Below are 72,089 nucleotides of genomic sequence, written 5' to 3' on the forward strand. Positions count from 1 at the left end.
CTCTAAGTCACAACCGGATTCGTATTTTTATTGAATGGTCGAGCTGTCAGTTGGTGAAGATCCAAGCAGAGCGTCATGGCGGGATCTACGTGTGAAGCGGAGTACATAACTGCTTCGGAAGCAGCAAATGAAGGAGTCTGGATGAAGGAGTTCATATGTGATCTACGTGTCATACCTAGTGCATCGGGTCCAATGAAAATCTTTTGTGACAATACTGGTGCAATTGCCTTGGCAAAGGAATCCAGATTTCACAAGAGAACCAAGCACATCAAGAGACGCTTCAATTCCATCCGCGATCAAGTCAAGGAGGGAGACATAGAGATTTGCAAGATACATACGGATCTAAATGTTGCAGACTCGTTGACTAAGCCTCTCTCACGAGCAAAACATGATCAACAACAAGACTCCATGGGAGACTGAAGGAAATATGCCCTAGAGGCAATAATGAAGTTGTTATTTATATTTCCTTATATCATGATAGATGTTCATTATTCATGCTAGAATTGTATTAACGGGAAACTTAGTACATGTGTGCATACATAGACAAACAGAGTGTCACTAGTATGCCTCTACTTGACTAGCACGTTAATCAAAGATGGTTAAGTTTCCTAGCCATGGAAAAAGAGTTGTCTTTTGATGAACGAGATCACATCATTAGAGAATGATGTGCTTGACTTGACCCATCCGTTAGCTTAGCACTTTGATCGTTTAGTTTATTGCTATTGCTTTCTCCATAACTTATACATGTTCCTATGACTATGAGATTATGCAACTCCCAAATATCGGAGGAACACTTAGTGTGCTATCAAACGTCACAACGTAACTGGGTGACTCTAAAGATGCTCTACAAGTGTCTTCGATGGTGTTTGTTGAGTTGGCATAAATCGAGATTAGGATTTGTCACTCTGTGTATCGGAGAGGTATCTCTGGGCCCTCTCGGTAATGCACATCACTATAAGCCTTGCAAGCAATGTGACTAATGAGTTAGTTACGGGATGTTGCATTACAGAACGAGTAAAGAGACTTGCCGGTAATGAGATTGAACTAGGTATTGAGATACCGACGATCGTATCTCGGGCAAGTAGCATACCGATGACAAAGGGAACAACGTATGTTGTTATGCGGTTTGACCGATAAAGATCTTCGTAGAATATGTAGGAACCAATATGAGCATCCAGGTTCCTCTATTGGTTATTGACCGGAGATTAGTCTCCGTCATTCCTACATAGTTCTCGAACCCGTAGGGTCCGCATGCTTAACGTTCGATGACGATCAGTATTATGAGTTTATGTGTTTTGATGTACCGAAGGTTGTTCGGAGTCCCGGAGAGATCGCGGACATGAGGAGGAGTCTCGGAATGGTCGAGATATAAAGATCGATATATCGGAATCCTACGTTTAGACATCAGAATGGTTCCGGGTGAGTTTGGGCATATATCGGAGTACCGGAACCCCCCGGGAAGTATATTGGCCTTATTGATCCATAGTGGGAGAGAGGAGAAGGGAGCCTAGGAGGGGGCACACCCCCAAGCCCAATCCGAATTTGGTGGGGGGACGGCCCCCCTTTCCTTCCCCTCTCTCCCCCTTCCTTCCTCTTCTAATCCAACTAGGGAAGGGGGAGGGGAATCCTACTCCCGCTGGGAGTAGGACTCCCCTTGGGCGCGCCATAGAGGGGCCGGCCCTCCCCCTCCTCTACTCCTTTATATACGGGGGAGGGGGCACCCCATAGACACACGAGTTGATTGTTTAGCCGTGTGCGGTGCCCCCCTCCACCATAATCCACGTCGGTCATATCGTTGCAGTGCTTAGGCGAAGCCCTGCGCTCGTCGTGCTGACGAAACTCTCCCTCGACACTCAGCTGGATCTAGAGTTCATGGGACGTCACCGAGCTGAACGTGTGTAGATCACGGAGGTGCCGTACCTTCGGTGCTAGGATCGGTCGGATTGTGAAGACGTTCGACTACATCCACCGCGTTGTCATAACTCTTCCGCTTATGGTCTACAAGGGTACGTGGACAACATTCTCCCCTCTCGTTGCTATGCATCACCTAGATGGATCTTGTGTGTGCGTAGGAACTTTTTTGAAATTACTGCATTCCCCAACAGGACCCCCTACCTTAAGATATGCCGGATTTAGTATTAACATTGGTGGCCCATGCAGTTCCCTGCTAGTAGTCGTTGCGGTGTGACGGGAATTCAAATTAGTTCTAGCATGATCCACACGACAAAAGGAAAACTCATTCTCGGCATCGGCATCTTCGTCGCCAACTCGGATGGTTACCTCGGTTAGGTCGAGGACTATGCTCTGCATCATATCGTCAAGATTGGTCGGGTGCCGTCATCAACTTCAACTCCAATCTCTATCAAGATCATGGCAGAATCACCCATGGAGCTCGGGGGCTCAACGTTAGCATCACCCTCGGGCGACCGTGTTGTTTTTTCTGGATAGCGAGTTCGTGTTTGCCATCCCCACCTCCTCGAGCGTCATTTTGATGATTACTTTAGTGGAACTGTGAGTTATTGAGTTTACAACAACCCTGTAAAATTTGTTGTTTTGTGATGCAGGAATATCCTATATACCGGAGCCCTCTCGAGTCTGGACGGGAATCATGATGAGTTTGGAGCAAGAAGTCCAGCGGCTAGCTTGGACATTGTTCAGAATATCCAACCGTTCATCGGCTGCGGAATTCATGTATCGACAACCCCTCAAACTTTTAGCTTGATCTGACCATTCAAACTCCAAAAATTTCTGTGGAGCGGATCAATTTTTGGATCTATTTTCTACGCGAAAATGAATCCGACCCGAGTTCATCTTTTTCATGAATGGGACATCGAATGTCCCATTTGAAGGAAATTTTCTTTCTAGGGTATTGTGTTTTCATCTCAAACACATGCCAACAATTTTGAGCCTTTTTCCAAAGTGCTCTTCACTATCGCGCCGGTGTCAAACAACCTGACCACATTGCTCCAGGGGTGCCGACCTATGCTAGACGGGTGACACTTCGTTGTGCCAATGTTAACCACATCGGATCATCACCTTGGTGAGATGACCAAGAGTTCGACATTGTGATGGCTAAATAATCGTCAAGACAACATCGTCACCCCATGGTTTGCATGGGTCGGGCGCGCCGGCATCACCACGTAGTCACTTCATCAAACCAACATTGACCGTGCCACAAGTTCCGACCTATGTCTGTTGTAAATATGCCCTATAGGCAATAATATTTGCATTATTACATTTCCATATACATAATTAAGAGTTTATATTCTATGCTATAACTACTATGATCCCAGATTATGCGATTCAGTGGAAAACTCATATGCACGTGTGGAATGATAAACAGTAAATAAAAGGTTCCTAGTCTCTCCTCTAATACTAGATCAAGTGTTGTTGGTGATCATGTTTTTGGGATCTTAGGATATTATTAAGTGTAATGATGATCCTAAAACAACATTGATATTATGACGTTAGAAGAACGATCATATTGAATCGACGCAATCTTGTTTGTTATGAATTGAGTTAATATCATCTGTATTCAATTCTAATAATAGGGAGTATTAATGTGTGATATTGATCCTTAGACCATGAGAGTATCATGATCACTTCTTACCGTACTATGGGCTTTGGGGTTGCTCAAACTTCACCTGTAACACAGTGATTAGAATGATAACCTACATGTTCATCGAAAAGTTTGAAAAGTGACCGGTTGAGAGAGGGATTTGCTCCTCTGACGATGGCAAGATATTCTTAGGGATCTCTTGGTGTGATGGCATCAATCATCGTCTAGCCATACATAGGTGACTTCATCATAGGGATGCCAGAACACAATAATGAGACAGAAGGGCAAAACCGGTAACGAGGATTTTGGTATAATGACCATGGTGATGACTCAGGAGGATACCCATGCATCTCGTGTTTTGTAACGTACCGTGAAGACAAGGGAACATCACATGATAACCAAAGCTTCAATCGAATATCATTCGTGTCCTCATAGGGACCAATATGGATGTCCACTGTCCTTTTGTTGGTCGTTGAACGAACGGTTTCATCCGTGTCTGTAAGTTACCGGACCTACGGGGTCACAAGCTTAAGGAAACCATGATCTGCTAAGTGTTAGTAGGACAGGATTCATGAGAATATATTTGTGGAATTATTTCATGAATATTCAGAATAGTTCCGAGAGGATCCGGAAGCGTTTCGTGGTCACCGGATGGGTTTCAGCGAGTATCCGGTAATACTAGGTATTACCAATAAATTATACATAGGTGGAAAAAGGTTTTGGAGATGTTAATATATATATATATAAAGGTCTAGAAGTATTTATAAAATTAATATTTAATTTAAATATCAACGGGCCTAAAAAGTCCAAGAGGTGGAAGGCAACTTGGGCTAAAAAGGCACAAGTGGGAAAGTGCCTCCTTCCGGGAGGAGTCAGACTCCCCCTCCTAGGCTGACACACCAAGGGGTATCTTTTCCCCCTTGGTGGCAGCCATCCCTCTCCCCTCTATCCTATATATACTTGAGGGTTTGTGTTCTTTTGTTCATACAAGTTTTGGAGCCTCCTCTAGTTCTTGTTTTAGTTGGTCCTAGTGGACTAGTTAGAGCTTGGATAATCCTCTTGTCCTCACAATTAGAAATCTTGTGTGGATATAATATCCTCCCTCTAATTCTCCAACGATGATTAGCTCTGGATGGCGAAGTTCAGCCGGATCATGAAGGCTGCATGCTTGCAACCAAGTAGAGAGGCCACGCTTTTGGTCTTCGGTTCGAGGGACTGTTCGTGGGCGATACGAGGGAACGTTCATCGACAGTTCGAGGGACTCCAAGTTTGATCTACACCGACATGTTCTTCTTCCGCGGCAACTCAGTGACGGTAACAATTGTGATCCCAACCTGTTATACATATTCATATTGATCCTGGGTGATCGTAGGCGCGATTTATTTGTTTTCTACTATGTTTCCAATCAGTGGATACATGAGTAGTTATATGAGTAGGTGTAGGTTTCTATCTAGATTGCATGTGATTGTGATGGTTGATGTTCTGGCTATGCTTCCCTCGAGTGTTGCTTCACTTCGATTCATCGATGACATGGTGTTGCTTTTTACAAGGTTCTGACAATCGATGGTCTTTGACTGTCGATGATCTGCTAACAGTTCCATGGGCTTCACCATAGTTGAGAATAGTGAAACATCGCATAGACAAAGGGTGTCGAAGATGGATGATCTTCTAGGGGGTCACACATATTTGATGAAGTTTAGTGCAGGGCATGAGATTTTTAATTAAGTCTCTTGTTTCACACACCCCGAAACTTAATCTAGCATCAAGAATCATCGCCTAAATTCTGGATGTAGGTAGCTAGTATTACTTGTTAAAACTGGTTAACCATGTAACTTAAATTTTGCTAAAACCGATTAGAGGACGTCTTACTTGGTTTGGAAGGGTATGCATATGATGTGGTATAGCCTTCGTCATGATAGTGAATTTATGTATGAGATGGTTATATGTTGTAATGTTAAGTGGCCTGCGCGTCACGACATGATGGCTAGATCCACGAGATTGCCACATCAATGTAAATATCATAGAGATAGTCTATAGGTTATAGGTGGCGACGGAGAAGCATAACAACGAGCGAGAAGAGTGTGTGCACATACCCTCGTAGACCGAAAGCGGAAGCGTTAAGTAACACGGTTGATGTAGTCGAACGTCTTCGCGATCCAACCGATCAAGCACCAAACGCACGACACCTCCGCGATCTGCACACGTACAACTCGATGACGTCCCTCGTACTCTTGATCCAGCTGAGGCCGAGGGAGAGTTTCTTCAGCACGACGGTGTGATGACGGTGATGATGAAGTTACCGGCGCAGGGATTCGCCTAAGCACTGCAACGATATGACCGAGGTGTGTTTCTGTGGAGGGGGGCACCGCACACGACTAAGAGAAACTCTGGTGTGCCTTTGGGGTGCCTCCTCCCACGTATATAAAGGGGGAGGGAGGAGGAGGCCAGCCAAGGGGGGGCAATCCTACTCCAAGTAGGATTCAGCCCCCTTTCCTATTCCAACTAGGAGAAAGGGGGAAGGAGAGGGAGGAGAGAAGGAAAGGGGGGCCGGTCCCGCTAGTCCAATTCGGTTATGGCTAGGGGAGGCGTGCGCCACCTCTTGGCCTTCCTCCTCTCTTCCACTACTAGGCCCATGAGGCCCAATAACCCCCCAGGGGTTCCGGTAACCCCCCGGTACTCTGGTAAATACTCGATACACCTCGGAACCATTGCGGTGTTCGAATATAGTCATCGAATATATCAATATTTATGTCTCGACCATTTCAAGACTCCTCGTCATGTCCATGATCCCATCCAGGACTCTGAACTATCTTCGGTACATCAAAACAGATAAACTCATAATACCGATCGTCATAGCACGTTAAGCGTGCGGACCCTACGGGTTCGAGAACTATGTAGACATGACCGAGACTTATACCTGGCCAATAACCAATAGCGGAACTTGTATGCTCATATTGGCTCCTACATATTCTACGAAGATCTTTATCGGTTAAACCGCATAACAATATACGTTCTTCCCTTTGTCATCGGTATGTTACTTGCCCGAGATTAGATCATCGGTATCATCATACCTAGTTCAATATCGTTAGCGGCAAGTCTCTTTACTCGTTCCGTAATGCATCATCCCGCAACTAACTCATTAGTCACATTGCTTGGAAGGCTTATAATGATGTGCATTACTGAGAGGGCCCAGAGATACCTCTCCGACAATCAGAGTGAAAAATCCTAATCTCGATATATCCCAACTCAACAAACACCATCGGAGACACCTGTAGAGCATCTTTATAATCACCCAGTTATGTTGTGACGTTTGATAGCACACTAAGTGTTCCTTCGGTATTGAGGAGTTGCATAATCTCATAGTCATAGGAACATGTATAAGTTATGGAGAAAGCATTAGCAATAAACTAAACGATCATAGTGCTAAGCTAACGGATGGGTCATGTCAATCACATCATTCTCTAATGTTTAAATTTGATAATGTTTAAATTGAATCTTGCATTTATTGTTGTAGTTCAATGGCTCACAATAGTTTATATTTAGCACCTCTATTTGAGAAAGAGAAGCTAGCTACAAATGGTGGAAAATATGAGGTTTGGATCCACACTCTGAGATATGTTCTCAGGAGTGCTAAGAAAGAATATGTTTTGGACCAACCACTTGGTGACTACCCGACGCTTGGAGCGTCTCAAGATGTCATCAATGTGTTTTTATCTTGCAAGAATGATTTCTTTAGCGACCCGATCCCAATGGACCATAGTCTCTGTGCTTAAGTGTCATCCCTGGATCGGTATTGCTGACACACACAATACTCGAGAATTTATTGCAGAGTTCAATCACACACTTATTGCAACGAGTGTCTCAAAAAGAGTACTTATTACAAATATGGCCGAAGGCCATCTAAATAAGATAACCACGAAGCTTCGAAGGCAAATGAGTCCATCCAACTCCACGGCAAAACTGAGTGCATGACAATGACCTAGCGCACCTTACTCTTTGTCTAAAAATTCTGCAACATGATACGTTGCAGCCGTGTAGGTTAGCACATGGAATATACTGGCAAGATAACACCATAGAGCTATGAACAAATTATAGATATCACTATATGCATATTTGGCCGGTGGAGGCTCTAATAAAGCTAATTTTTCCCTACAACAAAGGAATATATTTTTATTTAACTACAAATTTTATGACATTATTGAGAAGGTTCCTCCAACTCAATCCCAAAATAATGATTATAACCCAACAATTTCATTAAGCAAAGTGATGAGATCAACATAATAATTCAAGTACCAGATACTCAAGATGTCCATAACCGGGGACATGGCTAACCATGAATAGTTTATACACTCTGCAGAGGTTTGCACACTTTTCCCCACAAGACTCGATCTCCTCCATTGGATTTCTCGCACTACATGATTTTTGAGAAACGGATGACTAAGACACCATCTTTCCGAAGCATTAACTCTTTACTCTGGGTAGTCAGTACCACCTACATCCCCTACATCTGCTAGCCTACCACTGAAAGAGGTCACACAACATACTCAACTATGCCAGAGCCCATAATGGCTTGTGGCTACACACAGAAGTTTCTAGCATGAATAATCTTATGATCACTTTGAGCCTGGGTGGCAAACAATACGATGATCACATGGGTACTCCGGGATATCCTAGGACAACACTGGATTCCTCCAGGTGCCCGCAACCAATCCACCCAGATGTGTATTAAAGTATCCACCTTGAAGTTACCCTTAGTGATAAATAACTCTCACACCTTTCATGAATCTCACAAACCAATCCACGTCTACGAGCATAACAAAATAGTATGAGCATAACATAGTAACACCCGGGGTTTGAATATAAGACAATAGGTTCCTACCTCATCAACTACTTCCCAATACCCACATGTTATCAAGGTCCTACCCATTAAATGTTTGAGGGTTGAAACTAATGCATAAAAACTTGGTAATAAAGGGGTATGATCAAAGTGTTACTTGCCTTGCCGATGATCGGAAAACCCTAGAGATTTGTAGTAGCAAGCCTCGCACTCCGGAAACTCTATCGTGAACATACAATAGCATACATAAGCACTCAAGCATAATATGCAAAAGTAAAACCAAAATAAAAGATCTAAACATAAAGTTCAAGTGAAGAGCTTCGATTTACAAAAAGAATCAATCAAATCGGAGTTACGAAACTCAAACAATGATCAAAAGAAGTTCGTATTAAAATCTGCTTGAAACCAAATTTAAAATTTCCAAAATCATGTTCAAGTTGTTTATCTGGACAGAGGGGAACAAGACGAAGATTTTGGCGTTGGTTTCACTGGATTTGGATAAACGAGCAAAAAGTAGTGAGGGTTTGAAGATCAGGGACTAATCAGTAGGAAAACTATTCACGTATAGGTCCCTCGCCGAAAATTAAAGTAAAAAGGAAAATCTAATGAACGAACGTTGGCTAACAGAAACTAACGAACGAATTCGTTCGCTAATAAAACGAATCGGGTGAACGCTCGCTATTTAACAAAACCTAACTAATAAACCGATCTAAAAGAATAAAACCGAACTTGTTTTTTTAGAACCGGTCGGGTGTTTTGCGGTTTTACCGGTTCGGGGGAGATGAACCGGCGGCAGCGGCGGCGCGGTATTCTGGTGAGGTGGCGACGATTGGTGGCGGCGGCGCGGTCGGCTTGGGGAGCGAGGGGGCCGCGACGATGGATATTTAAAGAGGGGAGACATCAGCTTGGGGGAGGGGGCGAGGCGGAGGCGGCGGCAGACTCCGCGTCGGGCACGGTGGCGGCGGCCGTGGTCGGGCGGGTCTCCCGCTCGGAGGCGGACAAGCGAGGTGGCCTGGGCCAGCTGGGCTTCGGCCTAGTCGGCTTGAAGAGTTTTTTTAAATAATTTCACCGAAAAGGAAAAATCCAAAATAAATAAAAAATAAAATCCTAAAACCCCCAAAATAATTTTCACGGTACTCTCCTAATATTTAGGACCACGTGAACATTTTCCTGGGCTAAAATGCAATCTTTTTCTAATTTAATTGAATAAAATCTCAAATAAAAAATTCAATAAATAAATATTTTTATTGAATATTAAATTTCCATTATTTCTCTGTTTTGAAGAAGTCATATTATCTTCTCTCATTATTTTATTTATTTGAAATAATTGGAAAAAAGTAATTTCAAATAAAAATCACTTTGATCCAATTTACCAATTTTGAAAAAAATTCAAGATGGAATTTTATGAAAACCTCCAACTCTCTCACATGGTCCTTGAGTTGCTTAAGGTCTTTAGGATCAAAACGTCCAAATAAAACCAATTCAAAATGCAAGAATCATGGATGCATATGATGACCTAATGATTAACATCCAAATTGAAAATTGGGATGTTACAAACCTACCCCCTTAAGATGAATCTCGCCCTCGAGATTCGGGTTGGCTAGCAAATGGGCGTGGGTGGTCTTTCCGTAGGTCTTCTTCTCGCTCCCAGGTGGCTTCTTCCTCGATATGGTGACTCCATTGAACTTTCCAAAACTTGATGACCTTGCTGCATGTAACTCGGCTGGCAAACTCGAGAATCTTGACGGGTTTCTCCTTGTAGGTTAGGTCACTCTCCAACTGAATTGCTTCTAGGGGCATTGTATCTCTTAGAGGAATATCGACCATCTCTGCATGGCACTTCTTCAACTGGGAAACGTGAAACACATCATGAACTCCTGACAATCCTTCGGGTAACTCCAACATGTAGGCCACTTCTCCCATACGTTCCAAAACTCGGTATGGTCCTACAAATCGTGGTGCTAACTTTCCTTTGACTCCAAATCGTTTAACTCCTCGAAGTGGTGACACACAGAGATATGCTCTGTCTCTGACTTCATAGTTTACCTCCTTGCATTTAGAGTCGGCATAACTCTTATGCCCAAACTGAGTTACCTTCAGTCTATCACGAATCAACTCAACCTTCTCTTCAGACTCTTTGATTAAATCTGGTCCGAACAATTGACGGTCTGCAACTTCATCCCACATCAATGGTGTCCTCCATCTCCTTCCATACAAAGCTTTGAAAGGGGCCATCTTCAAACTAGCCTGGTAACTGTTGTTATATGAGAACTCTACATAAGGCAAATTATCATCCCAACTAGATCCATAATCTAGCGCACAAGCTCTCAACATGTCCTCCAGAATCTGACTGACTCTCTCAGTCTTCCCATCTGTCTGCAGAAGAAAGGTTGTACTGAACTCTAGCCTGGTACCCAAAGTTTGGTGTAATTGATTCCAAAACTTCGAGGTAAACTGTGTTCCTCTATCTGATGCGATGGTCCTCGGAACTCCGGTAGACATACGATCCTGGTCATATATATCTTGTCCAACTTCGCGCTCGTATAAGTGGTTTTCACGGGCACAAAGTGAGCCACTTTGGTCAAGCGATCCACTACTACCTAGATGGAATCATAACTTGATCGTGTCCTGGGTAATCAGGTGATGAAATCCATGCCAAGGTTATCCCACTTCCATTCGAGTATCGGCATAGGCTGAAGTAATCCTGCTGGCGTCTGGTGTTCTGCCTTAACTCTCTGACATACGTCACATACTTCTAAATGCTCGGCAATATCCTTCTTCATACATGTCCACCAGAAACGTTCCTTCAAATCCAAATACATCTTGGTGTTTCCAAGGTGAATCGAGTATGGTGAGTCACGAGCCACCTGAAGTATTAACTTCCTGATCTCTGAATCATTGGGCACATAAATACGATCCTCAAACCATAAATTTTCGTGCTCATCCTCACAAAAACCTTTGGATTTTCCTTTACTCATCTTTTCGTTTATCTCCTCAATCTCCTTATCAGTCTTCTGGGCTTCTCGGATCTTTCCCAACAACGTGCACTAAACTTCCAATGCTGCAACAGAACCTCCTGGAATTATCTCCAAATGAAGTTCTTTGAGATCATCGGCTATCTCTTGCGATAATCCTCCGGTTATGAGAGTATTGACATAACTCTTGTGGCTCAAAGCGTCTGCTACAACATTGGCCTTTCCTGGATGATACCGCAACTTCATATCATAATCCTTTATGAGCTCCAATCATCTCCTCTGCCTGAGGTTTAGCTCCTTCTGTGTGAAGATGTAGTTCAAACTCTTATGATCTGTGTATACATCACAACGGTTCCCAATAAGAAAATGTCTCTAGGTCTTGAGAGCATGCACTACGGCTGCTAACTCCAAATCATGCATGACATAATTCAACTCATGAGGTCGAAGCTGCCGTGAGGCATATGAAACAACTCTTCCATCCTGCATAAGTACACCTCCAAGTCCCAAGCGAGAAGCGTCGCAATACACTTGGAAATCCTTGCGTATATCCGGAAGAATCAGCACTGGGGCTGTGACCAAACGTTTCTTCAACTCCTGAAAGCTGGCCTCACAATCCTCAGTCCATTTGAATTTGGTGTCCTTCTTCAACAACTCCATCATGGGTTTCGCAATCTTGGAAAAATTCTCAATGAACCTCCTATAATATCCTGCGAGTCCCAGAAAACTAGGGATCTCTCCAACTGAGGTGGGTGCCAACCACTCAGTGACAGACTGAACCTTGGTAGGGTCTACGGCTATACCTTCTCCTGATATAACATGTCCAAGAAATCCAACTTCCTTCAACCAAAACTCACATTTGCTGAACTTGACATATAACTGATGTTCCCTGAGCTTCTCGAGAACTAATCGCAAATGTTTCTTGTGCTCCTCTTCATTCTTCGAGTATACCAGTATATCATCAATGAACACCACAACAAACTTATCCAAGAACTCCATGAACACCTTATTCATCATACTCATAAAGTAGGCAGGGGCGTTAGTCAATCCAAAAGACATGACAATGTACTCATATAGCCTGTACCTCATGGTAAAAGCTGTCTTAGGTATATCCTGTTCTCGGATCTTTAGCCAGTGGTATCCTGATCGAAGATCGATCTTGGAGAATACTTTAGCTCCCTGCAGCTGGTCAAACAAATCATTGATCATCGGTAGTGGGTATTTGTTCTTGATTGTCACCTCATTCAGTGCACGATAATCCACAACCATCCTTAAAGATCCATCCTTCTTCTCAACTAAGAACACTAGGGCTCCCCATGGTGACGAACTAGGTCGAATATATCCTTTCTCCAATAACTCCTTAATCTGCTTCTTAATTTCCTCCAGATCATTTGCGGGCATCCGATATGGTCTCTTTGATATTGGTCCGGTGCCTGGTAACAGCTCTATCAAAATTCTATATCCCGATCTGGTGGCATGCCTGGTAGTTCCCCCGGGAATACGTCGGGATAATCCTTTAGAACTGGCACTTCCTCCTGAACAACTCCCGAAAGTGAATTCACTTGCGTCCTCCTTGGCGCATACCTAGACACATACTTGATCCTTTTTCCCTCGAGGGTGGTGACGGTGGGTTGTTGTTGTTGTTGTTGTTGTTGTTGCCTTGGTTCTGGACTAGCAACTGCATCAAGGAATTCTGCTGTTGGATCAACTGAGTGAGCTCCGGTGGGAAAGTGAATGCGGGGTCACGTCTTGGAGGCATCTGATAGGTTAGAGGGGTGAGAACAGAATAGAGTGAGGTCTAAAGAGAGTTTTCACTACCCATATGCACATGAGACAAACACATTCATTCCACACCACTCAATATCAAACAAGATGCATACAATCGATCTAGCTACTTGATGCGGAGCATCCCACGATCATCCTCATGGAGGTACCTACACCTCCAACGACACCACTTGGACCAATGACAAGAGCTAGAGCCAAGGCTATCGAAGATAAGGTGAACTCTCTCCTCTCCGAACTTCCACTTTCTATGCATTAGACATGGCTACTACCTAAGTCCGAGTTGTTGTGCATGATTAGGTACCAAGAGGACCCTACCGAAGAAGCACATGAAGATGTACAAGTCCCCAAGTTCACGGATGAAGAGAACCAATGGAAAGAGTCAAGAACACCTCCTAGGCCCCGGACATCCGGCCACGACCACGGATGTCCGGCCCCTAGAGCGTCGTCCATCATCAAGCTGCATAGCTGCCAAGCATCTACATGCCCCAGACATCCGGCCTGACGCCCGGACGTCCGGCCTCCCCTGTCTGCACACAGTGAAGGGCCGAGGCCCGCGTACCCCTTCACCCCCTAGACTATATATACTCCTCCTCGTCCTTCTTTCTTGGGTTAGCATTGGTTTAGCTCATATTTAGAGATAGAGCATTGCTCATCCACATGGGATCTACTCCACGAGAGTAACCGCGGCCCCTCTTCGGAGAAGATCCCTTTGGGTTCAAGACCCCGCTACGGGAAGATCTCCTTGTGGATTCAAGACCTCGTCACGGAGAATACCGGCTACCTTTGTATCGTCCTTAGTTGTCCGTGGATCGTGTGATTTCCTATGTACTCGAGGATCTAGCATATGTGTGACTCTTTCTTGTTGGTTTAGTGTTTCTCTTGTGTTTCCCCCGTGCTTTCCCTTGTTTCCCTCCTCGTGTTCTTCGCGGGATCCGCTCCTTTCGTGAAATATCGGCCGATTAGGGTTCTAGCCTACATCATCTTGGTATCAGAGCCACGTTGATCACGATTTCGGAGCCTCCCCATTGTGTTGCTAGCCTTGTTTTTGTTGATTTTGTCCCTAATTCGAAAATTCCCCACAAAAATAGCCCCAATTTTTTTTGTGATTTGTTGGTGTGATAAAGTTTTGTTGGATTTGATCAGCGGATTTCGTGTGTTGCAGGTAGATCTAGCTTCCCTTCCAATTTTCCCCAATTTCCATCCACAAATTCCTCCAAATTTTGCCCAGATTTGACCTCTCCACGCGGTGTTCATCATGTTTGTCCCCGTATCTAGAGCCCGGAGATCCGGCCCGATAGCCCGGACATCCGGCACCCCGGATATCCGGCCATCAAGCCCGGACATCTGGCCCCTGGCAGCATCACCTCCTCTCCACCACCCATTTTCCGTCCATATTTCGCCAAATTTTGTTCCGGTGCGCACATACACTTCCGCAAACCGCCACCACTTCTGCATAGCTCCACCATATACCACATACACCACGACCGCTTACCAACACCAACTCTGACAATTTTGGTCCAATTTTGCTTTGAGAATTTGAGTTGCGGTCCCGTATCCTACTTATGTTTCGGCTATTTAGGTATGGTTCAACATCAACATCACCGCCGCTCATCTTCGGCACGGACGCGTCATCAACAACGACCACCTCGACTACATCTTGGTATTCGTGACACTCATTGGATCATTGTTATCCGTTCTTGCCTACGGACGAGGAACCAACGGAATGGTAACGTTGTCTTGGTATTGGACATATCACTCTTACCATTACATTGATAGCCATCATAGCCTTACTCCTTTGCGTCGCTTACCCATCGAGACTAGCCGTTGAGTATTGCCGGCAACGAGACTTGTGCACATTAGTGATCATAGTTCCCATAGCATACACACATAATTGTTGCATATATTGGTATCATCTATTGTGTCACAAGGTTGTCATCGCATACTCAATTGCTATCTTGGTTCGTGCTACCTCTTGAGAACTGCGTTGGTTTTCCCTTGAAGAGTAAAGTGTGATGCAGCAAAGTAGCGTAAGTATTTCCCCCAGTTTTTGAGAACCAAGGTATCAATCCAGTAGGAGGCCACACTCAAGTCCCTTGCACCTACACAAACAAGTAAGAACCTTGCAACCAACGCGATAAAGGGGTTGTCAATCCCTTCACGGCCACTTGCAAAAGTGAGATCTGATAGAGAAGATAAGATAATATTTTTGGTATTTTTATGATAAAGACTAAAAGTAAAGAAAGCAAAATAAACCGCGCAATAAATAGCTTGTTGACGGGAGATTAATATGATGGAAAATAGACCCGGGGCCATAGGTTTCACTAGTGGCTTCTCTCAAGATAGCATAAGTATTACGGTGGGTAAACAAATTACTGTCGAGCAATTGATAGAATTGAGCATAGTTATGAGAATATCTAGGTATGATCATGTATATAGGCATCACGTCCGTGACAAGTAGACCGACTCTTGCCTGCATCTACTACTATTACTCCACACATCGACCGCTATCCAGCATGCATCTAGAGTATTAAGTTCATAAGAACAGAGTAACGCTTTAAGCAAGATGACATGATGTAGAGGGATAAACTCATGCAATATGATATAAACCTCATCTTTTTATCCTCGATGGCAACAATACAATACGTGTCATTTTCCCTACTATTACTGGGATCGAGCACCGCAAGATTGAACCCAAAGCTAAGCACTTCTCCCATTGCAAGAAAGATCAATCTAGTAGGCCAAACCAAACTGATAATTCGAAGAGACTTGCAAAGATAACCAATCATACATAAAAGAATTCAGAGAAGATTCAAATATTGTTCATAGATAATCTTGATCATGAACCCACAATTCATCGGATCTCGACAAACACACCACAAAAGAAGATTACATCGAATAGATCTCCAAGCGAATCGGTGAGAACTTTGTATTGAGATCCAAAGAGAGAGAAGAAGCCATCTAGCTAATAACTATGGACCCGAAGGTCTGAGGTAAACTACTCACACATCATCGGAGAGGCTATGGTGTTGATGTAGAAGCCCTCTGTGCTCAATGCCCCCTCTGGCGGAGCGCCGGAAAAGGCCCCAAGATGGGATCTCACGGGTATGGAAGGTTGCGGCAGTGGAATTGGGTTTTCGTGGTGCTTCCCGATGGTTTGGGGGAACGTAGGTATATATAGGAGGAAGAAGTAGGTCGGTGGAGCCACGAGGGGCCCCTGAGGGTGGAGGGCGCGGCCAGGGGGTAGGCGCGCCCCTACCTCGTGGCCTCCTCGCTGATTGCTTGACGTCCACTCCAAGTCCTCTAGATCACATTTGTTCCAAAAATCACGCTCCCGAAGGTTTCATTCCGTTTGAACTCCGTTTGATTTTCTTTTTCTGTGAAACACTGAAATAGGCCAAAAAACAGCAATTTGGGCTGGGCCTCCTGTTAATAGGTTAGTCCCAAAAATAATATAAAAGTGTATAAATAAGCCCATTAAACATCCAAAACAGAATGTATAATAGCATGGAACAATCAAAAATTATAGATACGTTGGAGACGTATCAAGCATCCCTAAGCTTAATTTTTGCTCATCCTCGAGTAGGTAAATGATAAAAACAGAATTTTTGATGTGGAATGCTTCTTAGCATAATTTTCAATGTAATTCTTTTTATTGTGGCATGAATATTTAGATCCGAAAGATTCAAGATAAAAGTTTAATGTTGACATTAAAACAATAATACTTCAAACATGCTAACCAAGCAATTATGTCTTATCAAAATAACATAGCCAAAGAAAGCTTATCCCTACAAAATCATATAGTTAGGCTATGTTTCAATTTCGTCACACAAAATGTTCTCATCATGCATAACCCAGATGACAAGCCGATCAATTGGTTCATAATTTTTAACGCGCTTCAGCCTTTTCAACCCTTATGCAATACATGAGCGCAAGCCATGGATGTAGCACTATGGGTGAAATAAAGTATAATGATGGGGGTTATGAGAAGACAAAAAGGTAGAAAGTCTCACATTGACGCGGCTAATCAATAGGCTATGGAGTTGCCCATCAATTGATGTTAATGAGAGGAGTAGGGATTGCCATGCAATGGATGCACTAGAGCTATAAATGTATGAAAGCTCAACAAAAGAAACTAAGTGGGTGTGCATCCAACTTGCTTGCTCATGAAGACCTAGGGCATTTTGAGGAAGGCCATCATTGGAATATACAAGCCAAGTACTATAATGAAAAATTCCCACTAGTATATGAAAGTGACAACATAGGAGGCTCTCTATCATGAAGATCACGGTGCTACTTTGAAGCACAAGTGTGGAAAAAGGATAGTAACATTGTCCCTTCTCTATTTTTCTCTCTATTTTTTTCTCTTTTTTTGGGCCTTCTCTTTTTTCCTTTGGCCTCTTTTTTTATTTAGTCCGGAATCTCATCCTGACTTGTGGGGGAATCATAGTCTCCATCATGCTTTCCTCACATCGGACAATGCTCTAATAATGATGATCATCACAGTTTTATTACTTACAACTGAAGAATTACAACTCAATACTTAGAACAAAATATGACTCTATGTGAATGCCTCCGGTGGGGTACCGGGATATGCAATGAATCAAGAGTGACATGTATGAAAAATTATGAATGGTGGCTTTGCCACAAATACGATGTCAACTACATGATTATGCAAAGCAATATGACAATGATGGAGCGTGTCATAATAAACGGAAAAAGAGGTCAAACAACAAAGAGCCAAACAATCTTTTAAGCAAAAGGGAAAGATAAGCAAAGAGCTTTTAAGCAAGAACCATAGCATCATACAACATTAAAATTGTCATATTAGATCATCTTGGATCATATCATCGAAACACCTTGCATAGAGCATACTTGGGATAGAAGTCGTTGCATTTTTGCTTAGTAGGTTGTGCACAAGTCTTTGTATCCGCCTATTGTGCAATCGTGCTAGCATCTCTCTAGTGTTGTGCAACAAGAGCATTTTGTGGATTCCACATTTTGGCTCATCCTTGGTTGCACGACTCCACTTATCTTTTGTGTGTGTGTTTCCGTGTACCTTATATTGCTTGGTCTACTTGTTGCATTGCATTCTTGCGAATCTTTTCCAACATTATTGAAGCTCACTTACAATTGCATCAAATTTTGTGCCACCATCCTAACCAAGCTCCACCATAAGCTTTTACTTGTGTAGGTGTGAGAAACCGACAAGAATTGGTACCAATTGTGCTATTTCCTTGTCCACATTGGAGTGATCATTGATCCACTTTCAACTTCGGTCAAGGTACATTTGGTATTCATTCTTCTCTTTCTTCCACTCACATTTTTCTCTTGGAATGATGGATAGGCCAAGTACCTCTACCAACCCACTCTTCATTGAGCACGACGACGACATGAACTCCTACGTCACCAAGAGCCACCTCTTTGGTGCACAACGTGCTTTGCATCAAGAGCAACAAGCAATGAGTGAACGCATCGACAACCTCGCCGCCGACTTGCGACTCTCCGAGCAACGTACAAGGGATTACTTCGACCACAAGCTTGACGATCACAAGCAAGATAACGACGCAAGAATGGATGAGATTCGTGCTTTGTTGCTCAACCGCTCTTCTTCCACTTCGTCCTCATCAAGAAGGAGCCGCTCAAGTCGACACTCTGACTTCACCCTTTCTAGCTCAAGTACACTGACATCGAACACTCTTCGACGTGCCGCGCGCAACAATCGTCAAGCAAGCCTCAATCCTCTACGCGACACCAACTCTCAAGAGCACCGACAATGTCAAACCCAAGAGGCTTTTGCGCTAGCATGAGAACGGCAACGACAACGCCAACATGAAGCAGAAGAGCGAGCACGTCTACACCAAGATGCACAAGATGTCGAGGCACAACACCAAGAACAACAACTCCGTGAAGCTCAAGAACTTGAGGCGCAACAAGCCCTCCAAGATTCAGGTCGAGCCGTAGCCAACCGAGGCCGACAAGCTCGTGAACATCAAGAAGAACTTCGCGAAGAAGCTCATGAACAAAGATTTAAAGCTCGCGTGCATCATCAAGTTCCTCAAGTTCCTCCTCGAGCTCGACAAGCTCCTCCACAAGCTCGCCAAGAACATCAAGTTCACCATGAGCATGATGACAATGGAAATCCTCCACGACAAGAGCAACATGAGGTTGACAACCCCCTCATCAAGAGCAACATGAGCTTCACAATTATCAACAACATGGGCATCATCATCCCCAACCCCAACACAATGAAGAGCAACGCTACGACAAGCTAAAGTTCACCATGCCCAAGTTCAATGGCAGCAACGGCCCCGAAGAGTACCTTTCACGGGCATTGAAGGTCGACAAAATCTTCTGCTTGCACAACTATGAAGAAGGGAAGAAGATCGCAATGGCATCCCTTGAGTTCCAAGACTATGTCCTCATTCGGTGGGAACAAGTAATCGAGCGTCATGAGAAGAGGTGAACCACCCATCACTACTTTGGCGCAAATGAAGGATGCCATGAGAGCACGCTTCATGCCAACCAACTACAATTGCGACCTCTTCAAGAAACTCCAACTACTCAAGCAAGGAACCAAGAGCGTTGAAGAGTACTACAAGGAGATGGAGATTTCCATGATAAGAGCCAATGTCACGGAAGATGATGAGCAAACTATGGCACATTTCTTGAATGGACTCAACCATCCTATCAAGAAGATCGCCGACTTCCAACCATACTCAAACCTCATCGATCTAGTGCATCAAGCTACCAAAGCGGAACGTCAAGTGCAAGACGATTACAAGTATGCCAAGTTCTCATCCAAGTCATACGGATTCTCCAACACCCAAGCTTCAATGACTCCAACACCGTCTACCAAGCCTTCTACAAGCAACGTCAACAAGTCGAGTCACAAGAAAGCTTCGTCTACTCCAAGTTATCCTCCTACTATGAACAACTTCAAGCCAAGAGCTTCATCATCATCTACTCCAACCGATGAGACTGTCAAGACGAGTTCCTTCAAATGCTTCACATGCGGAGGCTGAGGCCACAAGTCCTACGAGTGTACAAACAAGCGGACCATGATCCTCAACGACGATACACTTATGATTCAATGAGTGGAGGAGAAATGGACGCCCTCGAACAAGTCGCCATGCACCGGCAAGTGAACGATGAAGATGAGCAAGTCTTTTGCAATGAAGATTCAAGTCCCGCTCTTGTTGCCTCCAAGGTCTTGACTCTCCAACATCACCAAGAAGAAGACCAACGATGCCACATCTTTCATACCAAGGCCGACATCAATGGACAATCCGTTAAGGTCATCATCGATGGAGGGATTGTCATAATGTCGCAAGTGAAGAACTTTGATCCAAGTTCCAATTGCCCAAGACGAAGCACCCACATCCATACAAAGTGCAATGGCTTAGCGACTCCGTCACTATCCAAGTCGAGCATCGAGTACAAGTCTCCTTCAAAATTGGCGCCTATGAAGACACTTTGGAGTGTGACGTCATTCCAATGACCGCTTGCCACCTTCTCCTTGGACGCCCATGGCAATTTGATAGAGGAGTCATCCACAGCGGCCGAATGAACCACTACATCTTCAAGATGAAGGGAAAGGAGTATGTACTTCGTCCCATGTCTCCAAGCCAAGTGATCGCCGACAAGCAAGCCACCCATCATGGATAGAATAGTGAGAGAACGAGCCACCAAAAAGAGAGTGAGCGCCACAAGCCCAAATCGAGTGCCTCCACGATGAGCGAAAAGAAGAACTTAGTCCTATTTGCCACAAAAAGTGAGATAAGAGGAATGTGTGAGAACCCATCTAGTGTCCTACACTATGTCCTTTTGTGCAAGGACAATGAACCACAAGCTAACACCTCTCACACTCTTCCTCTAGTGTTGTCTTCTCTTTTGCAGGAATTTCAAGATTTTTTCCTCGACGAGCTACCTCCGGGACTACCTCCACTATGAGGCATCGAGCACCGCATCGACCTCATCCCCGGAGCACCTCTTCCGAACTAAGCTCCCTACCGCGTGAACCCCGAAGAAACCAAAATAAATACAAAGGCAAGTAAAGCATCTCATAGACCATGGTCATGTGCGTGAAAGTTTGAGCCCTTGTGCCGTCCCGGTCATTCTTGTGCCAAAACGAGATGGTAGCTTCCGCATGTGCTCCGATTGTAGACCTATCAATGCTATCACCGTTCGTTATAGGTATCCCATTCCACGCCTTGATGATATGCTTGATGAACTTAGTGGTGCCACTATCTTTTCAAAAATTGATCTTAAGAGTGGTTACTATCAAATCCTCATACAAGAGGGTGATGAATGGAAAACTGCTTTCAAAACCAAGTTTGGCTTGTATGAGTGGTTAGTCATGCCTATGGGTCTATCGGAAGCACCGGGTACTTTTATGGGTCTTATGAATCATGTCTTTCTCCCTTACATTGGTGTGTTTGTTGTGGTCTACTTCAATGATATCCCTGTTTTTAGCAAGTCTCTCAAAGAGCATGTCACCCATGTCCGAACCGTTTTACAAACTCTTCGAAAAGATCATCTCTATGCTAATATGAAGAAATGCCTTTTTGGCGTTGATAAGCTTGTTTTCTTGGGTTTTGTTGTATCTTCTAAGGGTGTTCATGTAGATGAGTCCAAGATCAATGCTCTTAAGACTTGGCCACAACCAACCAACTTGCAACAAGTGCGTAGCTTTCTTGGCCTTGCGGGTTTCTATCATCGCTTTGTGAAAGATCTTAGGACAATTGCTTCACTTTTGCATGCTTTTAGCAAGAAGAATGCACCTTTTGTTTGGGGACCATCCCAAGATACCGCTTTCAATGAGCTTAAGAATTTGCTTACTCATGCTCCCGTGCTCACATTACCCAACTTTGACAAGCCATTTGAAATTCATTGTGATGCTAGCGGTAATGGCATAGGAGGTGTGTTAACGCAAGAGAAGCGCTCCATAGCTTACTTTAGTGAGAAACTTTCTAGAGCGCAACTCAATTACCCCATCTATGACAAAGAGCTATATGATTTAGTCTGCGTTTTGCATGAATGGGAACACTATCTTTGCCCTCATGAATTTATCATTCATACCGATCATGACACGCTCAAGTGCCTTAAGGGCTAAACCAAGTTGAATAAGCGTCATACTAAATGGAGTGAATTTATTGAATCTTTTCCTTATGTCATCAATTACATCAAAGGTAAGGAAAACGTTGTGGCGGACGCCCTTTCCCGCATATGCATGCTTGTTACTCAACTTGAGTTGAACGTCAATGGCTTTGAGAACATAAAAGACTTGTATGAGCATGATGCATACCTCTTGGGATCGCTATTACATCAAAGACGGATATCTTATGAGAGCTAACAAGCTTTGCATCCCCGAGTCTTCTCTTCGTTTGTTGCTTTTGCAGGAATCTCATGGATGAGGATTAATGGGACATTTTGGACGCGACAAGACTCCTGCCACACTCTTCAAGAACTACTATTGGCCCAAGATGTTTCGCGACGTCAACCGCTTCGCCAACCGATGCTCTACATGTCGCAAAGCTAAGTCCAAAGCTCAATCCCATGGCCTTTACATGCCTCTACCAATTCCATATCAACCATGGGAAGACATTAGCATGGATTTTGTACTTGGATTGCCTAGGACTCGAAATGGAAAGGATTCAGTATTTGTCGTTGTGGACCGTTTCTCCAAAATGGCACATTTCATTCCTTGCAACAAGATAGACGATGCTTCACATGTTGCCAATCTCTTTTGTAGGGAAGTATTGCGTCTTCATGGAGTGCCAAGGACGATTGTCTCAGACCGCGACATCAAGTTCCTAAGCTACTTTTGGAAGACCCTATGCACCAAGCTCGGAATCAAGCTACTATTCTCCATGGCTTACCATCCTCAAACCGATGACCAAACGGAGGTGACCAACTGCACACTCTCCGTTCTACTTCGAGTACTCATCAAGAAGAACATCAAGGAGTGGGAGGAGTGTCTACCTATCGCCGAGTTCGCCCACAACCAAGCAAGACACTCAACAACCAGCATGTCCCCCTTCGAGGTCGTCTACGAATTCAACCCTTTGTCCCCATTGGACATTCTCCCTCTACCACTACAAGAGCGCATCAATATGGATGCAAGTGCACGCATGAACCATCTCAAGAAGGTGCATGAAGATACAAGGCACACCATCCAGCGCCAAGTACAACGACTTGCGACCAAGCTCAACATCAACAAGGACCCTATGGTATTCAAAATTGGAGATCTTGTGTGGCTACACCTTCACAAGGACCTCTTCCCGCAAGAATGCAAGTCCAAACTTCGACCATGACCGGATGGACCTTTCAAGGTGCTCAAACGCTACAACAACAATGCCTACAAGATCGACATCCCACGCGACAACTACTCCGTGAGCGACATATTCAACGTCAAAGATCACTCGCCCTACCATGGTGATGGTGATTTTGATCCGAGGTCGGATCTTCCCCAAGGGAGGGGCGATGATGCGGAGCATCCCACGATCATCCCCATGGACATACCTACACCTCCAACGACACCACTTGGACCAATGACAAGAGCCAGAGCCAAGGCTATCGAAGATAAGGTGAACTCTCTCCTCTCTGAACTTCCACTTTCTGTGCATGAGACATGGCTACTACCTAAGTCTGAGTTGTTGTGCATGATTAGGTACCAAGAGGACCCTCCCGAAGAAGCACATGAAGATGTACAAGTCCCTAAGTTCATGGATGAAGAGAACCAATGGAAGGAGTCAAGAACACCTCCCAGGCCCCGGACATCCGGCCACGACCCCAGACGTCCGGCCCCTGGAGCATCGTCCATCATCAAGCTGCACAGCCGCCAAGCATCTACAGGCCCCAAACATACGGCCCCGCCAGCCCGGACATCCGGCCCTTCCCGAGCTCCTGGATATCCGGCCTCCAGCCTGGAAATCCGGACCCCTCCGAACCCGAGAGCAACAAGGCCCGCCGCTCCAGCCTGGAAATCCGGCCTCACTAGCCCGGACATCCGGCCCAGCGTGAAAGCCCGGACATCTGCTACCTCTTGAGCACTGTGTTGGATTTCCCCGAAGAGGAGAGGATGGTGCAGCAAAGTAGCGTATGTATTTCCCTCAGTTTTTGAGAACCAAGGTATCAATCCAGTAGGAGGCTACGCGCGAGTCCCTCGTACCTACACAAAAACAATAGCTCAACACAACCAACGCGCTTAGGGGTTGTCAATCCCTTCACGGTCACTTACGAAAGTGAGATCTGATAGAGATGATAAATAATATTTTTGGTATTTTTGGTATAGAGATGCAAAGTAAAAAGTCAAAGCAAAGTATAAGCAAAGCAATAATAAAGTGATGGAGATTGATATGATGAGAAAGAGACCCGGGGGCCATAGGTTTCACTAGTGGCTTCTCTCAAGAGGATAAGTATTCTATGGTGGGTGAACAAATTACTGTTGAGCAATTGACAGAATTGAGCATAGTTATGAGAATATCTAGGTATGATCATGTATACAGGCATCACGTCCGAGACAAGTAGACCGACTCCTGCCTGCATCTACTACTATTACTCCACTCATCGACCGCTATCTAGCATGCATCTAGAGTATTAAGTTAAAAACAGAGTAATGCCTTAAGCAAGATGACATGATGTAGAGGGATAGTTTCATGCAATATGATAAAACCCCCATCTTGTTATCCTTGATGGCAACGATACAATATGTGCCTTGCTGCCCCTTCTGTCATTGGGAAAGGACACCGCAAGATCGACACAAAGCTAAGCACTTCTCCCATGGCAAGAACAACCAATCTAGTAGGCCAAACCAAACTGATAATTTGAAGAGACTTGCAAAGATAAACAATCATACATAAAATAACTTAGAGAAGATTCAAATATTATTCATAGATAGACTGGATCATAAACCCACAATTCATCGGTCTCAATAAACACACCGCAAAAAGAAGATTACATCGAATAGATCTCCACGAGAGAGGGGGAGAACATTGTATTGAGATCCAAAAAGAGAGAGGAAGCCATCTAGCTACTAGATATGGACCCGTAGGTCTGAAGTAAACTACTCACACTTCATCGGAGGGGATTGGATGATGATGTAGAAGCCCTCCGTGATCGATGCCCCCTCCGGCGGAGCTCCGGAATAGGACCCAAGATGGGATCTCGTGGATACAGAAAGTTGCGGTGGTGGAATTAGGTTTTTGGCTCCGTCTTTGATCGTTTGGGGGTAAGTGGATATATATAGGAGGAAGAAGTACGTCGGTGGAGCTTCGAGGGGCCCACGAGGCAGGGGGCGCGCCTTAGGGGGGGCCCTCTACCCTCATGACCGCCTCGTGGCTTTCTTGACGGAGGGTCCAAGTCTCCTGGATCTTATGTGATGAGAAAATTACGTTTCCGAAGGTTTCATTCCGTTTGGACTCCGTTTGATATTCCTTTTCTTCAAAACCCTAAAACAGGCAAAAAAACAATAATTCTGGGCTGGGCCTCCGGTTAATAGGTTAGTACCAAAAATAATATAAAAGTGGATAATAAATCCCAATAATGTCCAAAACAGTAGATAATATATCATGGAGCAATAAAAAATTATAGATACGTTGGAGACGTACCAAGCATCCCCAAGCTTAATTCCTACTCGTCCTCGAGTAGGTGAATGATAAAAATAGAATTTTTGACGCGGAGTGCTACTTGGCATAATTTCAATGTAAATCTTCTTAATTGTGGTATGAATATTAAGATTCAAAATATTCAAGACAAAAGTTCATGTTGACATAAAAATAATAATACTTCAAGCATACTAACAAAGCAATTATGTCCTCTCAAAATAACATGGCCAAAGAAAGCTATCCCTACAAAATCATATAGTCTGGCTATGCTCTATATTCACCACACAAAGTATTTAAATCATGCAAAACCCCGATGACAAGCCAAGCAATTGTTTCATACTTTTGACATTTTCAAAACTTTTTCGATCTTTACGCAATACATGAGCGTGATATATGTGGAATAGAATGGTGGTTGTGGAGAAGACAAGAAGAGGGAAGATAGTCTCACATCAACTAGGTGTATCAACGGGCTATGGAGATGCCCATCAATAGATATCAATGTGAGTGAGTAGGGATTGCCATGCAACGGATGCACTAGAGCTATAAGTATATGAAAGCTCAACAAAAGAAACTAAGTGGGTGTGCATCCAACTCGCTTGCTCACGAAGACCTAGGGCATTTTGAGTAAGCCCATCATTGGAATATACAAGCCAAGTTCTACAATGAAAAATTCCCACTAGTATATGAAAGTGACAGAATGAGAGACTCTCTATCATGAAGATCATGGTGCTACTTTGAAGCAGAAGTGTGGTAAAGTATAATAACATTGTCCCTTCTCTCTTTTTCTCTCATTTTTTTGGGCCTTCTCTTTTTTTATGGCCTATTTTTTCGTCCGGAGTCTCATCCCGACTTGTGGGGGAATCATAGTCTCCATCATCCTTTCCTCACTTGGGACAATGCTCTAAAAATGATGATCATCACACTTTTTATTTTTCTTACAACTCAACAATTACAACTCAATACTTAGAACAAAATATGACTCTATATGAATGCCTCCGGCGGTGTACCGGGATATGCAATGAATCAAGAGTGACATGTATGAAAGAATTATCAACGGTGGCTTTGCCACAAATACGATGTCAACCACATGATCATGCTAGCAATATGACAATGATGGAGCGTGTCATAATGAACGGAACGGTGGAAAGTTGCATGGAAATATATCTCGGAATGGCTATGGAAATGCCATGATAGGTAGGTATGGTGGCTGTTTTGAGGAAGGTATTTGGTGGGTGTATGATACCGGCGAAAAGTGCGCGGTATTAGAGAGGCTAGCAATGGTGGAAGGGAGGAAAGTGCGTATAATCCATGGACTCAACATTAGTCATAAAGAACTCATATACTTATTGAAAAAATCTAGAAGTTATCAAAGCAAAGTATTACACGCATGCTCCTAGGGGGATATATTGGTAGGAAAAGACCATCACTCATCCCCGACCGCCACTCATAAGGAAGACAATCAATAAATAAATCATGCTCCGACTTCATCACATAACGGTTCACCATACGTGCATGCTACGGGAATCACAAATTTTAACACAAGCATTTCTCAAATTCACAACTACTCAACTAGCATGACTCTAATATCACCATCCTCATATCTCAAAACAATTATCAAGCATCAATTTTTTTCTTAGTATTCAACGCACTCAAAAGAAAGTTCTACAAATCTTGAATACCAAGCATATTATTATTAAGCAAATTACCATGCTATTAAGACTCTCAAAATAATCTAAGTGAAGCATGAGAGATCAATAGTTTCTATAAAACAAATCCACCACCGTGCTCTAAAAGATATAAGTGAAGCACTAGAGCAAAATTATATAACTCAAAAGATATAAGTGAAGCACATAGAGTATTCTATCAAATTCCAAATTATGTGTGGCTCTCTCAAAAGGTTTGTACAGCAAGGATGATTGTGGTAGACTAACAAGCAGAGACTCAAATCATAAAAGACGCTCCAAGCAAAACACATATCATGTGGTGAATAAAAATATAGCTCCAAGTAAAGTTACCGATAGAAGTAGACGAAAGAGGGGATGCCTTCCGGGGCATCCCCAAGCTTTGGCTTTTAGGTGTCCTTAGATTATCTTGGGGGTTCCATGGTCATCCCCCAGATTAGGCTCTTGCCACTCCTTGTTCCATAATCAATCAAATCTTTACCCAAAACTTGAAAACTTCACAACACAAAACTTAAAGTAGAAAATCTTGTGAGCTCCGTTAGCGAAAGAAAACAAAAGACCACTTCAAGGTACTGTAATGAACTCATTCTTTATTTATATGGGTGTTATACCTAATGTATTCCAACTTCTCTGTGGATTATAAACTATTTTACTAGCCATAGATTCATCAAAATAAGCAAACAACACACGAAAAACCGAATCTGTCAAAAAACAGAACAGTCTGTAGTAATCTGTAGCTAGCGCAAGATCTGGAACCCCAAAAATTCCAAAATAAATTGCTGGACGTGAGGAATTATCTATTAATTATCTTCAAAAATAATTAACTAAATATCACACTTGAAATAAAAATGACAGCAGTTCTCGTGAGCGCTAAAGTTTCTGTTTTTTACAGCAAGTTCAACAAGACTTTCCCCAAGTCTTCCCAATGGTTCTACTTGGCACAAACACTAATTAAACAAAAAAAACACAACCAAAACATAGGATAATTTATTTATTTATTAATGAACAGGAAAAAAAGCAAGGAATAAAAATAAAATTGGGTTGCCTCCCAACAAGCGCCATCGTTTAACGCCCCTAGCTAGGCATAACAAGCAAGAATAGATCTAGGTATTGCCATCTTTGGTAGGAAATCGATAAGTGGCTCTCATGATAGATTGATATGGTAATTTTTTTTATTTCTAGGGAAGTGTTCCATGCCCTTTTTAATGTAAATTGGAATCTAATATTCCCTTCCTTCATATCAATAATTGCACCAACTGTTCTAAGGAAACGTCTACCGAGAATAATAGGGCAAGAAGGATTGCAATCTATACCAAGAACGATAAAATCTATGGGAACATAATTACTATTTTCAACAATAAGAATATCATTAATTCTTCCCATAGGTTTCTTAATAGTGGAATCCGCAAGATGCAAGTTTAGAGAGCAATCATCAAAATCACGGAAATCTAGCAAATCACACAAAGTTTTGGGAATAGTAGAGACACTAGCACCCAAATCACACAAAGCATAAAACTCATGACCTTTAATTTTAATTTTAATAGTTGGTTCCACTCATCATAAAGTTTTCTAGGGATAGAAACTTCCAATTCAAGTTTTTCTTCATAAGATTGCATCAAGGCATCAACAAATTCTGAATTCTTAGAATGCCTTCTATGTAAAGGTGGATCATATTCAGTCCCATCATTATCAAGATTCATATTGAAAAACAAAGATTTAATAGGGGACACATCAATAACTTTTAGATCTTCATCATTATTTTCATAGGAACTAGAAGAACATGCTTTTATAAAGGCATCTTTCTTAGCACGCATCCTAGCGGCTCTTTCTTTGCACTCATCAATGGAAATTCTCATGGCTTTGAGAGACTCATTGATATCATGCTTAGGTGGAATAGATCTAAGTTTCAAAGACTCAACATCAAGAGCAATTCTATCAATGTTCCTAGCCAAATCATCAATCTTAAGAAATTTTTCTTTAATCATAGCATTAAAATTCTTTTGCGAAGAAATAAATTCTTTAATATTAGATTCAAAATCAGAGGGCATCTTATTATAATTTCCATAAGAATTGTTGTAGGAATTACCATAATTATTAGAGGGATTACTAGGATAAGGCCTAGGGTTGAAATTTCCTCTATACGCGTTGTTACCAAAATTGTTCCTACCAAAAAAATTCACATCCATTGATTCATTATTATTCACAATCAAAGTAGACAAGGGCACATCATTAGGATACATCAAAAAGAAGAAGAAACACTCTTATTAGCAAATAATTTCATAAGTTCATCCATCTTTCCACTCAAAACATTGATTTCTTCTATCGCATGCACCTTTTTAGTAGATCTTTCAGTATGCCATTGAGAATAATTAACCATAATATTATCTAGGAGTTTAGTAGCTTCTCCTAAAGTGATTCCCATAAAAGTGCCTCCCGCGGCCGAATCTAAAAGATTTCTAGAAGCAAAATTCAATCCGGCATAAAAATTTTGTATAATCATCCACAAATTCAAACCATGAGTAGGGCAATTACGTATCATTAATTTCATTCTCTCCCAAGCTTGTGCAACATGTTCATGATCAAGTTGCTTAAAATTCATAATATCGTTTCTAAGAGAGATGATCTTAGCGGGAGGAAAATACTTAGAGATAAAAGCATCTTTGCACTTGTTCCATGAATCAATACTATTTTTAGGCAAAGACAAAAACCAAGCTTTAGCACGATGTCTAAGAGAAATAGGAAATAGCTTCAATTTAACAATATCATTATCGGCATCTTTCTTCTTTTGCATGTCACACAAATCAACGAAGGTATTAAGATGGGTAGAGGCATCTTCACTAGGAAGGCCGGAGAACGGATCTTTCATGACAAGATTCAGCAAAGCAGTATTAATTTCACAAGATTCAGCATCGGTAAGAGGAGCAATCGGAGTGCTAAGGAAATCATTGTTGTTGGTATTGGTGAAGTCACACAATTTAGTATTATCTTGAGCCATTGCGACAAACAAGCAAAGTAACACACAAGCAAACAAAAGGCAAACGGGCAAAAAGAGACAAATAGAGAGGGAGAATAGAGAGAGAGAGAGAGGGCGAATAAAACGGCAAGGGTGAAGGGGGGGGGGAGAGGAAAACGAGAGGCAAATGGAAAATAATGTAATGCGGGAGATAGGGATTGTGATGGGTACTTGGTATGTTGAGTTTCCCGCGGACTCCCCGGCAACGGCGCCAGAAATTCTTCTTGCTACCTCTTGAGCACTGCGTTGGATTTCCCCGAAGAGGAGAGGATGATGCAACAAAGTAGCGTAAGTATTTCCCTCAGTTTTTGAGAACCAAGGTATCAATCCAGTAGGAGGCTACGCGCGAGTCCCTCGTACCTACACAAAAACAATAGCTCAACGCAACCAACGCGCTTAGGGGTTGTCAATCCCTTCACAGTCACTTACGAAAGTGAGATCTGATAGAGATGATAAATAATATTTTTGGTATTTTTGGTATTGAGATGCAAAGTAAAAAGTCAAAGCAAAGTAAAAGCAAAGCAATAATAAACTGATGGAGATTGATATGATGATAAAGAGACCTGGGGCCCATAGGTTTCACTAGTGGCTTCTCTCAAGAGCATAAGTATTCTACGGTGGGTGAACAAATTACTGTTGAGCAATTGACAGAATTGAGCATAGTTATGAGAATATCTAGGTATGATCATGTATACATGCATCACGTCCGAGACAAGTAGACCGACTCCTGCCTGCATCTACTACTATTACTCCACTCATCGACCGCTATCCAACATGCATCTAGAGTATTAAGCTAAAAACAGAGTAATGCCTTAAGCAAGATGACATGATGTAGAGGGATAGTTTCATGCAATATGATAAAAACCCATCTTGTTATCCTCGATGGCAACGATACAATACGTGCCTTGCTGCCCCTTCTGTCACTGGGAAAGGACACCGCAAGATCGAACACAAAGCTAAGCACTTCTCCCATGGCAAGAACAACCAATCTAGTAGGCCAAACCAAACTGATAATTCGAAGAGACTTGCGAAGATAACCAATCATACATAAAAGAACTCAGAGAAGATTCAAATATTATTCATAGATAGACTGGATCATAAACCCACAATTCATCGGTCTCAACAAACACACCGCAAAAAGAAGATTACATCGAATAGATCTCCATAAGAGAAGGGGAGAACATTGTATTGAGATCCAAAAGGAGAGAAGAAGCCATCTAGCTACTAGATATGGACCCGTATGTCTGAAGTAAACTACTCACACTTCATCGGAGGGGCTTGGATGATGATGTAGAAGCCCTCCATGATCGATGGCCCCTCCGGCGGAGCTCCGGAACAGGCCCCAAGATGGGATCTCGTGGATACAGAAAGTTGCAGCGGTGGAATTAGGTTTTTGGCTCCGTCTCTGATCGTTTGGGGGTACATGGATATATATAGGAGGAAGAAGTATGTCGGTTGAGCTTCGAGGGGCCCACGAGGCAGGGGGCATGCCCTAGGGGGGGGGGGCGTGCCCTCCACCCCCATGACCGCCTCGTGGCTTTCTTGACGGAGGGTCCAAGTCTCCTGGATCTTATTTGATGAGAAAATCACGTTTCTGAAGGATTCATTCCGTTTGGACTCCGTTTGATATTCCTTTTCTTCGAAACCCTAAAACAGGCAAAAAACAACAATTCTGGGCTGGGCCTCCGGTTAATAGGTTAGTCCCAAAAATAATATAAAAGTGGATAATAAAGCCCAATAATGTCCAAAACAATAGATAATATAGCATGGAGCAATCAAAAATTATAGATACGTTGGAGACGTATCAACATCCGGCCCGACGCCCGGACGTCCGGCCTCCCCTGTCTGCGCACAGTGAAGGGCCGATGCCCGTCTACCCCTTCAACCCCCTAGACTATATATACTCCTCCTCGTCCTTCTTTCTAGGGTTAGCATTGGTTTAGCTCTTATTTAGAGAGAGAGCATTGCTCATCCACATCGGATCTACTCCACGAGAGAGACCACAGCCCCTATTCGGAGTAGATCCCTTTGGATTCATGACCCCGCTACGGGAAGATCCCCTTATGGATTCAAGACCTCCTCACGGAGAAGACCGGCTACCTTTGTATCGTCCTTAGTTGTTCGTGGATCATGTGATTTCCTATGTACTCGAGGATCTAGCACATGTGTGACTATTTCTTGTTGGTTTAGTGTTTCTCTTGTGTTTCCCCCATGCTTTCCCTTGTTTCCCTCCTCGTGTTCTTCATGTTCTTCGTGGGATCCACTCCTTTCGTGAAAGATCAGCCGATTAGGGTTCTACCCTACATCACTACCGTTACAAAATCTCGTGGACTATTACTATATAATTGGGAGAATACTAATCGTAATATGGTGGTCGACTAGAAATTTTGATCGGTGGAAGACTCCATAATATCTGCTCTAGCTTCGTCTTCCTAATCATCATCGCTGTCGGGGTCGGAGTCTGTGTCATCTAGAATTATGTAATCTTCTAAATGAATGTCCACACTAGGTTCGGGATCCCCCATGAATATTCCTAGCTTCTTCTTCAGGTCTTCATTCTTCTCCAGTAGTGCAACAATTTCTTCTTCATATCCATCGCGTATAGACTTGAGTTCTTCAGGTCATCACCTTCTTCGTGTCTATCATGTTGGCGCACATCTGGTTCTCGTAGCGTCGAATGTACTGATTTAACTCCTGTATGTAAGCTGCAATGGATCTATCCTTCCTGGTGCGAATCATCTCCCGTTGCTCATCTCGGCGTCCACATATCTGGTATATGGTGTCCTTAAGATCCTTGTTGTACACCTCACCGATGCGTCCGATGGCGATGTGGGCGGCCATGCTCTTTCCTAAACTCTAGGTTGGTGCATCAAAGGAAAACTCAATGGGCTTGGTAGCTGCCGCGAACGTCCTTCCTGGAACACGAACTTGAATCGTCCAGCGCTCCTCTTCTGGTAAAGTGGCGGTGTAGGTCCGGTGAAGCTTTGTATGCCGATGTTCAGGTACCTAGTGACTTCCTTCAAGTGTCTTCCGAAAGGGGTGTCGTCATCCGGTTGAGTGAACTTTTTCCTTGGGTCCTCCATCTATAGAGTAGAAATAGAGAAGAGTTAGAAGTGAGTAGAGAAGAGTATCATGTGGCTTTTTCCTAGTGGTCGCGTCCTACACTCAGGGTGTGCTCTGATACCATCTTGTAGCGACCCGATCCCAATGGACCGTAGTCTCTGTGCTTAAGTGTCATCCCTGGATCGGTATTGCTGACACACACAGTACTCGAGGATTTATTGCATAGTTCAATCACACACTTATTACAATGAGTGTCTCAAAAAGAGTACTTATTACAATAATATGGATGAAGGCCATCTAAATAAGATAACTGCGGAAGCTTTGAAGGTAAATGAGTCCATCCAACTCCACGGCAAAACTGAGTGCATGACAACGACCTAGCGCACCACACTCTTCGTTTGAAAATTCTGCAACATGATACGTTGCAGCCATGTAGGTCAGCACATGGAATATGCTGGCAAGATAACACCATAGAGCAATGAACAAATAACAGCTATCACTATATGCATATTTGGCCGGTGGAGGCTCTACGGTTAACATTTGCATAAAGCTAATTTTTCCCTACAACAAAGGAATATATTTTTATTTAACTACAAATTTTATGACATTATTGAAGGTTCCTCCAACTCAATCCGAAAATAATAATTATAACCCAACAATTTCATTAAGCAAAGTGATGAGATCAACATAATAATTCAAGTACTAGATACTCAAGATGACCATAACCGGGGACACGGCTAACCATGATTAGTTTATACACTCTGCAGATGTTTGCGCACTTTTCCCCACAAGACTCGATCTCCTCTGTTGGATTTCTCGCACTACATGATGTTTGAGAAACGGATGACCGAGACACAGTCCTTCCGAAGCATTAACTCTTTACTCTGGGTAGTCAATACCTCCTACATCCACTATATCTGCTAGCCTACCACTAAAAGAGGTCACACAACATACTCAACTATGCCAGAGGCCATAATGGCTTGTGGCTGTACACGGAAGTTTCAAGCATGAATAATCTTATGATCCCTTTGAGCCTGGGTGGCAAACCATAGGATGATCACACAGGTACTCCGGGATATCCTAGGACAACACTGGATTGCTCCAGGTGCCCGCAACCAATCCACCCAGATGTGTATTAAAGTATCCACCTTACATTTACCCTTAGTTATGAATAACTCTCACACCTTTCATGAATCTCACAAACCAATCCACGTCTACGAGCATAGCAAAACAATATGAGCATAACGTAGTAACACCCGAGGTTTGAATATAAGACAATAGGTTCCTACCTCATCAACTACTTCCCAATACCCAGATGTTATCAAGGTCCTACTCATGCAATGTTTGAGGGTTGAAACTAATGCATAAAAACTAGGTAATGAAGGGATATGATCAAAGTGTTACTTGCCTTGCTGATGATCGCAAAACCCTAGAGATTCGTAGTAGCAAGCCTCGCACTCCGGAAACTCTATCATGAACAAACGATAGCATACATAAGCACTCAAGCATAAGATGCAAAAGTAAAACCAAAAGAAAAAATCTGAACATAAAGTTCAAGTGAAGAGCTTCCATTTACAAAAAGAATCAATCAAATTGGAGTTACGAAACGCAAACTACGATCAAAGGAAGTTCGAATTCAAATTTGCTTAAAAACAAATTTTAAATTTCCAAAATAATGTTCAAGTTGTTTATTTGGATAGAGGGTAACAAGATGAAAATTTTGGCATTGGTTTCACTGTATTCGGATAAACGAGCAAAAAGTAGTGAGGGTTTGAAGATCAGGGACTAATCGGTAAGAAAGCTATTCACAGATAGGTCCCTGGCCGAAAATTAAACTAAAAAGAAAAATCTAATGAACGAACGTTCGCTAACAGAAACTAATGAACGAATTCGTTCGCTAATAAAACGAATCGGGTGAACGCTCGCTATTTAACAAAACCTAACTAATAAACCGATCTAAAAGAATAAAACCGAACTTGTTTTTTTAAAACCAGTCGGGTCTTTTGCGGTTTTACCGGTTCGGGGGAGATGAACCGGCGGCGGCTACGGCGGCGGGGAGCTACGCGGGCGGTGGTGCGGCGCGGGCAGTGACGTCGAGCTCAAGCGGCGGCGGCGGCGCGGTCGGCTTGGGGAGCGAGGGGGCGGCTGCAGTGGCTATTTAAAGAGGAGGGGGGCTTGGGGGAGGGGTCGAGGCAAAGGCGGACTCCGTGTCGGGCACGGCGGCGGCGGCTGTGGTCGGGCGGGTCTCCCGCTCAGAGGCGGACAAGCGAGGCGGCCTGGGCTGGCTGGGCTTCGGCCCAGTCGGTCCGAAGAGTTTTTTGTTTTTTAAAAATAATTTCTCCGAAAAGGAAAAATCCAAAATAAATATAAATAAAAATCCTAAAATCCCCAAAATAATTTTCACGGTCCTCTCCTAATATTTTGGACCACATGGACATTTTTCTAGGCTAAAATGCAATTTTCAAAAATGCAATTTGTTCCTAATTTAACCGAATAAAATCTCAAATAAAAAAATTCAATAAATAAATATTTTTATTTAAAATTAAATTTCCATTATTTCCTCTATTTTGAAGAAGTCATATTATCTTCTCTCATTATTTTATTTATTTGAAATAATTAAAAAAAATAATTTCAAATAAAAATCACGTTGATCCAATTTACCAATTTTGAAAAATTCAAAATGGAATTTTATGTAAATCTCCAACTCTCTGACATGGTCCTTGAGTTGCTTAAGGTCTCTAGGATCAAAATGTCCAAATAAAACCAATTCAAAATGCAAGAATCAAGTGTTACATCCAAATTGACCTAATGATTAACATCCAAATTGAAAATTGGGATGTTACAATTTCAGTGTCATCAAAAGTATTATGCTATCATGCATGGATCAAGTGTTACAGAAATGTTATGAAAAATTCGATATTATTAAAATTATCGAGGCACTAGAAGTTCTGTACCACAAAGATCCAGCTGAAGTTCATGAGATGACTGAAGCATTGGAAGAGTCCAAGATAGTTGTGGTCGATGAGCAAGGTGTCAAGCTTGTAGACTATTATGATAATCTAAATGCAATGGAAATAGATTTTCCAAAGACTCCAGAAAATGATTTGATCCTTACTTGACTTTATGAAGTGATGCTCAAGACCAAAGAAATAGGGTTGCAGAACCAACAAAAGTTGATGGTGAACAAAACAGAAAGTTTCAAAAGAAAATGCAACATGAAAAATAACAAGGGTGGAGCTTCTTGCGAGACTATATGTTTCTACTGCATAGAGAAAGGACACTGCAAAAGAAATTGCTTGAAATATCTGGCAGATAAGAAGAACATGTCTTCTGGTACAGGTATAAAAGTTATACAAGTTAATATTATTGATATTCTACTCACCGAATATTCCAAGTCATGTGTATTTGATACCGAATCTGTTGCTAACATTTGCAAAACGATGCGGGAACTACAGAATGTTTGGAAGCTGAGAAGAAATCAAGTTGTGATGCATGTCGGGAATGGTGATGGGATCAGTTCTCAAGCTGCCGGTGTCATGTCTTTGAAACTACCTTCAAGATTGATTTTTGAACTAGGTAATTGTTAGTTTGTTCCAAAGTAATTTATAATACCACATATATGTGGCACTATCGTCTTGGTCATATCAGAAAGAAAGATATGCAAAAGCTTCATAAAGATGGAGTGTTAACATCATTTGATTTTGAATCATTTGAAACATGTGAAGCTTGTCTGATGGGTAAAATGACTAAAACGACGTTTACTAGTCATCGAGAACAAACACTTGAATTATTGGATATAATACATAGTGAAGTATGTGGTCCAATGAGTATACTGGCGTGCGATGGATACTTATACTTCGTTACCTTCCATGATGATTTAAGTAGAGATGGATATATTTACTTGATGAAACATAAGTCTGAAACATTTTAAAAGTTCAAAGAATTTCAGAACAAAGTTGAGAATCATCATGGCAAGAAGATTAAATTTCTACGCTCTGATCGTGGAGGAGTATATATGAGTCACGAGTTTAGCAAACATCTAACTGATTGTGGAATTGTCTCATAACTTACTCCTCCAAGAACATGATAGAAAAACAGAGTATCTGAAAGGCGTAACCAAACTTTGTTGGACATGGTTAGGTCAACGATGTCATTTATCGACCCGCCTTTATCATTTTGGGGATATGCACTTGAAACAACAATATATACACTAAACAGAGCACCGTCTAAGTCTATGGAGATGACACCATATGAGTTACAGGATAGGAAGAAACCCAATTTGCTGCATCTCAAGATTTGGGGTTGCAAGATTTATGAATGTTTGCAACCAAATATGCTCAATCCCAAAACAGACAAATATTACTTTGCAGGTTATCCCAAAGAAAGAATTGGGTATTCCTTCCACCAAAAGTCTGAAGACAAAGTGCTTGTCGCTTAAAATGGACACTTTCTCGAGAAGGAGTTTCCCACTAAGGAAGTAAGTGGGAGGACAATATAGCTCGATGAGATTATTGAATCTCCACAAGTGAGGACTGATGAAACAAAATATGTTCCAAAGGTTGTCCACACAACTGAACCAGAAGTTACTACACCAGTTGTAGAAACTCTAGTTAAGACTATAACCGAACTGCCTAGGTCAGGAAGAGTTATCGAACCTCCTGAGTGGTTTCACAATGAAATATTCATCTTAGAGAAAGATGAACCAGTGCATTACAAGGAAGCGATGGCGGTGCCCAGCTCAAAAGAATGTCTCAAAGCCATGCAATCTGAAACGGAGTCCATGTATGAGAATCAAGTTTGGAACTTGGTTGATCCTTCAGAGGGTGTAAAACCCATATAATGTAAATGGATCTTCAAGAGAAAAACAGATGCAGATGGTAATCCAACCATCTAAAAAGCAAGGCTGTAAATGGATCTTCAAGAGAAAAACAGATGCAGATGGTTTTTGGAGTTGATTATGACGAAACTTCCTCCAGTGGCAACGCTAAAATCTGTGCGGATTATGATGGCTATAGCTGCATATTTCAATTATGAGATATGGTAGATGGATGTCAAAACTACTTTTTGATAGCCTGCAGCACTACAAAAAAGACACATCCGTCACATTATGGCCCGAAAGAAAAAAAATATGTCGTGGTTATGACACTTCCATGACAATAATTGTGACAAAAATATGTACTCCCTCTGTTCGGAAATAATTGTCTTAGAAATGGTTGTATCTATAAATAAAACAAGTCTAGATACACCCATTTCTAGGACAAGTATTTCCGAACGGAGGGAGTATCATCATAGATGTGGTGGGCTCCTACTTCTATGACAAAAAACGTGATAGAAAATGGGCTTTTCGTCCTGGGCGTGACGGGGACGCACCTGCATGACATTCTTTGGGCCGTCCATGACATAAAGAATCATGGTAGAAGTGAGGCCGAGGAAATTTTTGCGGAGTTCTCGGTTACGGTGGGTGGTCGGGGCCGAGCGATGCAGTGTGGTTTGCGAGTTTCTCTCTAGTACACGCATGTGGTGCGAACTGCGTTGCTATAACTGAACTCGAGCGAGGGGCATTCACTTACTGAACCCGAGCGATCGCACTGCAACATACATACTGAAGCCGATCGACCGATCCCTTAGCTGCTAACTAAACCCGACCGACTCCTTCGCTGCTAACTGAACCCGATTGATCGCTGTTGCTGCTTAGTGAAGCCGGTTGAACCCCTGTGCGAGACGTAGCTAGCTAGCCGGTTGGGTTGCCTATGGATGAATAGTGCCCCTTGCTACCGCGCACGCAACATGTTGAACAAGTTGAGACATGGTGAGTCCAGCCGGTTGGCTATGGATGAATGGTTCTTGGTGGTGTTTGGATGAACACGACCCCAGCCGTGTGTAGGAAGTTGCCACTGGATGAACATGACCCCGTGGTTGTATGCGGTTGCCACTAGATGAACAGGACCCCGAGGAGGCCGCAACACACGCCAGCCGGTTGGGGGTTGAATGAGCAGGACCCCGTGGAGGCTGATTGAACAGTAGCCCATGGATGAACAGTGGCTAGTGGAGGCTGGAGGAAGTCGACGGTGGATGAACAGTCGCAGGTGGAGGCTAGAGAGGTATTCGACGGTGGATGAACAGTAGCCCGTGGAGTCCCATTTTGTGGTACGCCACACCCCTCCCGATGAACAGGACCCATTTCGAATGTAGGCGATTGGAGAGAAGTCTGTTTCCTCCGTTTTGCAGTACGCAACACCCTCCTGATGAACAGGACCCCATTTCGACCGTAGGCGGTTGGAGAGAAGTCTGTTACCTCTGTTTTGTGGTATGCCACACCCCTCCCGATAAACAGGACCCTGTTTCGACTGTAGGTGGTCGAAGAGAACTCCGTTCCTCCTTTTTGCAGTATGCCAGACCCCAAGTCGATGAACACGACCCTGTTTTGGCTATTCCGTACATGCCGATTGGCTCCCGATTAACAAGACGCATTTCAACCCAGTCGGTCACCTCCCGATGAACACGATGTTGTTTCCTCTGTTCCGACCAACCAATTGGCTGTAGACGAATAGGACACATTGTTGTACGCGTTCGAGACCCCGCCTGTATGTACATACATGGCCGTATTTACTTTCTTGCAACATGGCTGTGTACACAATTTAGATAGGACTGCCTGAACTGCTACGTCGGGGCTCTACTATGACACGCGGCGCTCCTTGCTCGACCAATGTTCATCGTTGGAAAGAGACTGATCCACCAGTATGTATATACATGTTTACAACCAGCACACATAACGCTACGTACGCTTCGACCTGGTGGGTCCCAACTATCAGTGGAGTTATGGAGGAACTTTGCTCCGTCCAAAGATATAGCTGGTGGGTCCCAGCTATCAGGGGGGAAACATTTTTCGCGTGTAATAAGGATGCACTTCCTTGTGTGTGAAGATGTAGCTGGCCAGTCCCAACTGTCAGGGGGAGGAAACATTATTTTACTGCATAAAAAGGATGTAGTTGCATGCATGCGTCCATGGACGTGTTCATCCCCACATTAGCCTCTCCACGTACAGTCATCTTCCGATGACTGTCGCTTGTTGACCACGCTGTGCCGAGCGTACCAAGGCAATGGACGATGGTGAGGCCCCAGATAGGAACAACTAAGAGACAAGGAAGACGCTACAGTGGAGTTGTAGACGAAGAGGAGTGCGATACTTTACCGGTTCGGGTGCGGGCTGGGGCTACACTTGGTGGAGAATAATAGGAGACGCGGAGAAGTGGAGGGATGGCCTGGCCATCCGTGGGGTAGTATTTCGCCCCGAGGCGCGCGAGGCAGCACCGCTGGACGCCGCAGGCTGGAGCAGCCGGTCCCGCCAGCTCTGGAGGAAGAGGACGAGAGATTGGAGAAGAATGCAGACCGTCGGATGTAAACCCAACGCCTTGATTAGGCTTCGACCTATTGGCCCACATGTCAGCAAGTCCATTTAGTGGGCTGGGTGAAACAATAATGTAGCGTCTATGAGCCCATTTGTATGTTATGTTAGAATTTACATCCCATTTACATTTTTTTCGAAATACACATATTTGCTTGGCCGGGTTATCATGTTGGGCTGGACAAAGAAATGTTATAAAAAATAAACCGTGGTCGAACATCTATTCCTGCATTGGTCAGTAAAATCTTAGCACACTTTTATTCAACAGGAATTAACTTGCAAGCTTATTGTTAAACAATTATTATTATTACTAATTTTTAAGAACTTATCATTTACAAAAATAAAATATTATTTTAATTTGGTGAGTTAATAAGACGTGGGGTGGGGTATTATTATATTTTAGGCTAGACGTGGGATAGTTGAGTTGGTTCTAGGGAAAACTAGCGGGAGAAAAATCATATTATCTCAGAAAAGAAAGCGGGAGAAAAATCAGAGATATGATTAATAAAAAGAAAAATAAAGGAAGTGGTAAGGTCTATACAAAGGTTGTATGAAGGATAGGTCAAACGAGAACCTTAGGTTTTAAAAAAATATATGTAAGAAAATATAAATATAAATATACATACTATTATAGAAGGGAAAATATAGGAAAGGAAAAACCGCACTGAAAAAATGATACACCTGTTTGATCCCCATAATCATGTTGTGGGTCGCGGATGTCCTAAGAAAAGAAACCTGTGCTGGGCGGCCATAGCCCTGTTGATACCTACATGACCTTAAAAAAGGGAAACACGACAGCCCAATGAAGTAGTTACATACAAAAGAAAATAGCCACTCAAAAAATAAAAGGCAAACAGGTTAATGGTTTCTTAGGCAAAATATTTTGGATAAAACAGATAATTACGACACATAAGACAATGCATGAAACACACAGATGATAAAGTTGCTTAAACAAACAAAATACACCATCTAGATCTTCCTGGCATGCTTGATCATGATGCTGCGACTGTCCGTGTACTCCTCGGTCACGGGAAGCAGACACACCCTCATGTCCAAGATCCGCTTGTACATGTCATATCATGCGTATGCGTCCTTGGCCACGTAGGTGATGTAGGCTAGATTTAGAGGTACCTCCCATGTGTTCAGGTCTATCGTATCCACGTCTTCTTTCATGTTGGCATAGCCGGGGTCGATGATGGTCATTGCGATGTCAACCACGGAGTCCTTCTCCTGCCCATTGCCGATGATCTTGTGTTGCTTCTGGATGTCAACAAGCTTTTTGCACCAGATGGCCGAATCATAAAGTGCAGTGGCATTCTTCCTGCTCTCTGCTGTAGCGAAGGTCCAGTCGAAGGTGCTAATGAAATGTGCGAGTGCTCGAGAACCTTTGATGGACCTACAGTAATGGTAGATGAGAACCTGATCCCGCACGCATACTTGGGCAATGGCGATCTGCTAGTCCCTACTAGGCGACGGATGGATGGGCTCAAGGTCTAGTCCTGCGACCTTGTGCTTCTCCTCCTATAGGTACTGTTTGAACTTGGCGAGGCAGAGCTTCACCGAGTCCGGATCGTTGGTGTACATCACATTCAACTTGGTGCTGCCATGGGTCTGAACGGCGAACTTAAAGGTGAACTCCTTGCCAAAGTCCATATCTAGCAGGCTCACCCCTCGTATCGCCATTGGAGTCTCTTCTCACGCAGAGTTGATGTGGCGGTTCTTGTTTTGTGGGGATTGGGGGCTGGGGGAAAATGAATACGATGCGGAGATATGGAAAGTGGAGGGCTCCTTATTTACACTAGGGATCAATCTGTAGTGGGGTACTAGGGGGCGGCAGCAGCATTTCATTGTCAAATCTTGGGAAACAACAATCGCTAGTGAACGTAGTGGGTATGCGGCGACAGAAGTTAGTTTTTCAACTCTTGGAAACTACAATCGCGAGTAAACATAGCAGGTACATGTGGCAGCAGTTACACTCCTACTACCCCTCCTCCCTCGCCCGCTATATGCCTGGTAGAACACGCCTCCTCGATGCATTCAAATGCCCCCATTAAACCGGCCTGGAAGCCGAGAAACCTATGCCGACCACACGTTCATTCACGAGCAGGTAACTTTGCTTAAATTTTATTCTTAAAACAAGCAAAGCATTGGCTCGTTCTATCAGTGCAACAGGATCAACACACAAAACAATTAGAATTATTATTCTCAGGACGCACACGATCAGCTCATTTGCCGCACTTTCACAATTACAATACTACCAAGTTTGAACAACTTTTTATGGTTGTTGTCCTCTGCATCACCATGCCCTATTTCCAAGCTTGCAAGATTCACAACCAACCCATAAGATTCAAATAATAAGTACAACAAAGATGCCTACACATCTGAATGATTTATAGATCACAGCCAATAGTTACTGTACAACTAAAAATTGTCAGAATGTGAACAAATAAATAAAAATCGATCGATTCTTTGCCTAAGGAATTTGATTCAAAGATTTGCTGAAACATTGAAACCAGTCCTGTTTACGGCCACGCAGGTCAAACATTGGCAGATAAAATGTTCTGCATCACTGGTGGAACTACCACTTCCAACTTTTACATTATCGATTTTGAAGTACCATGGAGCCTCATCCTTACTATTTAACAAATACACATAGCACAATCTAGTGGAATCATCAATCAATGTCATGAAAATATTTCTTTCCACCTTTAGTCAAGGCACCATTTATCTCGCATAGATCTGAATGTATGAGCTGATGAGCTCTAGTGGTGCCAAGTCTCTCTCCTTTGAGGCTTGTGAGGCTAACGAGGTTGCTTAGCTTGCACATATGCATGGCACTCATAGCCTTTGGCTAAATTAAAACTCAGGTTTAAATCCATGTTGGCTATCCGTGTCATACAACCCAAGACCATCCCAACATATGTAATTGAGTATTCCTGTTAGCATAGATAAAGAAAGAGCATGATTACTATAATAGTGGCACTTGTTGAAGCAACTTTTATTTTCAAAACGAGAAAAGATTGTGATAGAATAGCTTTGTTAAAAAAAATACAACGTTAGCACAATATGACAAAGCACGATCATGTGGATAAAGGACAATACTGACCTGTGTGAGATGACATTGGGAGATCAAGTTATTCTTCAGGTCCCCGTATCTTGCCGTGGAGGTGATTCGTTGACATCTATTAACAACCTCAGTGTGGAAGTAGAAGGAGGAGCGTTGACTCATTCCAATCTCTTTTTTTGTGCAGTTCAACAAAAATTATGGCGCCCGCCATGCCGCGAGGGAGAGAGGGGGCCTGCGCATCCTCTACAGTAAGGATGATGGACTCAACTAGTTCATTGCACATGCTATGTGATTCATGCAGTGCGCATGGACTTGATTCTACCGGATATGCCTTCTGCACATAATCTACATTGGAAATGAAATGGTAGCTAAGACAGTAGCTCTATTTTAAATGTATTATTACTTCATTTTATCAGTGGCAGTAGCGGTGCCAAAACATTGCCTCAATTTATTAGTGGCATTAAATGAAGATGTAGAAACACTATATTCTTGCTTTCTCATGGCAATACCAAAATAGTAGCACAAGCTCACTAGCTAGATGCAGAGTCAAAAACAACAAAAAAGGAACATACCTGGCCATGGGAAACATAACTGAGAGAGGACCCTATGCCGCCACAATGATAGGCCTGATGGAATCAGCCAGTTGAGGACTTGATTCTCCCGGATACACCTTATGCAAGTGCTGAACCTGCATCTCCATTCGGATGATTAAATTCATGCCACCTTTTTGTGCAGTTCACCTAAATTGAAGCAATGTTTGCATCATGCACCTAGAAAGAAGTACTTGGTCTCATGAGCTGGTAGCTTCTTCTTTATTAGTTGCACTAAAATTGAGCAACATTACGGTTGGCTATCATGCTCATGCAATGTGCAACTATAATTTGCTTATCCTTTTGTGCAGTTCCACTAAAATGAAGTGACATTGTGGTGACGGTGGCGGCTAATCTTGCAAAGGGAAATAAACTATTGCACGATATTACCCGCAGAGTTAGCCGAAGATGTTAGGAACTCCAATCACCCTTTGTGCAGTTCCACTAAAATCGAGAGACGTTGCCCATGTGACATTTTAGTTGAACTGCACAAGACACTCTTTAAAAAAGTGTATTATGTAGTTCACTAAAAGGTCACAATAGCAACGAGGTGAAATGGATATACCTATCTGCACAAAAAAGATAGAAAGAAAACATTTACTAGTCAACAACCAGATATGAAACATGCACGAAATAAAAATAAGCATCTTCATTATCTTCATGGCAATCACGCAAGGACAATAGAAATTTTAAAACGCCAGCATTGCTTCTTATTACTGGAAGCATTACGATCAACAATGACATTAGTCAAATATGACATTACTTTAACAGTGGGAGTGCTTGTTTTACTAGATACATTAGATTAACAATAACAAAAGAGTTGGTACAAGGGCATGGGACAACGGGGACACCAGGACATTCACCAGTGTAAAGAAGCAACTTATCGTAATGGCAAAAATAGGATGAGAGAACCATTTGTAAAACAGTTTAATTGCATCATATTACTAGAGGCATTAGATTAACAATAACATTGGTTAGACATGTCCTTACTGTAGCAGTGGGATTGCTTCATTTTACAACCACCCATACATTAACAACATGAAAAAGTTAGTATAAGGGCATGCGACAGTGGACGCATCAGCACCATGTACCTACGGGGAGGCATAAAGTGGTGATGCCAACATCCAATCAAGATCTGGGCTGGTGCCAAATTTTGTTTTCTTTACCCACCTTTTACTATGTGAGGGCAACAAATCTAATCCTAGACATACTCTGTTGACTTGTCCCCCGGCCGTCACTTTCTTTCCTTTTTAACCGATAAGAGATATGTTCCTTATCATGTTGGTACTGCGTTTCCCTTTATTTCCTTCTTCAACCAAGAGGCCGGATGGGTATCCAGTCTCTACTACTTTCCCCCAGTTATTTCCTCTTTGAATCAAGTCCTAGATTTATGCTATGACTTTCCCCTTTTCTTCCCTGTTTGAACCAAGTCCTAGATTCGACTGCGTGAAGTATCTATACCACTAATAATACCGAAAATTTAGGTGGCTTTGGAAGAGCTGATGGAAGTAGAAAAAGATTCACATGTAGCTACATGGGGAGCTAGGGCAGTAGAGCAAGGCTGTTTTCGAGGGAACTTATATCTAAGGGTTGTCAGGATGTGGCTAGGAGGGCAGTGGGAGAGCAGATCTGGCCACAATATGGCAGGGAGGAAGATGGGGTCGGAGGTCCTCCCGAGCCGGCGCTGTGTCGGAGAGAACAACACGAGTAGCCGATCGGGACGTGCCGACAGCGGTGGGTTTCCTCCCTCACCGTCGTTGACTGCGTGAAGGATGCACCTACTCCCCGACACCCCGGCCGAGGGGATCCGGCCAGATTTGTGACCAGCGGTGAGCAGAGAGAAAATGTCGCTACCGTTGTCTTGTTTAGATCTGGAGAGGATGAGAGAATGAAGAGAGCAACCCTAGTAAAGCAAGCGCTCAAGCTCCTGCCTATATATATAGTGGAGTGATTATGTTTTTATCTTCACAACAAGCGTTTCAACTTGTGTACGTGGCACTAAAGAAAAGAAACTCTCTATTTAACATGACTAACTACATGTCGCACTTTGTATTGTATTGTACTACTTACTACTAGTAGTATTGTTCACTTGTGGACCCCGACCCTCCATTCATTGAACAACCCCATGGGTGAATAAACATATACTAGTATTTTTTGAAAGAACAAGCTCAAACTATTTTGGCTTTGTGATATCGATGGTATAGTTTCACCACATTGCATCAATGGACTCAGTACTTTGAACCTATACATATAAACGCATGCATGGTTTACATTCCAAATCGCTAGCTAGAGCTTGAACTGTATTTGTTTACATGTACCACTTTTTTATTTTGGTTTTCTTCTCCATGGTGCAATTCATCGATACAAAATTATAGGAGTATTTAAAAGTCAAGGGCGGGGCTTTTCCCGGGTAGTACGTGTGAAAGCACAAGTGCTCCCCGAGTGATTTTGGTAATTAATGTCAACATATCTCTTGTTGGACTAATACTTTCATCTAGCATATTTCAGATAAGTCAAACAGTGGAGTGGCATGGACTAGAGGATGTGGGACCCCTTCAAGATGAGGAAGACAAATGATTGGCTCAAGATCAAAGCTCAGGACTCTACATTTTTCATTTTAGTGATCCAAGATCACATTGAGTCCATAGGAAAGCCAATACTATTAAGAGGGGATGAGGTGTTGCTTAATGAGGTTCTTACTCAAAGTGCTTAGTGATATGCTCCACAACCCTCAACCACTTTCTCATATCCAAATATATCCGAAACCAAAAGTCAAACTCGGCCCCACCGATTTGATCTATCTGGCGCCACTGAGTTCTCTTGACACAGCCACTGCCAGAAACCCTAATCAATTTTGTCTCACCGATGGGATCTCGGTCTCACCGAGATGGGCTTGCAAACTCTCTGTTGCCTATTGCATTAATTTCGGTCTCACCGAAACATGACATCGGTCCCACCGAGTTTGCTTGGCCAGCTCTCTATTTAGCTTATTACCAAAATCGGTCCCACCGAATTTGTGTAATCGGTCCAACCAAGATGAGGCTTTACCCTAACCCTAGCACATCGGTCCCACCGAATTGATCAAGTCGGTCCCACCGAAAACCCTAACGGTCACATTATGAACTAAATCGGTCTGACCGAGTTGTATGATTCAGTCCCACCGAGTTTGGTGATTTGTGTGTACAGGTTATATTTTTGTGGAGGCTATATATACCCCTTCACCCACTCTTCATTCGTGGAGAGAGCCATCAGAACATGCCTACACTTCCAACATACATTTTCTGAGAGAGAACCACCTACACTTGTGTTGAGGTCAAGATACTTCATTCCAACCACATAAATCTTGATCTCTAGCCTTTCCCAAGTTTCTTTCCACTCAAATCATATTTCCACCAAATCCTATCCTATGAGAGAGAGTTGAGTGTTGAGGAGACTATCATTTGAAGCACAAGACCAAGGAGTTCATCATCAACACACCATTTTTTACCTCTTGGAGAGTGGTGTGTCCTTGATTGGTTAGGTGTCACTTGGGAGCTTCCTTCATGATTGTGGAGTTGAACCAAGGAGTTTGTACGGGCAAGGAGATCGCCTACTTCGTGAAGATCTACCCTAGTGAGGCAAGTCCTTCGTGGGCAACGTCCATGGTGGGATAGACAGGGTTGCTTCTTCGTGGACCCTTCGTGGGTGGAGCCCTCCGTGGACTCACGCAACCGTTACCCTTCGTGGGTTCAAGTCTCCATCAATGTGAATGTACGATAGCACCACCTATTGGAACCACGCCAAAAATCTCCCTGTCTCCAATTGTGTTTGCACACTCCAATCCCATCCCTTTACATTCTTGCAACTTGCATGACTTACTTTCCGCTGCTCATATACTCTTATCATGCTTGCTTGAGATGTATTGTGAATGTTCAAACTTGTGCCAAAACTCCATTTCAATTTAATGAAATTAAAAACTGCAACCTTTCTTGCTAAGAGTCTATTCACCCCCTCTAGACACCTCTTCTCAAACCTTACAATTGGTATCAGAGCATTGGTTTCCATTGCTTTGGTTTAAACACCTATGGAGGAAGATGGATGAGTCTATGTTGGGGAGTCTTAGACATAGAGTGCCTATTCTTGATGGAGAGTATTTTCATGAGTGAAAAAATGAGATGCTTGAGATCTTCAATGAATATCATTTGACCAAGTACATTACTACTCCTTGTGCTCGCATTGTTGATCCTTTGCATCCTACCCTTGATGAGTCTATTGACATGATCCGTAATCTTAGAACAGTCAATTTAATCACTAGAGGTTTTCCTAGAAACTTGCTTGCATGCTTGCCTACTTTTGGTTGTGCCTACACCTTATGGAGATTTCTTGAGGAATGATTCCCAAATTATTCCTTGAAAATCCTAGATGAGATTCTTCATAAGTCTATTGCCTTGAGTAAGATGAGTTCTAATGATCCCAAGTTTGGTGATTGCTTATTTGAGCTTACTAATCTTACGAGTGCAAAAGGAGATGTTGGAATTATTAGCAATATCATTTCCGAAGTCATTAGAATCCATAGAGATGAACATTGTTACGGTCATACTTCTAATGAATTACCCTCTCTAGGAATTGATCCACCACATGACGATGTTGAACATGGATACTATGATGAGGATGATGAAAGTGACTATGATCTTGATGATGCAATGAGACACTTTGGTCTTATGGCTAATCTTCACGGTTACATGGTCGGAGGAAAGGAATGGGTCCTTGATAGTGGATGTACTGATCATATGACCGGAGACAAAGATATGATTCATGAGCTTGCTGAAAATGATGGCCCTCGAAAGTATGTCACTTTCGGTGATAACTCAAAGGGTAAGGTGGTTGGCCTTGGTAAGGTGGCCATCTCACATGATAGCTCCATACAAAATGTTATGCTCGTAGAATCGCTTGGCTACAATTTACTTTCCATATCTAGACTTGCTGACTTTGGTTTCAATGTCCTATTTAGTGAAGTAGATTGCCAAGTGTTTCGTAGAGCTAATCATAAAATTGTGTTTACCGGTATATGTAGAGGTGATCTTTGCATTGTTGATTTCACTAGAAAAGCTCAACCTAGAACTTTCTTGATTGCTAAATCTTCCAAGGGCTGGTTGTGGCATAGGAGGCTAGGTCATGTGGGCATGCGAAATCTTGATAAGCTTATTAAAGGTGATCATATCCTTGGAGTAAAACATGTTATATTTGACAAGGATAGACTTTGTAGTGCTTGTCAAGCAGGAAAACAAGTTGGAAGAAGTCACCCCGTGAAGAACATCATGACAACGAGAATACCGCTCGAGCTACTTCACATGGATCTCTTTGGTCCCAATGCCTACCAGAGTCTCGGTGGTAACTCATTTGGTCTAGTCATTGTCGATGATTTTTAAGATTTACGTGGGTGTTCTTTCTTGATGATAAATCACAGGTCCAATAGATCTTCAAAAACTTCGCTAGGAAGGCCCAAAATCAATTTGAAGTGAAGATCAAGAAGGTTCGGAGCGACAACGGAACGGAGTTCAAGAACGCAAATGTGGATACCTTCCTTGACGAAGAAGGGGTTTCACATGAGTTCTCGGCTACGTACACGCCTCAACAAAATGGAGTTATTGAGAGGAAGAACCAGACTCTTATTGAGATGGCAAGAATGATGCTTGATGGGTACAAGACTCCAAAACACTTTTGGGCGGAAGCGGTTGAGATAGCTTGTCATGCAACAAATAGCTTGTATCTTCACAAGCTACTCGGCAAGACGGCATACGAGCTCCTCACCGGTACTTGCAAGGATGAGATCTGATAGAGATAGGCATAAAAATAAGTAAAAGTGCAAAATAAAGTAAATGCAGCAAGGTATTTTTTGGTTTTTGGTTTTAAAGATCTGAAAATAATATGATAAAAATAGACCCGGGGGCCATATTTTTCACTAGAGGCTTCTCCCTTGAAAGAACACATACGGTGGGTAAACATATTACTGTTGATCAACTGATAGAAAAACGAATAATTATGACAATATCTAAGGCAATGATCATGAATATAGGCACCACATCCGTGACAAGTAGACCTACTCCTGCCTGCATCTATTACTATTACTCCACACGTCGATCGCTATCCAGCATGCATCTAGTGTATTAAGTTAACATGAATGGAGTAACGCCTTAAGCAAGTTTACATGATGTAGAGGGGTAGATCCAATCAATATGAACAAACCCCACCTTTTTATCCTTAATATCAACAATACAATACGTGTCATGCCCCTTTCTGTCACTGGGAATAAGCACCGTAAGATTTAACCCAATACAAAGCACCTCTCCCATTGCAAGAAAAATCAATCTAGTTGGCCAAACCAAATAAATAGATCGAAGAGAAATACAAAGCTATCTTAATCATGCATAAAAGAGTTCAGAGAAGACTCAAATAATATTGATAAATAATCTGATCGTAAACCGGCAATTCATTGGGTATCAACAAATGCACCGCAAAAGAAGATTACATCGAATAGATCTCCAAGAACATCAAGGAGAATATTCTATTGAAGATCAAAGAGAGAGAAGAAGCCATCTAGCTACTAGCTATGGACCCGTAGGTCTGTTGTAAACTACTCACACATCATCAGAAGGGAAGCATGGTTGATGTAGAAGCCGTCCGTGGTCGAATCCCCCTCCGGCAGAGTACCGGAAAGGCCTCCATATAGGATCTTGTGGTTCTAGAACTTGCGGCAGCGGAAAAGTATTTTTGGTGTGCCCTATGGTCTATGGGGAATATTTGAGTACTTATAGAAGAAGAATTAGGGTTAGAGGAGCCACAGGGGGCCCACAAGCTGGGAGGGGGGCGCCCTAGCTTGTCGTGGCCTCGTGGCCCTCCCGGCCTTCTCCCGAAGCTTCCAGGGTGTCTTGTGGTCCAAGAAAAATCGTCAAAAAGTTTTGTTCCATTTGGACTCCGTTTGGTGTTGATTTTACTTGAAGACAAAACAAGGAAAAAAATAACAACTAGCACTTGGCACTAGGTTAATAGGTTATTCCCAAAAAATGATATAAAATAGCATAATAATGCATATAAAACATCCAAGATTGATAATATAATAGCATGGAACAATGAAAAATTATAGATACATTGGAGATGTATCATAATTCATTTATTTATTTATTCTTCCGCAGGGGGTTTGCATGTAATTCGTCATGTCTGAAATGTAAAGTACGTTGCCATGGTTGCATATGCTCCGAGTCGTGCATGCACTACGAGACCAAGGTGGAGAGGAAAACAAGAGAACTTAATATTTATTTGCTAATCAATACCATTGCATGCAATGGACTGACCGCTGCATGCCATGCTAGGTACAGCTAGTCGTAATGGGAGTATCATAGATAATATCATGCATGCCAACTAGGCAATTTTGATGAGGTGTCATAGAATTAAATGAAGAAATACATGGGTGAGTATCATATCATGATACCATATCAAATAAATGTTATGCTACTATGTGTCATGCATGGTAATAAATAAAGTATTACATGATACTAATATATGATATTATGCATGGAAGGTAGTATCATACACTAGTATCATATGCATGATACTAGTATTTGATACTCTCCATTACATCCAGCTATAGTCTCAAGGCATTAAAAACATATACGTCCCACAACTCATATTGGTTGATTCCTATTCATGTCTAGAAACAGGAAACGTGGTTGGGTTTGTTTTGGGATTATTTTATTTTCGTAAGATGACTATAACTAGCAATCACCACAATAACCGTAAGATCTCCATCCGACGGTGGCACCTACTGGACGCAAACAGTAATAGAAAATAATTGCCACAAAACTACCACACCACGCCCCTCCCATTAGTATCTTAGCTTGCCCTATTAATTTCCATGCATGATAGAAAGTAGTACAACATTTAGTATGCTACTGTATCATGATATGATACCACATCCTATCTTTCCTCATTTAATTGTGTGTGACATCATCCAAAAAGTCATTGTTGGCATGCATTATAACGCTTATGATACTCCAATTACGCCGGCCCCTAAAAATGGAGAGTAACCTTACACTAGTAACGTAGTACCCACTGCCCTAGACTATGTTACTACTACCTACCCTACACATGAAACTACCACGTGAGCATTCGGGTTGCGCTTGGCTCTTCGCCTCTTCGGGAAGTCAAACAATGATGGTACTACTACAGTGGAGTACTAGTACGCTTTTGGCCATCTGACGCCAAATGAACTACTACATGTCCACCGCGTGCGTGAGGGAGAGCGTGTAGCAAAATCTTCTCCTAGTCCTGTGAGCCACCACGCTCATGGGCGAGGGAGAGGGCATTCTAATCAAGATTCTCCTTCTTGTACGAGTTGACGCAACACATCAAAGCAGTGCACTCGATATATTTCAAAAATTTGTGTTTACTGATGCATTAATTACAATTCATGCATGCATGACGTGACTTTCCTTTTGATCCGTGCATGTGTTGATTTAAAGCACCTTGAAGTAGTATGAATATGTGATGGTAAAACTTTCTGATGCCACGGAGCCTCTGCATTTTAAACTTCTCAATCTCAAGGCAAAGGAGCAACATGAACATTTGATAGAGCCAATCATATGGTTGAGAACACTACAATTCATAGCTACATATCGTGTGTGAGAGAGGACGAGTGCGTGCATGCACCTCTTCTATTCGTGTACAACGTACTAAACATAGAGTACAAGTGTATGTGGGTGGCATTGACCTAGAGAGCTAGAGATGGTGTGTGCGAGAAGTCCCGAGAGACTAGGTGTGCGTGTGGGAAATAGGGAGAGATATGATATGTGTCGATGTAACACATGTGAAAAAAGACTAGTCAATAGCTCACCACGAGGCTATTCCTGGCGAACGCCCCAGTAACCGTAAGATCTGCGATGGTGCCACTTATTGGACGAAAACAACAATAGAAGAAGTGCCATGGTATTTTACAAAAGTGCCACACCACACCCCTCCCCTACCCATGAAACTGCCACACAAGTGTTCGCAACAGCCATGGTCTGCTCCTATATGCGATCTTCGTTCTTTTAAAGGGATCTACCATAAAAGGCCAGGCTTTTGGCACGCGTTAGGCGGGGGAGCTTGGCCTGTCGGTTTTCTACTGCTCACATGTGGTCGAACATGTGATGTACCATGCCAATGTGCATCGCTTTGATGAGCGGCGGGCCGGACATACCATCTGTTCATGCTACTGCTAACATGCGGTCGCACATGTAAGTGATATTCCAAGATGACGCGCGTCCCTTTGGTAAGCGGCGGGCTGGACCGACCATGTGTTGGTGCTACTTCTTACATGCGGTCGCACGTGTTAGTGATGCACCAAGCTGATGCGCGTCCCTTCGGTGAGCGGCGGGCCAGACCGACCATGTGTTGGGGTGACGCCAGCGCGACGGGTTGTAAGTTTACCGCCAAACTTAATTTGTAAAGGGTAGCACTTGCTTTGGCTTCGCTAGAAATCCTCATTGCATACATTTCTCAGACGCATACATGGGCTCGCATTCTCACAAGCCATCATGGCGGAGCCAGACGCCCGCAACCTCTCGGAACAAAAAATGAGTAGCCCTCTGCTGGCTATTTCTATAATTAGTTTAGAAATTCTCACTTTTCACGTGTAACGTGATATTAGCCATGCATTGATGTTGATCCAATGGTCTAAGTGCCTCGGAATGGCTGGGATTCGCGTCTACAGTAACCTCATTGTACCCAGCAGCGGGCTACGGATAGAGGGAAGAGAGGGGGAGGGATCGTTTATGCGACATATCGATAGATACAGACAGAGGGAAGAACTTTACGAGCGTACAAGAGCTAGGAAAGAGGGGGGGTGCATGTTGGAAGATGATGTGAGAGGCCAACTAGGCGAAGATAAGGAAGGAGTACAAGTGCGAGATTCATAATTAAAGAGAGGGGACGATAACGTGAGTGGGCGTGCTTGTCTGGTCGATAGACAAAGCGGAAGGCATGGATGATGAGACAGGGAGGGACAGTTAATGTGTGTGTGGTAGGCGGTCCTATGTAGAGAGGTTGTGGTTCGGTCGATGTGTGCGTGGATAAAGAGGGGGAGACTCAAGTGGAGATATAGATCAGACATTTTGTGTGGGGAAATAGCGAGAGACCTGGCTACACATAGAGGGAAGTCGATTGGTGCACATGCATGCATTCATGTGTCAGAGATAAAGAACACCCAGAGTGAAGAACAGAGGGAGAGGTGTGTGTGTGTGTGGTGGGGGGAGGGGGTGCAGCTAGCTTTTGACACTGTATAAGTGCAAGATGGATAACAATAGAGAGGGTGACAGTGCCCGCATACCTCAGAGTTAGGAAGGGAGGCATGTATGGTCAGAGGAGGGGAGGGACTATGTGTGTACATGTTTGTGTGTCGTAGGCAGGCGTGGCTAGCTAGAGGGTTATATCGATCGGTGTGTGTGGGGGAAAGATGGAGACCTAGGGAGATCATGGGAGACCGACTTAAAGAACAAAAACGTGTGTGTGCAATGTAGAGGATGCAGAGTGGTGGGAAGTGTGTGTGTGTGTGTGTGTGTGTGTGCATATATGCATGCACGATAGGAAAGTTATTGGTATCCACGAAGGGAGGAGGAGTGTGTGTGTGTGTGTGCGTGTAAAATTCTCACAGAGATGATAATCAGTGTAAAAGTGGATTCAAATATTTGAATAAGAGCTCATGTTGTTTGTAACTCATGCATGCATGAATATAACGCAGATATGCATGGTGTGGTTTTGAATCAGACGTGGTATATACTGTATTCACACCGAACAAGTCCAAAGTAACTGAATTTGCGATACATCTGTGCATGGACATAATTATTCGAATTTTGAGATAATGTGTGGCTTTCAAAGGTAACATCTAAATGTTGTGTGTGTGGCCAGGGGAGGGGGGGGGTGGAGTGCATTGTTGTGTGTGTTAAACACATTATACATATGAAAATAGGGTTTAGATTATTCCGAACATGTAGCTACCTAGACCAATGCACTATGATTCGAAATCAACATAAAATTGATACAAATATTTGAATTGGAGATCGTATGGTACATGTAGTTCATATTTAAATATGATTACTACTGTATGCATGTTTTATGTTATCAAGGTAATATTTAAATGATGGTATAACTTGACAACAATCGTATTCAAATAAGGAAAATTGGTTCAAATTTAGTCCATATGGTAGACGGCAATATATATTCATAGGATGGAGTAAAATGTTCATATAAGATGGAAGTTCAAAATGTAGTACTACATCCATTATATACCACAAGATGGCCTAACAATATATTTGAATTCAACACAACGTGGATTCAAAAATTAAATTCGAGATCCTGGCATTTGTACTCATATAAAACAGGACATTACTCTTTCTTGTGGTGTGAATTGATTTTTGTTGTTGTTGTTGTTGTTGTTGAGGGAAGTACGAATTGATTTGGTACTGTACACGCTAATCTTGTTCTCCCGATTTTTTTTAGATTTTTCTTGTAGTTTTTCAATGGCATTTGTTGCAATATAGTAAAAGGGGACATGACTCTCTTTCTTATTGTAGGAATTGTCTTTTTTTGTACACCTTAAGTTTGTTCTTCTGAACATGAAATCGGCGCCTTGTTATCCTGAAATTTTCAGGCTAGAGTATCACTAGTCTCTTATGTTGCGAAACTCCTGCCTCTTCAACCCACGTCGCGCCTTGTTATCCTGAAATTTCAACGCGCGTGAAAACTCCCTCCTCATTTGAAATCGGTCGCGCAACCTAGACACGTGAAATCCCCTTTCTACCCCATAGTTGGAAATGCTGCCTTGATGTCGTGTGGTCAAAATCGGTGGGGGTACTTTTGTAACTTACCCCACATTTCAGACAAGCGCGGCCCTAAGCCATAGCTCTCCCTCCCTTCCCCTTCGCCCCCTCGCATTCCTACATCGAGGCCGCCAAAACCCGCGAAACCCCATGCTCCTCCGTCGGCCTCCCGATCGCCACCCAGACGGAGCCTCTTCCCCAACAACGTTGTCCACAACAACAGATTCACGTCCCTTATCCACCACACCGGATGAGGATCCGTCATCGATCTCGTCATCTCATCGGTTTAGCCACCCCGTCCTCCACTTCCAAGGAGCTGCCCCGACATTCTCCTCGTCGATCATGCCACCTCCATCCCCAAAGTTTCGTCTTCACCTGCCCGACTGGAAATGCAACACCCTCACCAATTTCTCCGATGAAGCCGAGGCCTAGCTACTCGGTGCCACAAAGGAGGTTTTGCACTCACTGTTGCATTTTATCTTTTATTCGACCTCACGGGGCTGCCGGTGCTTAATACCGAGCAGCCATGTAGGGTCTCCATCGACGGCCCCGTCGCCGGACACTTCCTCCATGGCATCTCTCCCCCATGTCGTTGCTTCCTCGGTGGAGACGTCCACACCAGCACTAATTGCTGCTGCTCTGGCTCTTGGTTGCGCTGCTGCTACTCTGCTCTCGCTCTCTGCTGCTCTGCTCTGCTCTTGCTGCCGGTCGTGTTGTTGCTCCGCTCTTGCTCTCATTCATGCTGCTGCTTTTGCTCTGCTCTTGCTCTCGCTCGCGCTGCTGCTGCTACACGACCCGCTGCAGCTACATGAGTTGCTGCTTTAGCTCTTGCTTGCGCTGCTATTGCACGAGCTGCTCTCTACTAGTGTGTTCCCTGCTCGAGCAGCTGCTAATTTAGATCACTTCTTCTTGATACGTCCATTTTGCATGATGCTTTTATATTGATATTTATTTCATTATGTGCTGTTATTATACATTATGGTACAATACTTATGCCTTTCTCTCTCTTATTTTACAAGGTTTACACAAAGAGGGAGAATGCTGTCAGCTGGAATTATGACCCGAAAAGTCACAAACCTGAGAGACCTATTCTCCACAACTCCAAAAGTCACGAAAATTTATGGACAATTATTTTGGAATACATAAAAAATATTGGGTGAAGAAAATACCAGAGGGGACCTATCAGGTGGCCACAAGTCTAGGGGCGCGCCCTTAGGGCTTGTGGCCCCCCTGGCAGGTCTCCGGTACCCATCTTCTGCTATATGGAGGGTTTTGACCTGGAAAAAAAAATGGTAAGAAAGGTTTTGGGATGAAGCGCCGCCGTCTCGAGGTGGAACCTGGGCAGAAGCAATCTAGGGCCTCCGGCGGAGCTGTTCTACCGGGGGAACTTCCCTCCCGGAGGGGGAAACCGAAGCCATCGTCATCACCAACGATCCTCTCATCGATAGGGGGTCAATCTCCATCAACATCTTCACCAGCACCATGTCCTCTCAAACCCTATTTCATCTCTTGTATTCGATCTTTGTCTCAAAACTTTAGATTGGTACCTCTGGGTTGCTAGTAGTGTTGCTTACTCCTTTTAGTTGATGCTAGTTGGTTTATTCGGTGGAAGATCATATGTTCAGATCCTTAATGATATTCAATACCCCTCTGATTATGAACATGAATATGCTTTGTGAGTAGTTATGTTTGTTCCTGAGGACATGGGAGAAGTCTTGTTATAAGTAATCATGTGAATTTGGTATTCGTTTGATATTTTGATGAGATGTATGTTGTCTTTCCTCTAGTGGTGTTATGTGAACGTCGACTACATGACACTTCACCATGGTTTGGGCCTAGGGGAAGGCATTGTGAAGTAATAAGTAGATGATGGGTTGCTAGAGTGACAAAAGATTAAACCCTAGTTTATGCGTTGCTTCATAAGGGGCTGATTTGGATCCACATGTTTCATGCAATGGTTAGATTTATCTTAATTCTTCTTTCATAGTTGTGGATGCTTGTCAGAGGGGTTAATAATAAGTGGGAGGCTTGTCCAAGTAATGCCTGTACCGAAGCACCGGTCCACCTACATATCAAATTATCAAAGTAACGAACACGAATCATATGAGCATGATGAAAACTAACTTGACAACAATTCTCATATCTCCTCGGGAGCGCTTTGCTTTATGTTAGAGTTTGTCCAGTCTTGTCCTTTGCTACAAAGAGGATTGAGACACCTGCTGCACCATTGTTACATTTGTTACTTGTTACCCGTTATGAATTATCACACAACTATCTGTTACCGATAATTTCAGCGCTTGCAGAGAATACCTTGCTGAAAACCGCTTGTCATTTCCTTCTGCTCCTTGTTGGGTTCAACACTCTTACTTATCAAAAGGACTAAAGATAGATCCCCTATACTTGTGGGTCATCAAGACTCTTTTCTGGCATCGTTGCCGTGGAGTGAAGTGCCTTTGGTAAGGAAAAATTTATATAGTGTGCTGAAATTTACTGTCACTTGTTGCTATGGAAAATAATCCTTCGAGGGGCTTGTTCGGGGTATCTTCACCCCGACCAGAAGAGCAAAGAGTTGCTCCTTGATACATCTCCATCGTATCTACTTTTCCAAACACTTTTGCCCTTGTTTTGGACTCTAACTTGTATAATTTGAATGGAACTAACCCGGACCGACACTGTTTTCAACAGAATTGCCATGGTGTTATTTTTGCGCAGAAATAGAAGTTCTCGGAATGACCTAAAAATCAACGGAGAATATTTTTGGAATATATACAAAATACCGGCAAAAGAATCAAGGCCAGGGGGCCCACACCCTGTCCACGAGGGTGGCGGCGCGCCCCCTGCCTCGTGGGCCCCCTGGTGCTCCACCGACCTCAACTCCAACTCTATATATTCACGTTCGGGGAGAAAAAATCAGAGAGAAGGATTCATCGCATTTTATGATACGGAGCCGCCGCCAAGCCCTAATTTCTCTTGAAGGGCTGATCTGGAGTCTGTTCGGGGCTCTGGAGAGGGGAATCCGTTGTCATCGTCGTCATCAACCTTCCTCCATCACCAATTTCATGACACTCACCGCCGTGCGTGAGTAATTCCATCATAGGCTTGCTGGATGGTGATGGGTTGGATGAGATTTATCATGTAATCGAGTTAGTTTTGTTAGGGTTTGATCCCTAATATCCATTATGTTCTGAGATTGATGTTGCTATGACTTTTCTATGCTTAATGCTTGTCACTAGGGCCCGAGTGCCATGATTTCAGATCTGAACCTATTATGTTTTCATGAATATATGTGAGTTCTTGATCCTATCTTCCAAGTCTATAGTCACCTATTATGTGTTATGACCCGTTAACCCCAAAGGGACAATAATCAGGATACTTACCAGTGATGACCGTAGTTTGAGGAGTTCATGTATTCACTAAGGATGTGTTTGGCTAGAGAAATGGTAACGTAAACGTAAACATAATCAGATCACAACGTTTTAGGAGGTGTAATGAATTATTTCCAGGTTTGTTTGGTTCGCTCACGTAAACGTAATCAGCACCACCGGTCGCTTAGCTCTTGAGAGTAGTCGGCCCTTCAAATCATGTGCGCGGTGGCCATCCTCCGATCTCAAGCGCCGCCAGCCGGCCCCGGTCTCGCGCGCCATCGGCCATCACAGGTCTCGCGCACTGCCGGCCGCTGCCGGCCATCATCGGTGTCGCGCGCCGCTGGTCGCCGCCAGTCTCGCAAGCCCCGGAGCATGTGCGTATTTGCCTCTGTTCTGGACCGAGAGAATAACTGCTGCTACAAAATCGGGAGGTACCCGATAGCGGAGGGGTGTGGGCGGAATCAGATTTGAATAGCAATGTAATCTGATTACACATGACCACATTACGCTTAACTCGAACCAAACAGAAAATAATGTTTTTAGTTCCCGCTGTTATCAGGTTACGTTACCAAACGATCGAACCAAACACCTCCTAATTGTTAATGCTTTGGTCTGGTACTCTATTAAAAGGAGGCCTTAATATCCATTAGTTTCCAATAGGACCCCGCTGCCACGGGAGGGTAAGACAAAAGATGTCATGCAAGTTCTTTTCCATAAGCACGTATGGCTATATTCAGAATACATGCCTACATTACATTGATGAACTGGAGCTAGTTCTGTGTCACCCTATGTTATAACTATTGCATGAGGAATCACATCTGACATAATTATCCATCACTAATTCATTGCCTACGAGCTTTTCACATATTGATGTTTGATTATTTACTTTTCCGTTGCTACTATTACAATCACTACAAAACCAAAACTATTACTTTTGTTACCGGTACCACTACTATCTTATTACTTTGCTACTAACTACTTTGCTGTAGATATTAAGTTTTCTAGGTGTGGTTGAATTGACAACTCAGCTGCTAATACTTGAGAATATTCTTTGTGTCCCCTTGTGTCGAATCAATAAATTTGGGTTGAATACTCTACCCTCGAAAACTGTTGCGATCCCCTATACTTGTGGGTTTTCAAGACTATTTTGTGGCACCGTTACCGGGGAGCATAGCTCTATTCTTTGAGTCACTTGGGATTTATATCTGCTGATCACTATGAAGAACTTGAAATATGGAAGAACCAAGATTTTCCCCTCAACTACGAGGGGAGGTAAGGAACTTCCATCTAGCTCTGCACTTGATTCACCTTGTGTTTTGAGTAAACTTGTGACACCTACTCCTGCTATTCATTCTGATATGTCGCATGCTATTGATGATGCCACTTCTGCTTTGCATGATACTCATGATGAAACTACTTCTATGCTTGATAATACTGTGCCACTAGGTGAATTTCTTGATGAACAACTTGCTAGGGTTAGAGAGAATGAAATTACTGAAACTGATAATATTGATGAAAGTGATGATGAAGATTCTTAGCTTGCAATGATAGATATGATCTTAATAAATTATTAGTTAAGCTTAAAGAAAAGTCTTTGAATGCTAGAATGAAATATGACCCTGCTTTTGCTACTTCACCTATCTTAATTTCTGATAAGGATTATGATTTCTCTGTTGACCCTGGGTTAATTACTTTGGTTGAATCTGATCCTTTTTATGGCTATGAATCTGAAACTGTTGTGGCACATCTTACTAAATTAAATGATATAGCCACCATGTTCACTAATGATGAGAAAACTCGCTATTACTTTATCGTTAAGTTGTTTCCGTTCTCATTAAAGGGTGATGCTAAAACATGGTTTAGTTCTCTTGATCCTGGTTGTGTGCGTAGTCCCAAGGATATGATTTATTACTTCTGTGCTGAATATTTCCCAGCTCATAATAAACAAGCTACCTTAAGGGAAATATATATTTTTTTGCAAATTGAAGAAGAGAGTCTCCCAAAAGCTTGGGGGAGGCTTCTCCGATTACTTAATGCTTTGCCTGATCATCCTCTCAAGAAAAATGAAATACTTGATATCTTTTATAATGGACTAACCGATGTTTCCAGAGACCACCTGGATAGTTGTGTTGGTTGTGTTTTCAGGGAAAGAACTGTTGATCAAGCTGAATTGCTATTGGATAATATGTTGAGTAATGAAAATGATTGGACACTTCCTGAACCAACTCCTAAGCCAACTCCGAAGAAAAGGGGTATTCTATTTCTCAGTCCTGAAGATATGCAGGAGGCAAAGAAATCTATGAAAGGAAAAGGTATTAAAGCTGAAGATGTTAAGAATTTACCACCTATCGAAGAAATACATGGTCTTGATAACCCGACAAAGGTAGTAAAGGTAAATTCTCTCTATAGATTTGATAAATGTGAAATCGCATCTACTAAGTTTGCTAGCCAATGCTTGGATGAGTTTGATAATTTTATGGTTAAACAAGAAGACTTCAATGCTTATGTTGGTAGACAATTGAAACGAAATGCTTATATGATTGAACACTTGAGTGATTATATGTCTAGAGTTAAAGTTGAACTTAAACTCATTAGTAAACATGCTTCTATGGTTACCACTCAAGTAGAACAAGTACTTAAAGGTCAGAATGATTTGCTCCATGAATTAAATAATAAGAAAAATGATAATGTTGTTAGAGTTATGACTAGAGGGGGTAAAATGACTCAGGAACCTTTGTATCCTGAGGGTCACCCCAAGAGAATTGAGAAAGATTCTCAAGGAATTAATGTTGATGCACCTAGTTCTTCTAAGAAGAAGAAAAAGAAAAATGATAGAACTTTGCATGCTTCTAGTGAACTTGTTGTTGACACACCTGAGAATCCCAATGATATTTCTATTTCTGATGATGAAACACAATCTGGTAATGAACATAGTGATAATGTTAATGATGATGTTCATGTTGATGCTCAACCTGGCAATAACAATGATGTAGAGATTGAACCTGCTATTGATCTTGATAACCCACAATCAAAGAATCAACGTTATGATAGGAGAGACTTTGTTGCTAGGAAGCACGGTAAGGAAAGAGAACCATGGGTTCAGAAACCCGTGCCTTTTCCTCCTAAACCATACAAGAAAAGGGATGATGAGGATTTTGAGCGCTTTGCTGAAATGAGTAGACCTATCTTTTTGCGTATGTGTTTGACTGATATGCTTAAATGAATCCTTATGCTAAGTATATGAAAGATATTGTTACTAATAAAAGAAATATACCGGAAGCTGAAATTTCCACCATGCTTGCTAATTACACTTTTAAAGGAGGAATACCAAAGAAACTTGGAGATCCAGGAGTACCAACTATACCATGCTCCATTAAGAGAAACTATGTTAAAACTGCTTTATGTGATCTTGGAGCCGGTGTTAGTGTTATGCCTCTCTCTTTATATTGTAGACTTGATCTGAATAAGTTGACACCTACTGAAATATCTTCGCAAATGGCTGATAAATCAACTGCTATACCTGTCGGTATTTGTGAGGATGTGCCTGTTATGGTTGCAAACATTACTATTTTAATGGACTTTGTTATTCTTGATATCCCCGAGGACGGTAGTATGTCTATTATTCTTGGTAGACCCTTTTTGAATACTTCAGTGGCTGTTATTGATTGCAACAAAGGCATTGTCACTTTTCATGTTAATGGTAATGAGCATACGGTACACTTTCCGAGGTAACAACCTCAAGTCCACAGTATCAATTCTATTAGAAAAATTTCAACGATTACTATTGGAGGTTTTGAATATCCTCTTCCTACTGTCAAGAAGAAATATGAAATTCTTATTGTTGGGGACGTGCATATCCCCATTGAGGTAACCTAGTGTTATTCTAAATTTCTCTGGTTTCATGCGATTCGGAATGAGTTTGTTAACAACACTTGATCAACCTTGTTAGTGGATTCCTTTTGACGAGCATGAAATGGATGAAGTTAGAGAGCACAACTCTCTACACCCTCCTTTTACTTTTTGTTATTTAGTTTAAATAAAGAAAAAATAGTATTTTTTGTCTGTTTTTTGAATTATCCTTGCAATAAAAATACCCCAAAAATAAAAGTTCTCCAAATGCCCCGAAAATTTAATATGATTTTTTCTGGAATATTTAAGAATTATTGGCACCGAGAACACACCAGGGGGACCCACCATGTGCCAACGAGGGTGGAGGGCGCGCCCTACCCCTGGGCGCGCCCCCTGCCTCGTGGACCCCACGTGGGCCCTCTCCACTTATTCTTGCACCCACACACTTCGTCTTCCTCCAGAAAAAATTATCAACCAGCTCAAACCCGAGTTCTAGCTCATCTTGCTGCCATTTTCAATTTCCTTGCTCAAAGCTCCATTCACAAAACTGCTTTGGGGGATTGTTCTTTGGTATGTGACTCCTCCAATGGTCCAATTAGTTTTTGTTCTAGTGCTTTATTTATTGCATTTTTTTGCTGCTAAGGTGACCCTGTTCTAGAGCTTGCATGTCAAATTTAGGTGGTCAAAAGTAATTTTAATGCATGATATAGCCTCTAGGCACTTGTAGGAGTAGCTGTTATCAATCTTGTTGAGTTTGATTCACTTTTATTTTGAGTTACTAAATTTTTTTCAGAAATTTTCAGAGAAAGTTGAAGAGATTTTTGAGGGGCTCTTCGAGCTGAAACTCGAAGGATAAGCAAAGTGAAGAAAATAAGAAGCCCAAATATAATCTCCCTCACACTGCGGAGGTTCGGCTGTGTGAATGGCCTTGTGATGAGTTCTTGAGAGAAGCCGAGATTTATAAAGATTTTTATTATTTGGCTGAAAATGCAGGCCTCACCGACTTCCTCCATGACCAGCGTGAACAGTATCTCCTACTCACCAATATTTTTGTGCAAAATTTTCATTTCCACGCTAGGAGATCGCCACCTTCGGTGGAATTTTATTTATATGATGTAACATCCCAAATTTCCAATTTGGAATGTTATACATAGGTCATCATATGCATATCATATTTCATTTTCATTTTGCTTTGCGACCCTCGAAATTCTAAGCAACTTAAGGACCCACGGAGAGAGTTGGGGATTTCATCGTTTTCATATTTGAATTTTCTCAAAATATCGAAACAAGGATCATTTCAGTTTTAATTATTTTTCTCTCTGAAAATATTTCATATTGAAAGCTATATGAGAGGAGATAATATGACTTCTCCAAAATAAGTGAAATATTGGAGGAAAAATATTAAAACCAAATAAGTAATTTTATTTGGATTTTATTGTTATTTTATTTGAATTGGAAATAAATATGCATTTTTCAAAATTGCCTTATTAGGCCAAGAAAATGTTCAGATTGTTCTAAATATTTTATTTAGACAGTGAAAATTTGTTTTGGCATTTTTTAGATTTTTATTTTTATTTATTTAGGATTTTCCGGTTTAGGTAAAAACTGATCATTTTTTTAGAAACCCTAGATGCATTTTTTTATCAGTTCGGTTTTCTCGGTTTAGTTATTTAGCGGACGTCTGTCCATCCGTTTTTACGAACTCTATTCGCCGATTAGGTTCAGACAGCGAACGTTCGTTCGTTAGTCTTTTTTTTGTCCATGGGCCTATCTGTGATTATTTTTATCGCAGATTAGCCCCTAATCTTCAAACCCTCGCCCTTTGTTAACCGTTTGTCCAAATCCAGTGAAACCAATGCCAAAATCTTTGTCTCGAGCCCCTCTTTCTGTTTAAATCAACGGTTAAGGACCTATCTGCGATTATTTTTATCATATATAAGCCCTTGATCTTCAAACCCTCGCTGTTTCTTAACCGTTTGTCCAAATCCAGTGAAACCAACTCCAAAATCTTTGTTTCGATCCCCTCTTTCCATTTAAATCAACTTGAAAAAGGTTTTTTTTGACAAATTAAAATTTGGTTGCAAGCAGGTTTGTTTTCAAAGTTCTTTTGACCGTAGTTTCAGTTCTGTAGCTCCTATTTGATTGATTCTTTTTGCAAATCGAATGTCTTCAGTTGAGTTTTCAGATTCGATCTTCTTATATGAGTTTCACCCGTGCATCTTTTCTTGATTTCTTATGTATTCTATTGTTTGTTTCCGATAGAATTCCCGGAGTGCGCAGCGTGCTACTACGAGTCACTAGGTTTTACGGATCATCAGCAAGGCAAGTAACACTTTGATCATACTCTTTTCTTACCCAGTTTTATGCATTAGTTACAACCCTTAAACATTGCGTGAGTAGGATCTCTTAACATGTGTGTTTTGGGAAGTAGATGATGAGGTAGAACCTATTGCCCTTTTATTATCAAACCCTTGGGAGTTTACTTCTACGTTATGCTTATATCGCCATGCTGTGCTCGTAGACATGGATTGGGTTTGAGTGTATCCATGACAGATGTGAGGTTGTTAATTAATGGTTAACTTAAGGTGGCTACTTAAACACACATCTGTGTGGATAGGTTGCAGGAACATGGGGAATCCACTGTTGTCCTAGGATATCCCGGAGTACCCGTGTGATCATCCTATGGTTTGCCACCCAGGCTGAAAGGGATCATAAGATTATTCATGCTAGAAACTTCCGTGTGCAGCCACAAGCTATTATGGGCTCTAGCATAGTGGAGTAAGTTGCATGACCTCTTCCAGTGCTAGGCTAGCAGATGTAGGGGATGTAGGTTGGTACGGTCTACCTGGGGTTAGAGTTAATGCTTCTGAAAAATTATGTCTCGGTCATCCGTTTCTCAAACACCATGTAGTGCGAGAAATCCAACGTAAGAGATGAGTCTTGTGGGGAAAAGTGCGCAAACCTCTGCAGAGTGTACAAACTAATCATGGTTAGCTGTGTCCCCGGTTATGGACATCTTGAGTATGCGGATCTTGGATTATCATATTGACCTCATCACTCTATTACTTAATTTGTTGGGTTGTTAATTACTTTCTAATTGTGATTGAGTTGGAGGAACCTTCTCAATGTTTAACAAATACCATGATAGTTAAATAAAATATATTCCTTTGTTGTAGGGAAAAATTGGCTTTTCGCAAAAACATTATAACCGTAGAGCCTCCACCAGCCAAATATGCTTGTAGTGATTGCATTTACCTGTTCATTGCTCTACTGTGTTATATTGCTAGCATATTCCATGTGCTAACCCGTTTTCGGGCTGCAACATATCATGTTGCAGACTTTTCAAACTAAGAGTAAGGTGCGCTAGGTCGTTTGTCGTGCACTCAACTATGCCGTTGGAGTTGATGGACTCACTTTATCTTCCAAGCCTTCCACTGTTATCTTATTTAGATGGCCTTAAGCCATATTTATTGTAATAAGTTCTCTTTGAGACTATCGATGTAATAAGTATGTGATTGCTACTCTGTTATAAATCCTTTGAGTAGTGTGTGTGCCAACATTACCGATGCAGGGATGACACTTATGCACAGAGACTTGACCATCCGAGGTCGGGTCGCTATATATGATGAGCATAAGGAGATGTCACTTTATGACTTTTGTGCGGTTTGCAAGTTGCCCTTTGAGGGCAGCATAGAGGAACCACATCGTAATGATGTGGAGGGATTTATTGATATGATTTCTGTATGGGAAACGAGGGAAGTTTCCGATGCAAGAATCACTAGCATACATTTTCCTGTTCTACGTTACTTCGAAATATTTGCTAGTAGATGCTTAATTGGTCGCGGGAGCAGTCGAAATCTTAGTGCCCTTGATATTGTTATTTTGCGCCATGCTTTGTTTCGTGATACCACTTTTAGTTTAGGCGCTATTGTTGCTAAACGGTTAAATCTAAACCATACAAAGGGCCCCATCTTTGGAGGCATCTTTGCCTCGTGCCTTGCTGCACACTTTAACATACCTATTAGGCATTATGAGAAAGAGGAAAACTTGTTGCTTCATATTTTTCTAGATTATAAGAGTATGGTAGCACATTATTTTATTGTTAAGAATAAGAAGAAGATGCTTAAATACAGACTAATATTAAAAATTACTTTGAGACTATTACCTTGCCTGCTCCCTCTTTGTTCAACATATTTTCAGGCACGTACCTTGTTTTGCCGGAGGCCGTTCATGCATACCAGAGCCTGACATCAGCTCCAGAGTCGGAGCCACCACTTGATCCTCACCGTCAGTCTGTTTATCAGTGGGATCCGGAGGAGATCGCTAACCAGTGGCATCTTGAGGATCCTCCTCAGTACACCGGAGAGGGCAGCTTTGATCTGTGGGCATAGACCTACTTAGGCCAAAATCCTAAGCTTGGGGGAGTATGTATTTCTCACCGACATTACATTCATGTTCACACACTCATTCTAGTTGTCGGTGCTGATACTTTTTCATTGTATCATCCATGCTAGTTTATTTTCTGTTTTAATCTTTCTTCTGATGTGTTTGAAAAACCTTAAAAAAATAGTTGCACCTTTTAGCTAGTTTACTTTCCATGCTTGTAGTAGTAATAATTAAAAGAAAACCCAAAAAGATTTCTTGTTCTTATTTTCCTTGTTGGGAGCTTTCCCGTGTAAATAGTTCTATTTCTTTGGGGGTCGAGAGGAGAAGACCATGATGAAAATATTGAGTGGCTCTCTTATGCATTATTGTTGATCTAACAAAGAGCCCATATTACCTTGTCTTCTCCCTTTAATTGAATGCTTGCAGATTCCATCTTTATCCAATGCACATGCACTATTAATATTATCCACACTATTCGGTTGTGCAAGTGAAAGGCAATAATGATGATATATGATGGACTAATTGAGATGAGAGAAGCTAGTATGAACTCGACCTCTCTTGTTTCTGTGAATATGATTCGTTCATCATTCCTGATTCAGCCTATTATGAATGAAACATGTTTGCAATGACAATTAGAGATTACAGTTGCTCATGCCATGCTTAAGTAGCTAGGAGTTTATAATGGTTTACCTTGCGTGCCAACATGCTATTAAAATGGTTGTGATGTGTTATGATAGGGTGGTATCCTCCTTTGAACGATTCGAGTGGCTTGACTTGGCACATGTTCACGCATGTAGTTGAAACAAAATCAACACAGCCTCCACGATATTTATGTTCATAGTGAATTATATCCTACTCATGCTTGCATTCACTGTTGATTAATTTTATGCATGTTCATGACTGTTGTCGCTCTCTAGCTGGTCGCTTCCCAGTCTCTTTCTAGCCTTCACTTGTACTAAGCGGGAATACTGCTTGTGCATCCAAATCCATAAACCCCAAAAGTTATTCCATATGAGTCCACCATACCTTCCTATATACGGTATCTACCTGTCGTTCCAAGTAAATTTGTATGTGCCAAACTCTAAACCTTCAAATGAAATTCTATTTTGTATGCTCGAATAGCTCATGTATCAAGTAGGGTTGTCTGTATATTCCATGCTAGGCGGGTTATTCTCAAGAGGAGTGGACTCCGTCCTCACTCACTAGAAAATGGCTGGTCACCGGGGTGCCCAGTCCTATGCTCAAACCAAATCAAAATAATTGCAAACAACACTCCCCCAGGATTTTTGTTAGTTGGAGGCACCCGTAGTTTTGGGCAAGCCATGGATTGATGCTTGTTGGTGGTGGGGGAGTATAAACTTTACCATTCTTCTTGGGAACCGCCTATAATGTGTGTAGCATGGAAGATACCGAGATCTCTCGGTTGTTATGTTGACAATGAAAGTATACCGCTCAAAATATTATTCATCTCTATTTCAAAATCGAGCTCTGGCACCTCGGTTGTTATGTTGACAATGAAAGTCTCAAAATCTTATTCATCTCTATTTACTTTTATGTTGAGTCATCACCCTCTTATTAAAAAGCACCAGTTGGAGAGCACCGTTGTCATTTGCATGCATTACTATTAGTTTACAGTGAGTATAACTGTGACTGGATCTCTTTTACCATGAATTACAATTTCCATTCAGCCCTTGATCTTCAGGGGTGCTCTGCATTTATGTTTTGCGGTCTCAGAAAGGGCTAGCGAGATACCATCTTGTTATATCATATTATGATTGTTTTGAGAAAGTGTTGTCATCCGAGATTTATTATTATTGCTCGCTAGTTGATTATGCCATTGATATGAGTAAACATGAGACCTAAATGTTATTGTGAATATGGTTAGTTCATAATCCTTGCTGAAAACTGGAATGCTGGCTTTATATATTTACAACAACAAGAGCAAACAGAGTTTGTAAAAGTTTTTTCTTTATCACTTTTAGTTTATCAACTGAATTTCTTGAGGACAAGCAAAGGTTTAAGCTTGGGGGAGTTGATACGTCTCCATCGTATCTACTTTTCCAAACACTTTTGCCCTTGTTTTGGACTCTAACTTATATGATTTGAATGGAACTAACCCGGATTGATGCTGTTTTCAGCAGAATTGCCATGGTGTTATTTTTGTGAAGAAATAAAAGTTCTCGGAATGACCTGAAAATCAATGGAGAATATTTTTGGAATATATAAAAAATACTGGCAAAAGAATCAAGGCCAGGGGCCCACACCCTGTCCACGAGGGTGGGGGGCGCCCCCTGGTGCTCCATCGACCTCAACTTCAACTCTATATATTCACGTTCGGGGAGAAAAAAATTATAGAGAAGGATTCATCACATCTTACGATACGGAGCCGCTGCCAAACCCTAAGCTCTTTCCGGAGGGCTGATCTGGAGTCCATTCGGGGCTTCGGAGAGGGGAATCCGTCGTCATCGTCATCATCAACCTTCCTCCATGACCAATTTCATGATGCTCACCGCTGTGCGTGAGTAATTCCATCATAGGCTTGCTGGATGGTGATGGGTTGGATTAGATTTATCATGTAATCGAGTTAGTTTTGTTAGGGTTTTATTCATAGTATCCATTATGTTCTGAGATTGATGTTGCTTTGACTTTGCTATGCTTAATGCTTGTCACTAGGGCCCAAGTGCCATGATTTTAGATCTGAACCTATTATGTTTTCATGAATATATGTGAGTTCTTGATCCTATCTTGCAAGTCTATAGTCACCTATTATGTGTTATGATCCATTAACCCCGAAGTGAAAATAATCGGGATACTTACCGGTGATGATCGTAGTTTGAGGAGTTCATGTATTCACTAAGTGTTAATGCTTTGGTCCGGTACTCTATTAAAAGGAGGCCTTAATATCCCTTAGTTTCCAATAGGACCTCGCTGCCATGGGAGGGTAGGACAAAAGATGTCATGCAAGTTCTTTTCCATAAGCACGTATCACTATATTCGGAATACATGCCTACATTACATTGATGAACTGGAGCTAATTCTGTGTCACCCTATGTTATCACTATTGCACGAGGAATCACATCCGACATAATTATCCATCACTGATGCGTTGCCTACTAGCTTTTCACATATTGATCTTTGCTTATTTACTTTTCCGTTGCTACTGTTACAATCACTACAAAACCAAAGCTATTACTTCTGTTACCATTACCGCTACTATCATATTAATTTGCTACTAAATACTTTGCTTCAGATATTAAGTTTTCCAGGTGTGGTTGAATTGACAACTCAGCTGCTAATACTTGAGAATATTATTTGTCTCCCCTTGTGCCAAATCAATAAATTTGGGTTCAATACTCTACCCTTGAAAACTGTTGGGATCCCCTATACTTGTGGGCTATAAGTCCTCAACCTACTGAAAATATTTATTATGAAATTCCTTCTTGTATGATAGTGAAACTACTAGCTAATCCTTATGAAGGAGATGGAACACTACATCCTGATATGCGTCTAATCTATGTGGATGAAATTTGTGGATTATTTAAGCTTGCGGGTTTTCCTGAGGATGATGTCAAGAAGAAGGTCTTACCTGTATCTTTGAAGGGAAAGGCATCAACATGGTATAGGCTATGTGATGATATTGGATCTTGGAACTATAACCGATTGAAATTGGAATTTCATCAGAAGTTTTATCCTATGCATCTGGTTCATCATGATCGGAATTATATATATATATATATATATATTGGCTCCGTGAAGGAGAAAGTATCACTCAATATAGGGGAATGATTAAGTTAATGTTATATTCATGCCCCAATCATTTGCTCTCAAGAGAAATTATTATTCAAAAAATTTATGCTCGACTTTCTCGTAATGATCAATCCATGCTCGATAATTCTTATCCTTGTTCTTTTATGAAGAAGACTATTGAATTCAAATGGGATTTATTGGAAAGAATTAAACGCAACTCTGAAGATTGGGAACTTGACGAAGGTAAGGAGTCAGGTATAAACCTTAAGTTTGATTGTGTTAAATCTTTTATGGATTCCAATGCTTTTCGTGAATTTAGCACTAAATATGGAC

Source organism: Triticum aestivum, chromosome 2A (genome assembly GCF_018294505.1).
Source record: "Triticum aestivum cultivar Chinese Spring chromosome 2A, IWGSC CS RefSeq v2.1, whole genome shotgun sequence".
In the NCBI taxonomy this organism is placed as follows: domain Eukaryota; kingdom Viridiplantae; phylum Streptophyta; class Magnoliopsida; order Poales; family Poaceae; genus Triticum; species Triticum aestivum.